Source organism: Chlorocebus sabaeus, chromosome 8, assembly GCF_047675955.1.
Source record: "Chlorocebus sabaeus isolate Y175 chromosome 8, mChlSab1.0.hap1, whole genome shotgun sequence".
Taxonomy (NCBI): Eukaryota; Metazoa; Chordata; class Mammalia; order Primates; family Cercopithecidae; genus Chlorocebus; species Chlorocebus sabaeus.
This window is the reverse complement of record NC_132911.1, coordinates 711101-781783: the sequence shown is the minus strand read 5'-3', so window position 1 is coordinate 781783 and position 70683 is coordinate 711101. Positions and strand designations below refer to the sequence as shown.

General features: G+C 50.4%; 1 protein-coding gene and 1 long non-coding RNA gene across 15 annotated transcripts; one reads left to right on the top strand and one right to left on the bottom strand.

The window, feature by feature from the left end:
- The first annotated feature begins 23569 nt into the window (after nt 1–23569).
- Nucleotides 23570–35041, top strand: LOC140712163 (uncharacterized). Of its 12 annotated transcripts, none has more exons than XR_012093625.1 (8): nt 23570–24239; nt 26527–26597; nt 26676–26771; nt 28090–28250; nt 28970–31957; nt 33407–33558; nt 34156–34235; nt 34322–35041. It is a non-coding gene; the product is annotated as an uncharacterized lncRNA (long non-coding RNA). The 12 variants fall into 12 exon arrangements; XR_012093616.1 differs by having other exon boundaries at nt 24352–26597; XR_012093622.1 differs by having other exon boundaries at nt 24352–26771; nt 34322–34416; nt 34506–35041.
- A 5135-nt stretch (nt 35042–40176) lies between these two features.
- Nucleotides 40177–43616, bottom strand: LOC119622935 (uncharacterized). Of its 3 annotated transcripts, XM_073017883.1 has the most exons (4): nt 42967–43614; nt 42219–42385; nt 41188–41467; nt 40177–41068 (listed from the first exon to the last, which is right to left on the bottom strand). In XM_073017883.1, the coding sequence occupies exons 2-4, from the start codon at nt 42328–42330 to the stop codon at nt 40588–40590; spliced, it is 873 nt and encodes a 290-aa protein (XP_072873984.1). In that variant the 5' UTR covers nt 42331–42385; nt 42967–43614; the 3' UTR covers nt 40177–40587. The 3 variants fall into 3 exon arrangements, with proteins under 3 accessions (XP_072873984.1, XP_072873985.1, XP_072873983.1); XM_073017884.1 differs by having other exon boundaries at nt 41244–41454; nt 42219–43616; XM_073017882.1 differs by having other exon boundaries at nt 42219–43614.
- Nucleotides 43617–70683: the final 27067 nt, after the last annotated feature.

Sequence of the window (70683 nt, the reverse complement as noted above, 5' to 3'; positions counted from 1 at the left end):
CAACCTACAGAATGGGAGAAAATTTTTGCAATCTACTCATCTGACAAAGGGCTAATATCCAGAACCTACAAAGAACTCAAACAAATTTACAAGAAAAAAAACAACCCCATCAAAAAGTGGGCAAAGGATATGAACAGACAGTTCTCAAAAGAAGACATTCATACAGCCAACAGACACACGAAAAAATGCTCATCATCACTGGCCATCAGAGAAATGCAAATCAAAACCACAATGAGATACCATCTCACACCAGTCAGAATGGCAAACATTAAAAAGTCAAGAAACAACAGGTGCTGGAGAGGATGTGGAGAAATAGGAACACTTTTACACTGTTGGTGGGATTGTAAACTAGTTCAACCATTATGGAAAACAGTATGGCGATTCCTCAAGGATCTAGAACTAGATGTACCATATGACCCAGCCATCCTATTACTGGGTATATACCCAAAGGATTATAAATTATGCTGCTATAAAGACACATGCACACGTATGTTTATTGCGGCACTATTCACAATAGCAAAGACTTGGAATCAACCCAAATGTCCATCAGTGACAGATTGGATTAAGAAAATGTGGCACATATACACCATGGAATACTATACAGCCATAAAAATGGATGAATTTGTGTCCTTTGTAGGGACATGGATGCAGCTGGAAACCATCATTCTTAGCAAACTATCACAAGAACAGAAAACCAAACACCACATGTTCTCACTCATAGGTGGGAACTGAACAATGAGATCACTTGGACTCGGGAAGGGGAACATCACACACCGGGGCCTATCATGGGGGGGGGGGAGGGATTGCATTGGGAGTTATACCTGATGTAAATGACGAGTTGATGGGTGCAGCACACCAACATGGCACAAGTATACATATGTAACAAACCTGCACGTTATGCACATGTACCCTACAACTTAAAGTATAATAATAAATTTAAAAATAAATAAATAAATCATGCTGCTATAAAGACAAAAAATATATATATTAGCCACATTCTGTCAGGGCTGACATTAAATCAGCCTCAGTCTCATGTCTTGCAGCATCCACAGCTCATTTTCTCAAAACCACTTAAGATTTCAAAATTAACTCAGTTAAACAATGTAAGTCATCTCCTTGATCTTTGACATGAAGGGGTAATTTTCCCCCAAAATAGTACCTCTTTCCTTGACATGATTTAATCTGCAGTTAGAGTATTTAACAGGGTTTTTTTCCTTCATAGAAAATAAAATATACACCTTTCCAATATGAAAAACACTAACTGATAACACTTTTGACCTGGTTCAGCTATAGTTTTTTTTTTTTTTTTTTTTTTTTAAGTTTAAAAAAAGAACCTAACTACATCTTTGGACCTTATGTGAGGTCGTGTCCAGGGTCACTGGGACCCCCGCTTGGTTAGTGCAGCCAGGTACCAATTGAAGACAGAAACCCAAGAGTTCACTCAAAGCCCCTTCCCAGTGGTTCATCCTAGTGGAATCCATGGGCACAAAGGAATACAGCATTCCACGGAGGGCTTTGGGGATAGGCTGCTTGAGAACAAAGAAGTGGCTCACGTCCCCCAAGTATAAAAGTCAGTGACTGCTCCCAGCTTCAATGCAGCATCATCCACATCAGCCAAGGTCTGGAATCACCCGAGACCCCATCAACAGGGGATGAACGGAACGTGGCCCGAACATACACAGAAGCAATACTCCACCACACAGCAGAGAGCCCTGTCATCTGCGGCAGCATGGATGGAGCTGGAGTACATTACGTTAAGCAAATGAGCCAAGCAAAGAAACAGCGCATGTTCTCACTCAAGCAGGAGCTGAGAGATCTCATGGAGGCCAAGAGTAGGTGGTGAACAGGGCCCAGCAGAGCCCACTCATAAGCAGGATGGGCAGAGGCTGGTAACGGGCACAAACAGCCTAATGGGAGCACAAGACCTACTATTGACAAATCAGCAGGGGGATGGCAGTGGGTCATCTACTGTGTATTTCAAAACAGCTAGGAGAGAATAATTTGAACATTACCAGCACAAGGAAAAGAAAATGTTTGAAGTGAAAGACATCCCAAGTACCCAGATTTAATCAATATAGGGATGAATCAAAATATCACATGCATTCCGAAAATATGTATATATATTATGTATCAACAAAAAGAAAAACTAATGACAGAACCATTTGCGAAGCACGTGCAGGAGAAGAATGGGAAGCCTGACATGGTGTGGCTGTGTTTCCCCACCCAAATCTCATGCTGAACTCTAACCCTGTGTTGGAAGTGAGCCCTGGTGGGAGGTATTGACTCATGGCGGTGGTTTCTAATGGTTTAGCAAAATCCCCCTCAAGTGCTGTCCTCGTGACAGTTCTCCTGAGATCTGGTTGTTTGGAGGTGCATGGCACCTTCCCCTTCCAGCCATGTGAAGGCATGCCTGCCTCCTCTTCACCTTCCACCCTGATTGTAAGTTTCCCCAGATGTAGAAGCCTGTACAGCCCACAGAACTGTATGCCGATTAAACCTTTTTTTTCCTTATTACCCAGCCTCAGGTAGTTCTTTTATTGTAGTGGAAGAACAGTACAGTTCTCAGGACCAGCAATGTTTTCCTTCTACCCAGTGGCCAACAAGGTCCCACACCCTAGCTGGTTTTCTGAAGCCTTTGCCAGAACACTGAGGCTGTTTTGGGGATACTAACTCCCCATCTCTGGCAAACCAGATGGGGCATCCTATTTCCCTTTTACCACCTTTGAGAGAGACCCCACCTCTGAAACGACCTCTGCCAGGGGCCTCCTTCAGCAGCAGCAAAGCTGAGTATTCCTTGCACTTCCCTTCTTCTGAACAAGTGAACATTTTAAGCTTGTTTTTCCATCTTCCCAGCTCATTGGAAAAAAAAAAATCTTATGCTTTCTATTTTATACACACACACACACACACACACACACACACACACACGAGAAGTGCCATGAGGGCAGGGGCTCTTGTTTTCCCAGATCTGAGCCTGGCCCTCAAACACTAGCTGAATTCCTACTAACATGATATCCAGAAGCAGAAATGCAAATATCCCCACGACTTCAAATACCCTAAGGATCTAACAGGCCTAGTAGCCCATGTAACTATGGTTTGTGCAGGGCCATTCAACTGGTGTCCAAATCCCTGTCCAAGTGAGCTCTTTAATTTTAGGACTTTTCAGACAGCTTTTTTTGGTTGTTCTGTTTTGTTTTTGTTAAAGGGATCTATTACAGTTACAGTCAAGAATATCCCAGGCCAAGTATGGTGGCTTATGCCTGTAATCCCAGCACTTTGGGAGGCCAAGGTGAGTGGATCACCTGAGGTCAGGAGTTCAAGACCAGCCTGGACAACATGTTGAAACCCCGTCTCTACTAATACAAAAATGAACCAGCCATGGTAGCAGGCACTTATCCCAGCTACTCAGGAGACTGAGGCAGGAGAATGGCGTGAATCAGGAGGTGAGGCTGCAGTGAGCCAAGATCATGCCATTGCATTCCAGCCTGGGCAACAGAGTAAGACTGTCTCAAAAAAATAAAAATAAACCAATATGCCCACTTACTTCTTCACCAATGTCAGATATATCAGTTAAAACAAAAATGTGAAACATGTTTTTAAATTTCAGTGTTGAATTTAACCATATCTTTTGAGATATGGAGATAGAAGTTCCCCAAGGATCAGGGGAGAAAAAAGTTAAGAAAATTTCAAAACCTCAGGAGAAAAACAAGTATGGGGTAAGACCTCAAGGCAAAACTTTTTCTTTGTACTTTGATTTCAAAAGAACAGAGATACCAAAAATATGAAGTCTCCCATCTGCATTTTATACTCCTCTATGTCCTTTGAAAGGCTGGAGATGGGATCCCAGGTTCCAAAGTGCCCGGCCACGGCTCACATCAGGTGGATCCCCCTACATCCTTTGAAAGGATGAAGATGGGATCCCAGGTTCCAAAGTGCCTGGCCACGGCTCACATCAGGTGGCATCTTTCACAGCCGTTTACTCCCCTGTGTCTAGAGAGCTCTGTGGCCCAATTTACACAAAAAGGTCCTAATTTACACACGTTCATCACTTTGAACAAAGTCTCAAGAAATGAGACAAATATTGATACTCCACAGAAGTATTCTCTTCCGAAAAGTCAAGTGTCAGGCTTCCATGAGCCAGGCAGCTTGGTTACAGAAAGCACTGGCTGACTTGCTGGTTTAATGTTAAATGCATTTAAAATGCTAAGTGATCCGGCCCCCCCCAGTGGGGGTGTGTGTTGAGCTGGCTGTAGTAGTGATGCACACAGGACCATGTTCTTTCCTTTGGTTTTGCTTCAAGCAGAGCACCCCACACCCAGGAAGAGGCCATAGGATGGCATCGAGGTCTAGGACAGTTCTAAGGAGAGCTGCAGGCTGACTGCCTCATCCGCAAATAGTCTCTCATTTCAGAGGAAATCATTGAACAGAGTTCATAACACGTGAATGTTAAAATTTCTTATTTCTAATTTCATCGCATTAGAACTTTTGAATAACAGATGTGCACCTGCTCCAAGTCAATGAGGATGCTCGGACAGTCTCTCACAGGTCCTCCGCCTCCACATCCCACCTAGAAAACGTCAGCTCAAGCCGATCACAGCGCAGTGCGATTTTCTATAATGTGCACGCCTGCATCTCAGCAGAGATGTGAATGTCTAGAATGTGCCTGACAGGCCCAGGAGGAACTGCAGCAGCTGTGGGGACACACTCCGCTTAGGAATCCGATTTGGAGGGAACTCAAGGCAACTAAAACTAGTTCCACTGTTTTTTCTTGGCAAGGCTTGACCAGGGAAACTTATCACTGTTGCTAATTCATGGTAATTGAGATGGGGACTTAACAGTAATTAGAGCAATTACAGAATTTGCTAGTCAATTACAATGGCACAGATTCCTGAGAATGGAAGAACTGTTGCCCAGGAATAGAGTTCAAGATGTCCTCCCCATGCCCCGGGAAACATGGCATTTCCATGCACCCCTGCTTTGGTCCCCCAGCCACCACCCTCCTGATCTCAGCCATCTGATGGCATCACTCCCCACAGCTGGAAACACCTGACCTCTTGTCACCCTCCCATCTCCCCTGCCTTCTTCCAGCCCGGGGTCTTCAGGGATGCCCACAGAAGGGACCAGGAAACCAGGGCCTGCATTCAAAGTCCTCCACGGCAGGACAATCACCAACGGCCAATACTCCCAGAACCTTCCACCTCTAAAACGCTGCATTCTCTTTGCTATGTACACACGGAAGCATGTCAGGTTCCACCTAAAGGTATCATCAGGTTCCACGCTGGTCAGGAGCCCAAGCCTAGTCACTCTGCGTGACTCAATTCACCATCCACCGAGAAGCCTGCAGTTTGGATGGTGGATGCATTTCCCCTGAAGACTCAGAGACGGGAGCCTGGCCAAGGAGACCCATCAACCCCAGTCCCTGCAAGGCCCGGATATCCCCTCTGCTGTCTGCACAGAGTACCACAAGTCTAGCAGTGCTGGCTCTGTGGTGGGATCCATCTGAACCTGCAGAGGACCCGGGGCAGAACCGTGCAGCCTAGCTGCAGCCAGAGGCCTAAGGGATTCCCACAAGGCTCTCCAGCCAAGGTGCCCTCACCACAGGCAAAGCCATGCAAGAGAACTGCCTGCTGAACTGGAAACGTCCCAATCTGCTCAGCCAACACAGAAAGACAACAGCCACCTACAGCTGCTGAGCCCCGAAACGTGGCCACTGGGTCTGAAGGGCTGAATCTGGAATTTAATCTGTGAAGTTATTTTCAAATGTGTTTAGCTATGTAATCAAATCTTTATTCTAATTAAATTTAAAGGAGCCTCTGGATATGGGCTCCCTTGTCAGGCATCACAGCTCCAGGGAATAATGGGAGAGAGAGGCCCAGAGCCTCTCTGCATTCTCCACGCTAATTCAACACGTCATCATAAGGAAAGGCACTCCAGCAGGAGAGGTGTGCACAGGAAGAAATGGATTGGCCCTGACACAAGCATGACCCCCATGGCATCACAGCTGCCTCAGCCAACAGGCAAAAGACAATGATGCCCACCTGGACAGGCCACCGGATGTGATGACGCAACCCAAGCCCTAGGCCCACAGCAGCCAGAGACCACCCGCTGCTCGTCCCGGGTGAAACACAAGCCCTGGTCCCACAGCAGCCAGAGACTACCCGCTGCTCATCCGGGTGAAATAGGCAGAGCTGCCTGAGCCCTCAAAAGCAGGAAGAATTAAGGAGGCAATTCCCGTAATTCCCAGGACACACATGACACGCCTCGGAGACAGACACAGGCTTCGCTGCGAAAGTGCAGAGGATGGTGCAGTCCCTAGGTGGGCTGCTTCTTCCAACGATCGGGGAAGAAACCAGATCCATTTCCTTGTAGGAGAACCATTTGTACCGTGATTAGACAGGAGACAGAAGGTGGCTGATGTTATCAGATCACCAAACACCGCACGGCTGCTTCCCCAAGGAGAGCCTGGAAACTTGCAGCCACCCGTGTAGGGGCTGCAGTGTTTACAATGGAGACATGGGTGACTGAGGTCTGGCTTCCTCAGGGAAGCTAAATTTGAACTTTCACCACTGAGGAATCTGTCATTTACAGTCACTCTCCCTCAGTGCAGAAGAGGGCTCAAGACACTGCACCAGACTTCAACACTCAGGGACAAATTCACAAGTTTTACAAAATGTCTATTTACTTGGGATGCCAGAAGAGATGTAGCTTCACACACACACACCCCCGGGTTTGCTTAGCCCCTCCACCAGTGGACCTCACCAACGGATGACACATCCACGCCTCATCCATGGCAGCACAGAAAACCACTTGGAAGACAGCCACTCCCACCAATCTTCCTGGTTTTGGTGTTTAAAACCTGCATCTCATACGTGAGATTACACTTCTCCGAACAACAGACATTGCGACTGTCATTTCACCCAAAAGGGCTTTAAGAAATGACACACGGCCCAGATGCCACAGGTCGCAGGCCACCGTACTCTAGCCTAATTCCTTTGTACCTGTATGGAGGCTTCACAGATACAGCCCCTTCACATTAATGACCGTATGAGAAGCTCAGGGCAGAGACGAACTCAATGCTGAATTTTTACATATTTATCGCCCTTTTATCCAGAAGACAATGGAGAATGGCTGGGGCAGATCACCTCATTGAGTGTAATGACTCCAGCCACTTCTCTTCATCCCAGGTCACTCCCTCAAATCACACGCTTTTGAGAAACCAAAGCCATTCTGTTCTCTTCACTCTGGGTTCCAAGTACTAAATTCCTCCATTTTATATCTGGACTGCAATCTGATACAAAATTTAAAGCTAATTTAGGTTGCGGTAATAGCTCCTATTTACGTTATAGAAAAGGCATGAATGAAAACTTTAATCTGTTCATAGGACCAATTTTGTAAACAAACCAATTATTCAAGCAATGATTGTCTTCAGATGCAAATTAATTTGCTCCTAAAAGATTTTCCAATAGGCATTTTTAAATCCATGGTCTGTATTTCCTGAGCCTGTCTCTGCACCTTCCCGAGTGCACAGGACTTCTCAGGGCATCCCATCAGCAGGCCCACTGAAGAGAACAAGCCCACAGCCCCCAGCCCAGCAATCAAGTCCGAGCCCCAGCAGCCCCTCATCCAGCTGGGGCTTCCTCACCAGCACAGCACCCAGAGGACTCCAGGTTTAATGCCACGTGTGCATGGAAAGTCGAGTGCTGGAAGGACCACAGTGGACATTCTACAAATGCAAATTCCCTCCTCGAACAGCCCAGCAACCCTCTACCTTCCTCAAAGTACCCATGCCAGGCAGGCATAGAGTCTAATGGGGTGCCTAGGAATCAGCATTTAATACGATTCTGATGAATAAAAAAGTTTGAGAGGCCGGTCAGCGAGAGGTTGCCATGGCCTCCACTGATTTGCAGGCTCTGAAGAGACACATCCAGGTAACAGGTCAGACAGGACAAGGATGGGGAAGTGGAGGGCAAATCCCATAGGCCACCAACCACCCCGCCATCCCCAGAGACTCCGTGATTTAAGGAGAGGCAAAACCAGGGAGAAAAGATGCCTGCACCACTCGAGGGACTGAGCTTTCACCTAAAGCGTGCAGCATGTGGCTGAGGGTCAAAGTTGGGCAAGCCAGGAGCACAGAACGGGGTTCACAGGCCCAGAGGTGCCCCCCACACCCAGACCTCCCAAGCACTGCCTGTCTCCTGCTCCCCTCTATTGTGTTGGTTTCTCAGCTGCCCCCCACCACCTTACACCTCTCTACAAGCTTGGTGAACTGAAAATAGCACGGGGGTGTAAGAGCTGGGCTCTGGGGCCAACATCCTGCCTGAGACATTAGTTCCACCCTACCCAGCTGTGATATGAGCCCGAGATTTCTCAAATGTGAGATGGGAAGGAACTGAACCCACTTCCCAGGGCGGCTGTGGAGACTGAGATCACATATAGCCACACCTCGGCGTCCAGCACACGTGGGACCCCAGCCGCGTTGACCCTGATGGGAATCCCTCTATGCCCCCTCTGCTACCAGAGCCAACTCCCACCAGTAGCTGTGGAGGGTGCGTCCTCTATTCCCACGCCACTCACCTCCCATCACTCCACACAGTGACCTGCCGCGCAGCAGCCACCAGCAAACCCAGCCCCACTATCCAGGCTCCTGTGGATAACCGAACCCTCACCTTGGGGCGTCTTCTACTTGCGGTTCCAAAGGGGGCCGAGAAACCGCCCTCAAGGGCACTCACCTGTTCCTTATTGCACGTAATGACCTGTCACGCAGGTCCACCAGCAAACCCGGCTCCACCATCCAGGCTCCTGTGGATAACCGAACCCCCACCTTGGGGCGTCTTCCACTTGCGGTTCTGAAGGGGGCCAAGAAACCGCCCTCAAGGGCAGTCACCTGTTCCTTATTGCACGTAATGACCTGCCATGCAGGGCCACCAACAAACCCGGCTCCACCATCCAGGTTCTGGTAGGTAACTTCCCCCACCCCGGCTTCTTCCTAGGTGTCTGGGAGGCTCAGAAACTGCCCTCCAAGGGCACTCATCTGTTCCTTATTGCACTAATACCTCATTTACAGAAACCCACTTTGACTTCCAGCACTGCAGGTGTGACAATTTAGGAATCCTGCTTGCTTGCAAGCTCCAAGAGCTTGAGGTCATGTCCACCTCACCAGCATCCCAGAGACCCAGCACTGTCCCACTGTTTAAAATTCCAAAATACTCTTTCAAAATGCTAGTGGCATTTGGTTTGCACATAAAATGCTAAACACCTTCAAGTGAAACAAGTATCTTCAACAGTTTGATTCAATCATAACATGTGAGTTACACATCTGCGAAGTTGTAAAGCCTCATGCATTTATAACATTTTATGCATGGTCAAATGATTAATATAAATTATGAGAATCTCTAACAGGTTTTTTTTCTGACATTAGATGACCAAAGGAAAACTGGGTTCTGGCTGGCTTGTGGGCCTGTAGAGGCAGACATCGGCTGACACAACCAAGCTCCTTCCCACTGACATGGCCTCATCCCAGGCCCCTCACCCGGACGCCCGTAGGCCCCTGGAGGAGCAAGTTGACCTGCCCACATTTCTCAAATGCACAGCTGTTGCTCACACTGCAGATGGAGCTCAAGGCACGAGCAGGCCACCACGCTAAACTACCACGCAGCGTCCACGCCAGGTGATGGTGGTTTTCACTCCATCCCAAAGCCCCATATTTGAGTTTACAGCTATGACTACTAAATGGATTTTTAGACCCTCAAAAACATACTTTGTTTGCTTTTATGCAACAAAGTTAAAAGATTATCCCTCAGATACAGGCTCTGAAACTGTGGAATAATTATTTCGGAACAGAGCCTCTGCCAGATCAGGATAAGCACTTGGGACAACACCCCGTGACCTCAGCCCACACAAACCCATCCAGAGACCTCCCGCACTGCTCTGTAATTTCTGTGGATTTCTGTAAACGCGGTATTAGTGCAATAAGGAACAGATGAGTGCCCTTGGAGGGCAGTTTCTGAGCCTCCCAGCCACACGGCCATGTTCAGGCTGAAGCCGCACCACCTGCAGAAACACTGTCCCTCCCCGAGGTGTGCCTGGCTTCTCCCTTTTTCCAGAACTTAACAAAATCTGAAAGGACAGGTCTGTGTAGAAAAACACAAACTACTTGCGATTTCTTTTCCCAGTTCAGGCTGTAGGAAGCTCCTTTCAGCCCTCACCGTGTTCTGACTGTGGCTTGGTTCCCATAAGAAAGTCAGAAGCCGGGCGCAGTGGCTCAAGCCTGTAATCCCAGCACTTTGGGAGGCCAAGACGGGTGGATCACGAGGTCAGGAGATCGAGACCATCCTGGCTAACACGGTGAAACCCCATCTCTACTAAAAAATACAAAATATTAGCCAAGCGTGGTGGTGGGCGTCTGTAGTCCCAGCTACTTGGGAGGCTGAGACAGGGGAATGGTATAAACCCAAGATCCGGGCACTGCACTCCAGCCTGGGCAACAGAGCGAGACTCTATCTCAAAAAAATAAAATAAAGTCAGAATTCTAGTCCCCGTCTCCTGGGCGGTGTGGCAGGCATACATACCTTCAGTTACATGAGGAAAGGCGTGGCAAGCCCCCTTCCTTCAGTAAAACTGCACAGTTCCCAGAACCCTGATGCCATCCCCCTCAAGCCACTCTGAACACCTGGACAGAGCACATTTCAATGCGTGCACCTTTGTAGGCTAGTTTTCTATTTCTCCACTAAATCACCCCAAATTTAGCGCCCTAAACACTGACTTATTTTCTCACATTTCTGGAAGCTGGAGTCCAAAACAGGTCCCACCAGCTAACGCCCAGGTGTCAGCAGGGCTGGCTCTGGGGGAAGCGAACATCTCCTTCCCTCTTATGGCCTCTAGAGGCTTCACACATCCCCTGGTCCATATGGCACCCACCAGTCTTCAGAACCCACAACGGCCCTGATGGCCCAACAGGAAGACGCAGAACGTCAGGAACCCAGGCTCCAGTGCTATGGCCAAGCCTCCCCAACCTCCCAGCATCTCACGCACTCCCGTGCGAGCTAGTATAGATTCCACTTTAACTAGTGTCACCTGTGTAAGGGGTAAGTGCCCAGCTGTGAACTGGTTAACCTCACCCACACAGACGCCGGGAATAAACTCACAGGCCATGGACCACTGCACAAGCAATGAGCGACCACCTGTTCGGGGACCTCCATGGCCCAGCAGAGCCCTCCGGTGCCTCCCCATGGGCTCAGGAACCGGCGGCCAGGGTCTGCAGAGCCAGAGGGCCCTGGATTTAATAAAAAAAAAAAAAAAAAAAAAAAAAAAAAGGCAGCTCCTATGTTGGGACGCACCCGCCCGTGGTTGAGTTCCCGGTACTTTAAGTAGCCCAGGTGGACAAGCCGTTCCGCGTGCAACCCCATCACCAGAATAACGCCTGCACGTGGCGAGTGCACGGGTGTCCACCCCTCAGCCCAGCTGGCCGCGCTAAGCACATCGCCGCCGTGATGCCCAATCAGACTCAGCTGCTGGCACAGCCCAGGCATCGGACCCCAAGAACATTCCGGATCACAATTCACAGTAGTGATTGCGATCAGGGCCACATGTGGCTGAATATATTTACAGGAGGACGCCACAGCCGATCTATCTGGACTGAGAGCATTTCCCACTGTACATTCTTACAACACCATTTTATTTGCACTTTATTAAACTTTTATGGCTTTTTCTGCCTATCTACTTTATGGGAGTGTTCTTGTTCTTATGACTGCAGTGATACTTCAAGCTACAGCTATCAATGTGTAAAATTAGTTTGGAAGGCGCCTTATCATTAAACATTTCACAAGCAAGCAATCAGAGGCACCTAACCTGGAGGCCCGTTTTCTTCTCTGAGCCAAACCTACCTTGGACTCAAAGAAAACAGCACACGGAGAGGGGCTGGATCTCCAGCACTCATTTCTAGGGGGCCTCCTGGGGAGCAGATATGGAGGGAGAAGCCCTGGTTATGGCACTGTTGTACTAAAGAAAAGTCCATTTGGGTAAATGCAAGCACCAGACTTAAGAGATTAAGCAAACCATGAAAAGAAACCACTAACTACAGCTTCTCCAAAACAGAACTAAACTCCCTTTAGTTTGAATTGGAAAAGCAGAAGTGATGATCAGGATACAAAAGAAATGACAAAGTATCTGAACACAGGAGAATAAACAAGGGCCACTGTCTCTTCCTGTGTCAGTGGGAGCCTCGCATCTAAGCTGGATTTAGAAGGTTGCTACTTTGGACTGAAAGGTATCCCCAACCCTAGGTTGTAAGCAAGTGGAGTAGAACGCTTCAATTATTTCAAAGTTTAGAAGTAAAGTTCTGCAACTCTCACAACCATTTTAAATGGTGTGAATTTTAAAGTGACTCAATCTGTTGGCTGGAGTATCTAACAGCTTAACCACAGGGTCATGTTGGAAAATTATTCCAGTTGCTTTTGTTTTTCCTACTGAAGATGTATTTGAACGTTCTTGTAGTTTGCAGTTGGCTGGTTCTGATGTTTGGTCCTGAGGAGGCCCAAGTACCCAGAGAGGAAGAATCTGAAACCTCAAGACACTCCAGTGCTATCTGGGGAGATGGAGACCCCAACCCAAGGGCTACTGACAGACTCAGCATGGGCGCATCGCCGCCTGACGCAATGGGCCACATATTTTCCGCTTACAAAACAACATAAGCACATACCCCCAGGTGTGCCCCCATGCTCTGTACACGCTCATGTCTGTCCATGCCAATACCAGTACACACCCCCAGGTGTGCACACACGCTCTGTACACATCGGTCCCCGCCAACACCAGCACACACCCCCGGGGGTGCAAACACACTCTGTACACGCTCACGTCTGTCCATGACAACAGTACACACCCCCGAGGTGTGCACACATGCTCTGTACACATCTGTCCCTGCCAATGCCAGCACACATCCCCAAGGTGTGCACACACGCTCTGTACACATCTGTCCCTGCCAATGCCAGCACACATCCCCAAGGTGTGCACACACGCTCTGTACATGCTCACACCCCTTCCTGCCAATATAAGCACGCACCCCCAGGGGTGCACACACGCTCTGCACATACTCACATCTGTCCCTGCAGTCTGAATTAAACAGTCACGGAGAGGCAGAAGAGGAGGAGGAAGGACGCAATGGGCACTGAGGTCCTGGGCCGGCTCCCCTCCCTACCTCGGGAGACACCCCTCATGTGATCCTGCTGTCACTCACCCTTCTGCCTCCATCCTCCATCCTCCCATATGGATCAGGAGGACGCCCACTGCACAGAGCTGTGATGAGCATGAACAGAAGATGGCAGGAGCTCATGCCAAGGTGCTGAGCACGGGGCCTATGGAGTGCTTCTTTCTGCTGTGGCTGATATCATTAAACAAGAGGCTGACACAGCTTCCGGAGAGAATGTCACTCACTGAGAAACTGAAACGTGTGACCTAGGAACCTGTGAAGGTCTAAGAACCAACAAACCAAATGATTTTGTTTGTTTTTCAAACACTGTAGCCTGTTTTTTCTTTTTTTAATGCTCTACCTTGGGTATCATTTAGTTTAATTTCAAAGTAAGTCCAATAAATACACAAAATCACAGGACTGAGCATGGAGCATTGTTTCACTTCATGTCCTCCAGCCTTTAGGACACATTAAGGAAAGACATGATTCCAGGATTCCCATTAGAAAGGCTGCCCTGAGGCACCTGCTGGGACAGCGAAATTGCAGCTGTTGAAGTTGCCCCAAGCTGCTTGGATGAAGCAGAAGATTCCTGAGGTCTCTTCTGTGCCTCACCCAGGAGAGAAGGTGGAGGGAGAAAGGTGAGAGAAGACAGGAAGAAGGAGGAGGGAGGGAGGGAGAGAGGAGGGGGGAGGGAGGGAGAGAGGAGGGGGAGGGAGAGAGAGAGGAGGGGGTAGGGAGGGAGAGAGGAGGGGTAGGGAGGGAGATAGGAAGGGAAGGGAGGGAGAAAGGAGGGGGGAGGGAGGGAGAAAGGAGGGGGGAGGGAGGGAGGGAGGGAGGGAGGAGGGGCATGTTCCATCCACCAAGGCAGCTGCACTGCAGAGAGAATGGAGGGTGTGTTGCCTCTCAGGACAGCAAGTTCAAGCTGTTTATAATTGTTAGTGTAAACAGTGACCAGCTGAGGACAGGGCTGTAATTGGAGTTGACAACGTTTTATTTTCATAGTTGATATTGGGGACCTGGATCTAAAGCACCGTGCCTTGCCCTTTTGCCAGATGGGCCAATGCCTCTCTATACTTAAGTCTATTTGACTAAATACCTGATATTGACTAGGAATTATGTTGTGTAGGATACCCCTTACCGCAGTAACGTCAAACTCACGTTCTCAATGCAATTTGCTCAGGGACTGGCTTCTAACTCTGGGTGGGAATGTTAAACTCAGTCCAGTTCAATTCAATAAGCATTTATCAAGAAACTCCTAGACCAAGAGCTGTGTTAGACACTGGGTATGGGGTAATGGGGATACGAAGATGTAGAATTAGGACTCAAGAAGCTCAAATGCTCTCATTTAATTCCCTAATGCAATTACCCAGCTTCAACCTGAGGGCTGTAATGTCTAAATTCACTTTTTCTTCATTCCAGTTCTACATAACAAAGCATAAATAATAATAGAGGAATGATTCCGTGTTGGACTATTCAGTGGACAGAGAAGAGCATTCTGACCGGCGTAAGACACTGTCTCCATTTCCAGGGAGCCTGTGACGTGGCTGCACGGAGCACACGCGTGAAGATTCAGGAGCACGAGCGTCAGGTGACGGGAGGAGCACGGAGGCAGCACCAGACAGATGCCTGCCGAGGGGCCGCTGCAGCCGAGCTGGCCGGGAAGGTCACGGGAGCGGGCGCAGGCGTCTCCCTCCAGCCACACTTGGTTTTCATGAGGACGCGTGCAGGGAAGGGGATGACACCGAAATGCTGTGGCGCTGAGGGGAGGAGGGGAGGAATGCAGGGTTGAGGGCTGGCCACCACCCCTTGCGTCCCTGCCCCTATGAATGCTGCCAAAATCAGCCCCAATGGGGAGAAGTGAGGTGGCTGAAAGAGGTGGACAGACTTGGCTTCCATGGAATTCACAGATTCCAGTCATTAAAATTACCTTCTGAGTTTTCATTTGGAAAACTTTGCAAAGGTACTTAGGGACAAAAGGCAGAAGATGAAACCAACACAGTTGGGCTCAAACCGCCGCCCTTCTCCTCTCTGCATCCAACACCCACCCTGAGCCCCTGAGTGCGAGGACCCGGAGCTGCCCAGCCCAAGGGCGCGGCCCCTGACCAGAGGAGGGAGCGGCACAGCGGGGCCCCCAGCATGTGGATGGCAGGATCTGTGCTATCTCAGTTCCAAGGCCCCAAGCAGAGAAGGCCTGGGGCTCCCAGCTGAAGCTTTGCTGTCTCCTCTGTCACCAAAGTCGAGAAGGACTGAGTGAGACCAACGCCGGACCTGCCGGCTCCTCAGTGGCTGCCGATGTGGCCCTCAGGCTGCGGGTGAGACTGTCTAGGGGAGCCCAGACAGCGGTGAGAATCACAGCCACGAGTGCTCCAGGGGACCCAAAACACAAGCGCAGCCTGAGGAAGGCAGCGACTGCTCAGATCCCCGTCCAGGCTTGTGTGCCACACTCCAGAGGCACACGGCATCAGAACATGGCGCTTTAAGTGGCTTTGTGGGGTGCAGGAACACAAAGTGGGGCCTTGAGTGGCTCAGAAGTCACTCCCACTAGACAGCGGGGACCTGGGCGGCCCCTCTGGACGTGGCTGGAGTCTCTCCAGGGCGGGCTCCAAAGTTCCACGGAGGAGGTGAGAGTCCGTCTTGCTCTGACCTGAGAAAGGCCCCTAATAGGTATCCTGAACATGCAGGCACACAGCTGGCTGACTCATCTGAAGGGACCTGCTGTTGCCACAAGCCAGGGAAGGCTGGAGAGAACTCGACTAACACAAGAACCTTGCCCAGGCACCCACCTGGGGCGCCCATGAGAAAACTAGGGAAGCTGTGAAGACGGAGGTCTGCACAGGGCTGGGAGAACCCCGGGAGGAGCCGCACTTGGGACCAGGTGGGACGGAGGGCTGGGCCTCACAAGCAAAGGACGGAGGCGCTCAGTGCCATGAAGATCCCGCTACACCCACAGCTGCAGGCGTGGCTGGCAGCACGAGCTTGGTTGCAGGGGCCCAGGAGCACGTGTGTTTGGCAGGAGCTGCCCTCCTGGAGCCGCACTACGGGTACCGTCATTTTAGAGGCAGGCACCTGATATCAACGATGATAATCAACCATGCCACCCTGAATTACAGCCGTGTCCTCAGCGGGTCACTCTTTACGCTGACAATTACAAAGATCTTGAACTCGCTGTCCCAAGAGGCGACAAGCCCTTCATTATCACGGCGGCAAGCCTCAGTGCGGCCCTCCACCCCCGCCGCTTCCCGTTGGGGGCAAGTGAAGTCCCGTGACGGTGACTCAGAGCCAGCCCAGTAGCTTCAGTGCAGGAAAAATCACAAACACTCAAACACATCCTAAACATGGGCAGTTCGTAGGAGCCGATTCCTCAATTCAACCTGTTCGGAGGCTTTCTGGGCTAGCACAGCTCTGATCACAGGCTTGCGCTTTCTGCTCCCTGTGAAGGGCGGCGAGGAGGCCGGACTCTGCCATTCTGCAGGCTCCACTACGTGAAGTCTGCCCGGTGGCCTGTGCCAGACAGTGTGACCGTTGCCCGCAGCGAATACTCGGCACAGCAGAGCCGGCGTGGGGAAGAACAGAAAGTGCCTTGTAAACCCACAGAAGACGCTAAGCCACGCACGGCCTCACGTGCACTGCGTGTCAATCACGGGAAGCAGGAAGGAGCTCTTAATAGTTCCAGTAAATGCAAAGGCCGCCCTGGAAAACTGCGTGAAACTTTCTGACGACTCACAGGTGAGGAGCCACTGCCTGAGACACAAAGGTAAAGAATTAATCTGAAACTGCATATTATAAAACTTATTTTTAAATGACGGTGCTTAATTGAAAAGACTCCCAAAGAGTACTGCATTAGAAAGTGACAGAGTGAAACCCTGAGGCTGACCACAGGAGTCCCTGGAAAATTCACCAATGGGGACATTGTTTCCCAGTGTCAAAACTAGGAAACAGAAGAACCGCACCTGATAAAACATTCAATTAATCACTTGAGTCCTCCCCACATACGAAGCTATGTTAAGAAGTGTTCCCAGAAGCTAAAGTGAGCAGGAGGGCTGTGAACACACAAAGAAAGAGCCACTTCGTCTGCGGACCACGACAAAAGAAACGCTAATGAGTGCCTATGACATGCTGGAGTCCAGGGCTCTGGGTACAGCTGTGACGGAGACACTCAGGGTTCCACTGTCCAGATGGGAAAACAGGGTGGAAACACCAGGGAGCCTGTCCCAAGGTGCAGAGCCAGTGAACGGTGGTTCATACTGGGCCAATCCCAGCTGCCAGGCTCTGGGGCTCCTGGGGACAGAAGCCTGTTGACTTCACTCTGGTGTGTGAGAGGCGGCAGCATCCCCCAAAGGAGCCTGGAGAAGTGGTGTTACCCTCCATCCCTCCATCCCCTGTCCCCGGTGTTACCCTCCGCCCTGTTCCCAGAGTTACCCTCCGTCCCCCCATCCCCGGTGCTACCCTCTGTCCCCTGTCCCCAGTGTTGCTCACCATCCTCCTCACCTCCGGGTCCCTCTCCCTGTCCTCCCTCATTTTCCTGTTCACCCAGAGCACGTCACATGACTCTTCCCTTTTCAAGAGGCTCAGCTATACCCAGAGGCATTCCAGCCTATTCAGGACAGGACACACACCCTGGGGAAATGCTAACACAGGGTCGGAAGGGCCTGAGACCCTCACTGTCACCCAGGAAGGATGGAAGAGCCCACGGTCATGCTGCTTGTGAGGCAGGATGAAAACATCTGTGTCCAAAATATTATTTTCACTAGAACTGTTCAGACCATTCGTGAACGAATCAGTTAAATACCAGCAAGGGCCATTCCCACTTATTCTCTGGCTACAGTTTTCCACCCACCAGCAACCACACTCCTAGGAATTATCCCTAATGCAGTATCAGCGCCTTGTGCCTTTAGGAAAACCTCTTTCTCTCCAGCTTTGTCCTCCTTCCACAAAAGGTGCCTCTGACTGCCTCACTCACCGTACCAGGATTTCGCTCGGCTACAGAGGAAAATCTGCATGGGGCTCAGAGGTGGGTGGTCCCCTCATGGGCAGCAGCTCTGTGACATCCTCCGAGGAGCCTGGCCCAGGCCTGCCCCACACACCAGGACTCTGCCTTCTGGCCCTCGGGCCCCCGAAGCTGCTTTCCCTCCAGGGGTCATGCCTCAGACAAGAAGGCCGGACAAGAGCCCAGGGCTGCTGTGGGTCGGGAAAGTCTCCTGACACCTCCCACTCCAGGACCCCCCATCAGCATCCCAGCATCTGGACCTGTGTCACCAGCCGCTCTGCCGTGCAAGAGAATTGGATTTTCAGCTGGGTGTGCTGCTTCCCTAAACAAAGTAGGGTGTTGTTACTGAGGAAAAAGGAAAAAGCTAGCATCTTCCTGGCAACCCCACGACATCCAGCCACTGGTTCTCACCACCCCAGAGATGTCCATCCAGGGCAGATAGTGTCTTCAACCAAGCGCCACTGACCCAGAAGTGCAGTAATTAGTACACTTTCACCAGAATCACCCACTCCTTCACCTTTACACCCAAGAAAAACATGTTTGCCAGGCAAATTAGATGTCCAGGAGGTGTAAGGAAACCCCAAGCCTGCTTTAAGCCTCAGACTTTTGAGACCATTGAGGGCTGTGCGCACAAGAGCAAGGCTGCACCCGAAAGCTCTGCTCCTGCCGGACGTCATGGACAGACCACACGGCTCAGCCACATGGACCCTTCCAGGACTTCACGAGAGGGACCTCCGTGGTACATGCAATGATGTGCACTTCGTTCAGCCTCGAACAGACCACGCCCTCGTTACAGGGTCAGTGATCCACCTCCTGCCATCAGCTCCCCACCTCACCGAGGGTCTGCATCTGCATCTGTCATAACTTTGCTGTTTTACCCGGGTACTAAAATGCAGCATCGGAATGTTTAAAGGTCTTTAAATATCAACCCTCCGGGTGCAGTTCTTGGCACTTTAATGCGGTCACTCGATGCAGGCCTCACTCACAACTCTGAGGTAGCTCATACCTTTCCTACCTAACCAAGGAAGAAACGAAGGCATGGAAGGTGCAGCTCCTAAGGAGCAGATTAGGATTCAAACCAGTGATCTTCGTCACATGCTGAGCTACCTCCCAGGCTGAGATAACATTCAAAATTAACCAGGTAGAACAGCGTTCCATAAATCAGCCAGAAATGGTCCTTGTGGATGGGCCTGTGGTTATTCCCTGAAGAACAAGACCATTCGCCCAAAAATCCACCTGTGTCACACTCAAATGTTTACATATCCAATTATTTTTAAAATACCCCAATCAAGCATGTTCACAGCCATTTAGAGCCATACAAATTGTCTGCTTTGCTGACAATCAACCCAAGACCTCTGTCGGCAAAGGGCACGGTGCCAGGTCCAGAGAAGGTGGGACAGAGACACAAACAGGAACCGCTCCGTTTCTTTGGGAGCCTCGCTCTGATGGGCCCGCGAAGACATGGCGCAGACAGCGGGGCACAGGCAGAGGGCAGGCCAGAAGAAGGGGCTGCATTGCCGGGAGGCAGTGCTTTGAGCGCTAATGGATGGAACACTGCTAACCAGCGAAGGTGGAGAGAGGGCAGCCGTCTGAGAGGACGAAGAGGTAGCAAAGCACAGTTGGCCTCGGGGAACCGGAAGCCACAGGGACATCAGGCTGGGTGCTGCTGTCTGCTGGCCACCGGCTGGGAGACTGTACTGGGCCTGGAGGGACATCCCTGACACTCCCCACTGGATGCCAGGGGCACCCCCAGCCCCAGGTGAGAACCACGGATCCCATGGTGAATGAGGACAGCCTGTGGGAAGTAGGGCTGGGACAGCTCTGCACGGCTTAATAGGAAAGTTGGGTTCTATTTTGTGGGGTTTTGGTCACGCCAATGGCCGGTCGGTGCTGTCCATCAGGAAGTGATTTGAGGATAGATTAGAGAAGGGGCTGCCAAGGCCAGCTGGGCATTCGCTGCCTGGGTCCAAGGAAAAGGAAATAAAGGCTGGCGATGTGACAGTGTGGGGGAGCACAGAGGGAAGGAACTGGTGGAGACACAGGACTGGCTCCGCACAGGGCCACGAGCAGCTACCCGGGGGTCGTCCTATTAATTCTCCTTAGGGTCCAAGAGGCGGCTGTGAGGATCCCTCTCCTGAGGACAGAACTGCTCCAGAGCCACACAGCGAAGATCCAAAGAACCAAGATCCCGGCCAGCTCCAAAGTGGGCGATCTTGACCCCTCACCCGTGGTCCTGAGGCAGGGATCAGAGCCCCCTGGACACACAGACCCTCCCAGGAACTGCAGGAAGGGGAAGCAGACGCCCCGGACCAGCGGCAGGACCCAGGGTTTCTGCCCTCCAGGGCACATTTGGACCAGCCACTGCACAGGTGGACACACGGTGCTTTAACCCGCGCTGGGGAAAGGAGCCCTCGCTGTCAGGATGGAAGGGTGGAGACCCCACCCTCGATGGGGACCGGCCTCCCTACTTTAACTCGCGCTGGGGGAAGGAGCCCTCGCTCTCAGGGTGCAGACGGCAGCTCGATCGGGCTGGCCTCCCTGCCAGGCACAGCCTGAGCCACATGACGAAGTCCAGAGAGGATTACCAATGTACACCTGGCCCAGCTTCCGGCAGCCCCCGACCAGGCCACTACCCTCACTCCAACAGCCCGGTCCATCACCAAGCCCCACCCTCTTCTGCCAGCCCTGCCCCCACAAGGCCCCTCCTCTCGCTGCAAGTCCCGCGCCCCAAGGCTCAGCTTGCCTGCAGCCCCGCCCCACTGGCTCCACCCCATCGCCTGCAAGCCCCATCCCCAAGGCCCAGCTCATCCCCGCCTACGAGGCTTCACTCCTCACCTGCAAAGAGCCACCCCTTACTAAGCTCCTCCCATCACTTGCACAGCCCCGCGCAACATAGCACTACGCCCTCCAGGAGCCCCTCTTTTCACCCGCGCAGCCCCGCCCTTCACCAGGCCCCACTCCATCTGCATAGACACGCCTCTCGCCACGTCCCACTTCTCCCTTGCCCACTTCCCCCTCCTTCTACTGTCCACATCCTGCTGCTGGCCCCACCCCGCCCCTTTCGTCAAGCCGGCCGCGCCCCTTTTACCCGTGAGCACGCTTCTCCCCTTGCCGCCTCCTTCGGCATGTCGGCCCCGCTCCTCCCGCCCATCGCCCTCTGCACCGCCCTCCCGCCCGTCCCAGAGCAGTGGAGGCCCGCCCTTTTCATCTACAGCCTATCGCAGAGGACGTTGCCGTTCGCGCTGACCAATAGGAGTGGTGGCCGTCACAGCAAGCCCCGCCCCACGTCCTACGTCGCGTTAAGTGGGGTCCCTCGCCAGCCCCGAGCTGGTCTTACGCCATGTGGCGCTGTGGCGCGCGGAGGGGGTTGAGTTCTCTGAGGCGGCTGAGCGGCGGGTGAGGCGCTGCGGTCGGCGGCTAGAAGTGCTCGGCGTGCTGGCTCCCGGGAGAGGAAGGTCCAGGGCGGGCCGGAGACGTAGGGGTCCCTGCGCCCAAGCCTTGCAGCTCCCCGCACTGTGGGCGCCCCGCACCCCGAGGCCCTGCCGGGGCCTTCCTTGGGCTCCCACATCCGGGGTTCTGAGGCCGGAGGACCCCGGGGCGATGCCCCGGGCTGGGGGCCGGGTCTGCCCGTGGCGCTCCCGGCAGGGCCCTCCTTTGGAGTGGGCTTTAATGGGGGTAGTAAATGGGGCCGGCAGTTGCGGTTCTCGCTGGTGTCTTTGCTCCTAGTTCATTTTTGTTGGAGGCCGAGTCCTTAAGAGACCCGAGGCGCCCACAGCCCACTCTTAAAGTCCGGCTGTGTTCAGAGAACTGAAGCCTCCCGGAATTTAACTTTTTTTTGGTTTTTTAACGACTCAGTTTATGGGGGAAAAAATTGACGAAGCGGTTTAGTGCTCATGGTAATCCACGAGCCAGTATTTAATGTAACAGTTCAGCGCTGCCGGCCCAGGCCGGGGGGAGACACGGGGCGTCCGTGGCGTGAGTTTGGCAGCAGGTTACTGGAAAGTTCGGGGGAGACCCTGGCCTTACCGCTCACGGGTTTCCTATCATGTCCTTGCTCATAAGTAACTTCTTAAAATGTGTCTCTGTCCCATAATTCTGAAATTTGCTAAATCAGTAAGCAAATGTTGACTACAGCGTATCTTCATAATGTTGACAGTGACTGAATAGGTGTTTTCTTTTCCCCTGTATATATCTTTAAAATATTTTGGTGGGATATATTAATGTAGAAAAGCCCGTAAGACATATAGTACAATTTGAGAAAATAAAGTGTTTTTTTTTTTTGAAGAGACGGGATCTTGCTCTGTTGCCCAGGCTGGTTTTGAACTCCTGGGCTCAAGTGATCCCCCTCCTCAGCCTCTCACATTGCTGGGCTTACAGGCGTAAGCCATCTCATCCAGGTGAGAATAATTAGAAAATAAGTAGGTTGGGCGCGGTGGCTCACGCCGGTAACCGCAGCATGTTGAGAGGCCAAGGCGGGCGGACCACTTGAAGTCAGGAGTTTAAGACCAGCCTGGCCAACATGGTGAAACCGCGTCCCTACTAAAAATACAAAAATTAGCTGGGCGTGGTGGTGAGCACTTGTCGTCCCAGCCACTCAGGAGGCTGAGGCAGGAGAATTGCTTGAACCCAGGAGGTGGAGGTTGCAGTGAGCCGAGATTGCACCACTGCACTCTAGCCTGGGCAACAGAGCAAGACTCTTGTCTCAAAAAAAAAAAAAAAAAGTGTCCGCATGACCAAGCTGAAGATTTCCCCTAACTGCTCATAACCCTCTCCCTCCCGCTTAGATTAGCACTATCATACAGAAATGTCCTTGCTTTTTAAAAATATTTTACCATCTCTATGCATTCTGACAGTATCTTGTTACCTGTTTGAATAATACCTGTTTAGGATAATACTGTATCGTGTGTATCTTTTGTTTAACATTATGTGACCTTCATCTTTGTTATATGCAGTTGTAGGCACTTTTGTTGGTTAGTTTTTTTTTTAATTGAATGATTAGTCTGCAGTTTATCCATTCGCTGTCGTTACACCTCCAGGTGAGTTGAGTTTGGGACTATCAGAGTTTGTGCTGACAATCTTGTCTGTGAGTGCTGGTGCAGCAGTGTAAGGTGTGGAGGATGTAGACCAAGAGGTGAACGGATTTCCAGTATTCAGATTTTTTTTTTTTTTTTTTTTGACGCCCAGGCTGGAGTGTAGTGGCGTGATCTCGGCCCACTGCAACCTCTGCTTCCCGGTTTCAACGATTCTCCTGCCTCAGCCTCCCAAGTATCTGGGACTACAGGCACCTGCCACCACGCCTGGCTAATTTTTGTATTTTTAGTAGAGACTTGGTTTCACCATATTGGCCAGGCTGGTCTGGAACTCTTCGGCTTCCCAAAGTGCTGGGATTACAGGTGTGAGCCACCATGCCCTGCCTGCTTAGCTTTCTAAAGAATGCCAAGTGTTTTTCCAAAGTTGTTCCACTCTGTACTCCCTGTGGGACAGGTAGCAGTGTATGTAGCAGTATAAGAGCAGTATGACTAGCAGTGTGTGAGAGCTCCTGGTAATATTAGGCTTTTTAAAAAGTTTTCACCAATTCGGTAGGCATGTAATGGGATTTAACTGTAGTGTGAATTTCTTCCAATATTTTGAAGGCTTGTGAGGATTCTGTGAGGAAAAGAAGCCCTTTTGTTTAAGAGTTTCTTAAGGGGAATTTAAACCATGATTGTATTATAGTTATTTTTGAACATGTATAAAGAAAAGGTTTCCAACACTGAAGCTTTAGGTAAGATAAAAGGTCATTAAAATGGGAAGGGTCTTACCAGAAATTAGTTTTCTGGAATGTGCAAGATTTTGGAAGATGCAGTATTTAATTTTTATCTAATTAATGATCTTTATCATGTAAGAGTATTTTCACTATGTGGCTGAATAATGTTAGCCAGATAATTTTCCTGCAGCTCATCTAACTTAGATGACCTTTAGTCTAGACATGCACACCACAGAGCGTGGCGATGGAACAGTAACCGGGCTTGTGAGAGGGCTCTACAGTATCAACTAGGAGACAAGATCCACGGATTCATCATAAACCAGGTATGGGTCCTTCTCGGCACCTCCTCATAAATCCACATACATTGCAGGTGTGGTTTCTGGCATAGGTACGGGCCCTTTAGGGTGGAGACTAGCCTTGTCCTCATGTCCCAAGGCCCTGGCCCAGCTCCTGTTGCATGATGGCTACTCAGCTGAACAAAGCTTGTGAGAGAAATGACCCCCGGTCCCTTCCTGGAATCCCGCGAAGCCTGATTCTTGTCAGATTTGAGAGAGTAACACTTCCAGCTGGGTCTGTCATCAGACACACTCAGGTTTCTGCAGCCAAACCTGATGATTCGCTGAGTGTGAGCACGAAGACTCAGTGCCCTGATCTGTTCAGTCAGGTTTTGCCATCAAATAGTTTGCTCTAAACTTCTGCAGAATCTTTCAGTTTTCTGAGCCTTTTGGGTTTCAAAATTATAAAGAAGAAGTTGTGGACTTATACTTACTTGGGTTTATATTAAAATGGATTCATTTTTGTTTTGTTATTTGCTTAAGTCTTTTCCTTTTTTTTTTTTTTTTTTTTTAAGCATAGTAACTAAAAATGACCACACTTCACATATTTGGCCAGCTGTTGGCTCTGTGCTATGCTTGATGTTGTAGCAAATTTAAAAAACAACTTACCATCTAGAAAGACTGATGCGGCTGTGACTGGAAGCACATGGTGGATGCCATGCGGAGGGCCAAGGACAAGGGTGGGAGCTGCTGCTGCTGCTCGGGGGAGAGGGAAGAGCTCCTGGAGAGGGTGGTGTAAGAAAGCAGCTGCCTCTGGGCAGGGCTCCAGCAAGGGAACCAGCGCAGTGACTGGGGGGTCCCAGGCAAGGTCCAGGCATGGGAGTCCTGACAACAGACTCAGAGCATTTGTGAAATCCTGCAAAGTGAGGGCAAAGACACCTCACTCTGGGTGAGGCCCTTATTAATAGTAGCCAGTACTATAAACTCACTCCTTTATTTTTCAAATTTTATAGAAATGTACTTATTTTTGAGACTGGGACTCACCATGTCACCCAGGCTGGAGTGCAGTGGGATGATCTGGGCTCACTGCAGCCTCAAACTTCTGGGCTCAAGCGATCCTCTCACCTCAGTCTCCCAAGTAACTGGGACAAGGTGCCCCCACGCCTGGCTCATTGTGTGTGTGTGTGTGTGTGTAGGTGGAAACTTGCTTTGTTGTCTAGGCTGGTCTCAAACTCCTGGGTTCAAGTAATCCTCTTGTCTTGTATATTAGTCTAATCTCACACTGCTATGAAGAAATACCCAAGACTGGGTAATTTATAAAGAATGACCTAAAGAGTAAAGAGGTTTAATTGACTCACAGTTCTGCATGGCTGGGGAGGCCTCAGGAAACTTACAATCGTGGTGGAAGGCACCTCTTCACAGGGTGGCAGGGAAGAGAATGACAAGTGAAGGGGAAAGCCCCTTATAAAACTGTCAGATCTCGTGAGAGCGTACTCACCGTCACGAGAATAATATGGGGGGAACCGCTCTCATGATTCAATCACCTCCTACCAGGTCCCTCCCACAACATGTGGGGATTATAGGAACTACAATTCAAGATGAGATTTGGGTGGGGACGCAGCCAAACCATATCACCTTGGTTTTCCAAAGTGCTGGGATTAAAGGTGTGAGCCACTGTGTCCAGCCATAGAAACTTACGATAAGTCATGTTTCTTGTTTGAGAAATAGCTACCATGAGCGCTATTATTATTAAAGCTATATATTGTTAGAAAGCAGACATCTCACTGTATCTGCTGATTTTAAATGCATTATCATCTGTTACAAAGTACGGTAAGCTTGGAAACGAGTAATTTAACAGCGGTAGATGATGCAGGTCGTAGTGGGCCACTTATGCATGGTGGTTGGATGGCAGGCTCCCTAGATAGGGCTGAGGAGACTCGAGGTCTCACCTCTGCCAGCGACTTGCTGTGTGTGCTTGGCCAGGTGACTCATGGCACCCGGACGGAGTGGGTGGCAAGTGTTGTGATCACAGGGACGTGGTATGTGATTGAGGGAGAGGGCCGGCTGGCATGACTGAAAGAGAAGACAGATTCTTTCATACTGAAAAGTATGGACACTTACCAGGAGGCTTACCTAAAGTAAGGTCGGGGGCCAGAGTATGGAGCCACTGCCCCATCTCAAGAATAGCTACAACTTACTGTCCTAGGACAAAGGGGAAATGAAGCTTGAGACTCAATAATTTTAGTAGAAATCTGTTATATTTTACAATTTCACTTTTCATTTGTACCCAGCTAGTGATTATACTCTGTATCCATTTTCCACACAAAATCCCAAGGACCTTCAGAATCTCCTCTCGGTGTATTTGGACGCCACCTTTTTCCCGTGTTTACACGAGCTGGATTTCTGGTATGTCATGAGTGATTAACTAGTTGATGCACACTTTAGTATTTGAGTCACTGTCAGCTTATAATTATTTGTCCTCAGGCAGGAAGGATGGCGGCTGGAACACGAGAATCCTAGCGACCCCAGACACCCTTGGTCTTTAAAGGAGTCGTCTTTAGTGAGATGAAGGGAGGGTTTGTAAGTTTTCTTTCTTTTTAATGTTGTGTTCAGCTTACCTTACCCATGTACAGAACCATGATACAGACACATCTGGAAGGTGGTTGATTTTTATATAATATTCTCATTATAGGTGACATGTTCTTGGATTAGCTAGGTCAGTGCTGTGAGCAGAAGCCAGGGGATTAGCGGGGCCAGGATGCTGTCTCAGACCATGTCTGACGACCCCCGTGTATGATCTGCAGCGAGAGAAAAGCTCTTTTCATACCACTATCAACACATTGTCTTTTTCACTCATTCTTGCCCAAGTACATGGTGTACTTTCTAGAGGCTGCGTGGCGAGGTGTGTGACACGCACCAAGCTGCATACAGAGCAGATGGGGGAGTCCAGCTTCACCTCTGACCCAGACACTACAGAGGTTTGCAAAAAAGGCAACACAGCATCACTCTAAGTAGTCAGTTTTTTACTTTGTTATGAGAAATATTTTTCAAACATATTTATATTATCATGTAATGATGGCTTACCTTAATGCATAAGTAGTTTTTAAATGTCTCAGCTTTAATTTAGAATATAGAAAAATTATATAAACACACACAGGCACCTACACAGGCAAAAAAGCCCACATATTCAAAAGCTGCTTGGGTCCTCATTAAAACCTATTTATGCCTCGTGTTCCATTATTGGAATCCTAAGCTTGTGGGAGTTATTTATATCCTACAGCTCAAGGTCATTGCCAAGGTCTGAATTTTTACAAAAAAAATTGCAACCTCAGGCATAAATGGGTTAATTTTTCAGAGTGTAAAGGAGCCTTGAGACCATTTTGGATTAAGAGCTGCTGTCCTGGGCCCGTGTCTTCATGTCCCCTTGTGACTTTGACAACCTGCCTGTGCTGGTGTCCCTGGGGCTCGTGGGTGGCCTGCTCTCTGACTCCCGTAGCCCCCCTCAGCTGGTGAACTATTTCTTACCTTTCATTCTCAATTTGGTGGTCTTTTCTTCCAAGGAGTCTTCTTAAAACTCAAGTTAGGGTGAGAGCTTCTCCCCACTTCCCTCCTGGCTGGTGGGCAGACCTGGTGATCCCTCCAATTTGCAACACACATCAAAAAGTCCATTGTTCTCAATCCTTGGGTCCTGTGCATGGGTGATGAGTGATTGAATACGGTGTTAAACAATGCCTGCAGGGGTGTCTTTTTTTTTGTTGTTGTTACCATTAGAACAGTTTTATTTGCAAAGTATTACAGGCATATGCACCAGAATGTGATCAACTGGCTATATTGTAAGTAATGTAGTATGTGTGTATTATTTTAAATGTATGTATTCTTATTTATTTCACATTTCAAGACAGACAATGAGAGGATATTCCCCCAGCACCTTCAAAATAGACTTCTTCCCGACCACACGTACTCAGTGGTCTCCAGGGGTGACCCACTGTGCATCCCGGAGCTTATGTGGGAGCAGCTTAAGCAATTTCATACCACTCACTATCACCCAAGCAATGCCAGGTAATATTTTGTTGGAAAAGTTTGATGGTGGATTGTGGAAAGTTAACTTGTGTATGTTCTTCCAATTTCATGACATGGCGTCTCTCACATTTAGCAATGCTTAGCTTCGAGCCTCTCCTTGGCATGGAGAAGTGCTCTTCCGATAGTGGATGCAGTCACAGAACCTTCATCACATCCTCACTTTCTGATCTATCGCTTGTTTCTTATGTCACTAGTATAAGGTCATTATAGTAATAATATAGTTATACGTATCATAGAAAACACTAATAATTTACATATAAATGCTAATGTAAAAACATATTTGCAAGGTTAGTTTATATAAAAACAATTATGAAAACTTTCAAGTATACAGAAAAGTAGACTAGGATAATGAGCCCCTAAACACTTATCACATAATAGATATCCTTTTCCTTGTGAAGTTTTTGGAAGTAAATTTTAAATGTCATCATTTACCACTAAATATTTGAATTTGTGACCTGAAAACATGATTTTTTCTTACATGAGCTAATGCCATTTTCAGTTTTAATAGAATAAAACATACTTTCATAAAACTGCCTATTTCTTATTCCATATTCACATTTTCTAGTTGGCCCCAAAGTGTTTGCTGCACAGGGTCCCACAGATCACACCTGGTCAGCCCGGGTCTCTCCTGGGCACCCTCTCGGGGACGGCAGAGGAGTGTGCAGGCCGGGTTTCCTCCAGGCCCTCTCACTTTCCAGGTGTCCTGGCTGCTCCTGTGTGGTGTTGGGTGCCATGTTCCTGTGTTTCCTGAGAACTGGAACTTAGATCCAAAGCCTTAGCTTGAGTCAGGCTGCGCCTTTTTAAGCAGAGTCCCTCGTGGGGAGTTCTGCATTGATGGCCACATCCTACCATCGTGTGAGGCCTGCTTGCCTCCACCGGGGGGTCTCACACCAGCAGGGTGCATGCTGAGAGTCGGCCACTGTCTTGTGAAGATCTGCTTTCTCCCTTCAGCCACAGACCATCTGGTGCACTTGAGTTTCTGGTGTCCTGTGATAATTCCTCATCAACCTATTAATGGTTTTCATATTCATTGAGGATTATTGCCTGAATCATTTATTAGAGTTTGTGAAGTTTTCAAATTCTGTAATTCTTCATTCGTTTGCTGGACTTCTTCAAAGAAGAGCTCCACATCAGCTGGGGCTCTTGGGTTATCTTGAAATATGGTTCTGTGGAAAAGGCAGGGGCGGCTGCTCTCCCTGGGAAGTCCAGTTTGAGGAGGAGGGGTGGTGCAGGAACTACCTCTAATGTTGACAGAAGAAGCTGTCTTTTTTTTTTTTAAAGACAGGGTCTGGTTCTGTCCCCCAGGCTGGACTACAATAGCATGGTCTTAGCTTACTGCAGCCTCAGCCTCCTGAGCCACCTCAGCCACCTGAGTAGCTGGGACTACAGATGTGCACCCCCATGCCCAGCTAGTGCTTATGTTTTTTTGTAGAGACAGAGTCTCGCCGTGGTGCCCAGGCTGGTCTCGATCTCCTGAGTTCAAACAGTCTGCCCACCTTGACCTCCCAAAGTGCTGGGATTACAGGTGTGAGCCACTGCGCCCAACATGGAGAAAAGAGTTCTTTCTTTTCTTCTTTTTTTCCCCCCAGTCGTCTTTGTTTTGTTTTTTAGTACCACTGTGACCTCACAAATATTTCTGTATATGTATATATTTGAGACCATGTGATCAGATGGAATTTATTTATTTTTATGCCGACATTTGCCACAGCTGTTGGCCCATTTTGGTCTCACTTCTTTGGTTTGTATGCCCCCATCCCCACCTCCCTAACGCAGGCACAGCCAGGCCTTCCTCCTCCAGAGGCTCAACTGTCTGTTTCCCAGGGAGCTCTGATTTCTGTGGCTAGTGGGGAAGGGCCTTTGGAGAGTAGCATCGGGACACTAGGGGTGGTGATTGCTCCTGGATTCTCTCAACCCCGAGAGTGTGAAATTTGTTTCTAAATTCTAGAATGAGAAATTTCTGAAGGTTCTTTAAGATACTAGTTCCCCAAACCTTAACCATAGCTCAGACAACATAGTAAAGAAAAAGATAAATTCTGTCATTGTAACCTTTTTCTTCTGGTTGAATAAATGTGTTATCTTTATTAACATGTATAACCTTGAACTTGTTGCCAAATTGTGAAATTGTCAGTTGGATTACTCTATTACTGTACCTAGGGTTATAAAGTATTTTAACAAATACTTCGTTTGGTTTTTGTCACATCTCTAGATGAAGTTTAAAATGAAAGATCAATTTCTGGCTAGGTGTGTTGGCTCATGCCTGCAAATTCAAGCACTTTGGGAGGCTAAGATGGGAGAATTGCTTGAGGCCAGGAGTTTGAGACCAGCAAGAGTAACCGTGAGAACCCATCTCTAAAACTTAAAAATTAGCCCACTGGGCATGGTAGCTCAAACCTGTAATTCTAGCACTTTGGGAGGCCGAGGCGGGGAGATCACCTGAGGTCAGGAGTTCAAGACCAGCCTAACCAACGTGGTGAAACCCTATCTCTACTAAAAGTACAAAAATTAGCTGGTTGTGGTGGCAGGCGCCTGTAGTCCCAGCGACTCAGGAGGCTGAGGCAGGAGAATGCTGTGAACCCGGGAGGAGGAGCTTGCAGTGAGTGGAGATGGCGCCATCGCACTCCAGCCTGGGCGACAGAGCGAGACACTGTCTCAAAAAAAAAAAAAAAAGCTGGACATGGTACACAAGGTGACCCCAGGAGACTCCTGTGCAGAGTAGAAACACACCCCAGCACTAAACTCAGTCCCTGAAGTCCCTGCGGGATTCTCCCCACCCCCCACCCCTGGGTCCACCTGTACCCACCTGGAAAGAACAGTGACACCACCCCACAGCAGGAGCACCATCAGCGGCCGCGGCACCCCAGGTAGCTGGGCCACCCCCAGGGTTTCACAGGTGGAGAGGGAGCCTGGGAACGTGCATTTCTAGCAATTTCCAGGTGACGGGGCACCACACTTTTAAAAATACACAATACTAGGTCTTGAAAGGACTTCTATTCACTTGCACGTTGGTGGGATGGAGCCCTACATTGCAAAGGGCTTTTCTTCACGTGTCCTCCTTGAGCTCAGGGGCTGGCAGCACTTGGTGGGACCTAGTAGGGCGTCCCTTGCTGACTGCACACCCACAGCTAGAGCCCAGGCCTGGATGATTCTCACAGGAAGCCCGCAGAGCTCCTGACACCTCCCTGGAGGTATGAGAAAGCTGAGGCTCTGAGGGGGATAAACTGATTACTGGAAGGTAACGACCTTAGTGAAGTGGTGAAGCTACAGGGTAAACCCTAGTTTTATTTCCTTTTAACTTTCAAGACTTCCTGATTTCCTCTATTACGATACCTGTGCCTTAGAGTCACCAATGGGAACTTGAAGGAAAATAACGCCTGCTGAGGCCAGATGCTCATTTAATTGCCTGGGGGTGGAGCCTGTTTGGTTCTAAGCCCTCCCTCTGAACTTCTGAATGGTGAGGACTGCAAATCAGCTGCCTCCTGCTGGGCCCTGCAGGGTGAAACCTGATGAAGCCCCAGGAACATTCAGTGAGGGGTTAGGAGGGAGGAGAACACGGGTGGATGAAAAGGAAGAAGGAAATGCACCAGCATTCACTGGCAGGCTCTGTCACCCACAGGAGAGGGATAAAGACGTGCACACCTGCAGTGCGGACTTTCACAGCCTGGCAATGAGGGCTTTCAGCCTCACAGGTAAATGTCACCTGTTTCACCACCTCCTTAGGGCTGTTCTAGGACCCCGGCACACAGCCATTTGGGACAAAGGGCAGTTTCAGTGTCTTTCACTCCACGCTCAAGCTACAGATTGTCCTTATAGCTCAGGTATCCTGGGGATAATCCATCTTGTTTTGTTTTGGTTTTGGGAGCCCAACCCAAGAATCAAATAACTTTCCTAAGGATTTCCAGGAGAAAACATCTTCCCACCAAAGAAGAACCTTACCATTTGGAAAAACACCTCCTGGTAATTTGCAAAAAAACCCAGTTTTCTGGGAAGTGATAATCTTGTCATGAGAACCAAAGATAAAGTTGGAGATAATGAGGGAGTGGTTACATAGGAAATATGTGGTCATTACTCTGATCAATTAGTAAATCACTTTCTTCATATGATATACTTTTTAACAGCTTCTTACTAAACGACAGTGCAGGTAAGAGAGTCACAAGACAGCTTCTTCCTTGAGTCAGTCATCCCCGGCCCACACCAGGGCCTAGCAAGAATGACTTAGGTCACCTGGCTTATTTCCTGGCTACTTGGAGGAGATGGATTTCCCAGTTTACAAATCTCAGCTTCCTAGGATTCTATTCTGATAAAATCTAAATTGTATTTTTTTTAAAAAAGGAATAGGCTGGACACGATGGCTCACGCCTGTAATCCCAGCGCTTTAGGAGGCCAAGGCAGGCAGATCACGAGGTCAGGACATTGAGACCATCCTGGCTAACAGGGTGAAACTCCTCTCTGCTGAAAATACAAAGAAAACTGAGCCGGCCGTGGTGGCATGCGCCTGTAGTCCTAGCTACTTGGGAGGCTGAGGCAAGAGAATCGCTTGAACCCGGGAGGCGGAGGTTGCAGTGAGCCGAGATTGCGCCACTGCACTCCAGCCTGGGTAACAGAGCGAGATTCCCTCTCAAAAAAAAAAAAAAAAAAAAAGAATAGATGAACTCTAGTGAAATAATCTACGTCTATCCTTTTACCTCCTCCGTTGTCTGGAGTAATAAAGCTCCCTGCCTCGCTCTCTCTCACAGCACTGAACTGCTTTTCCTGAATTTTCCCACACTGCTGATCACTCACTTGCTAATTTCGATGCATACATTCTTTTTGAGAAAGTCAGTTTGCCAACTCCTCCCACTGGTTTGTCAGAAAATGAGCTTACACTGCGCTGATCTCACTCCTGCTGCCAAACCTCCTTCTAGGGGTCTCTCCTTTGATAATGCAGGGATTATGTAGGCATGGGGAGGTGGGATACCAAGGGGGGATTCTGTCGACGGTGCTGTTCCCCCCTCCCCACCCCCGCCGGTTCAAAGTCATCGAGCCGGGGGGCCTCTCTGACTATCTGGACTGTGCAGACCACCGTGTCTTCCGGTAGGGTCAGGGGAGGGCTTGAGATAAATCTGTAGGGCTCAACCGCCAGCCACTGTCCACCTCAGGTGCCCCAAGCGCCATCTCTGCCGGGAGCTATGTGGATGCATCGGTGACAAAATGGAAAGCCTCTGGTCCTGGCGGAGCTTGTTCCAATCAGGAGAGACCCGAAAGCAAGAAACACAGTGAACAAATGCATGATGCCCAGGGGTGGATGGCCGTAAGCACTGAGGAGAAAAATAGCAAGTGGGGTGGGGGGTGTTAAGAGGGTGGAGGATGGAGATGGGCTGCCATTGACAATCGGAGAGCCTGCAGACCTGCCTGAGAGTGACGTTTGGGGAAAGAAGGAAAGGGAAGAAGGTGAGGGAGGTTAGCTAAGTGGACATCTGGGAAAGAGCTCAGGCAGCAGAGGGGCTGGGGTGGGGGCGCGCTGGCAGCCTGCTGCATTCCAGGGTCCTCTGTGTGGCTGGGACGGTGTTGGCCCTCCCCTGCCCATCCCTCAGGGCCTTCGCAGAAACACTCACACGGGGACCTTCTATGTACAGGCAGCACACGCCACCCATCGCCGTGACCACACTGTCCCTCAGAGGAGCCACTGGCCACGTGTGTCCCGACCACATGGAGATGCACTTGAAGATCCTTTACACACTGGGTTTCAAAGACTTAGTATGGAAAACAGTGTAAAATATTAATAACACAATAACTGTTATCAAAATAGTGGGCTGAATAGAAAATATAGTTTGTTTGTTTATTTATTTATTTATAGATAGGGTCTCACTTTATTTATTTATTTATTTATTTATTTATTTATAGATAGATAGGGTCTCACTCTGTTGCCCAGGCTGGAGTGAACCGGTGCAGTCACAGCTCACTGAAGCCTCCAACTCCTGGGCTCAGGCAATCCTCCCACCTCAATGTCCCACGGGGCTGGGACTGTAGGTGTGCACCGCCACATCCAACTAATTGTTTTGTATTTTTTGTAGAGACTGGGTCTCGCCATGCTGCCCAGGCTGGCCTCAAACTCCTGGGCTCAAGTGATCCACCTGCCTTGGGCTCCCAAAGTGCTGGGATTACAGGCGTGAGTCATGGCACCCAGCGTCCCCCCCTCCGGACCTGCCTTTCTTTAATGTGGCAACTAGATCATTTAAAATTGCATATATAACACAGGCCACCCATGCAAGCCTCAATCCTGGGAGATGCTCCCGTTGGAGAAACCTTCAAGAAGCGGATCTGCGGCCGGGCGCGGTGGCTCAAGCCTGTAATCCCAGCACTTTGGGAGGCCGAGACGGGCGGATCACGAGGTCAGGAGATCGAGACCATCCTGGCGAACATAGTGAAACCCCGTCTCTACTAAAAAATACAAAAAACTAGCCGGGCGAGGTGGCGGGCGCCTGTAGTCTCAGCTACTCGGGAGGCTGAGACAGGAGAATGGCGTGAACCCGGGAGGCGGAGCTTGCAGTGAGCTGAGATCGGCCACTGCACGCCAGCCCGGGCGACAGAGCGAGACTCCGTCTCAAAAAAAAAAAAAAAAAAAAAAAAGCGGATCTGCTTGGATTTGCAAACGGCCCCTCTGGCCCCAGGGGGATCTGCTGTGCAGAGCTGCTCTGGACTCAGCTCTTCAATACTGCCCTTGAGTGTACTGGGCACCTCCTGACTTTCGACCAGCACAAAGCTCCTTATTAAACGCTGACAAAAATTCCTTCCATTCCAGGTGCCATAATGGATTCATTAATCTCCTATTGATAGCTTTTTGCTGGTTTTCCCACTTTTTGCTATTCTAAGCACTGCTGCGAAGACTCTCCTTTTACCCCACCTGCCTGTGTCTGCTTCAGCTCACATGCTCCGCCTTCCAGCTGTCATAGCTGAGTCCCTGGGTCTCCTCGGCGGGGTGTGTCTGTGGGCACAGGGCTGCCCTGCCACATGCCCCACCCCATAACCTTCCATCTGTGGCCGCTCCTTGTGAGACCCTAAACTCACGACCTCCCCTCCTGTCCTCTCCTCTCCACAAAGCCACCCTTATCGGAGACAGTCAGTCTGCTTCCCAGTTCCCCCAAGGCAAATCCAAAGTCCTCCACTGGCCCACCCACCTCTACCGACTCCTCCCTCACCTTCCGGTCAGGTCAAAGGGCCCCAACCAGAGGCTCCCCGGGCCCTTTCATAAGACAGGAGCTTTTCTTCTCAGGTCCGGCTACAGGTACATTGTACCCGCACCTCACCGCAGGAGTGAGAGCCGCAGGGGCGGAGAGGGCTTAGTTCTTTTGCCTAAAGCCTGCCCTGACTCACCGAAGGCGGTCGTTAATGTGCGCAATGATTACAGAAACACAGAAATAAGGCTGGGGGTGGTGGCTCAAGCCTGTTATCCCAGCACTTTGGGAGGCCGAGGCAGGTGGAGCGCTTGAGGTCAGGAGTTCGAGACCAACCTGACCAACATGGTGAAACCCCATCTCTACTAAAGATACAAAAAAAAAAAAAAAAAAAAATCAGGTGGGCATGGTGGCACATGTCTATAATCCCAACTACTTGGGAGACTGGGACAGGAAAATCACTTGAACCCGGGAGGCAGAGGTTGCAGTGAGCCCAGATCAAGCCACTGCACTCCAGGCTGGGCAACAGAGCGAGACTCCATCTCAACGTCCCCCACCCCCCCCCCCCCCGCCACACACAGAAACAAAATCTTAACCGTAGTAAGACACAGCTGAAAAGATATGACGGAATGACTCCCCGAGGCTACTGGATGCCACTCCTTCAATCATTTTCCATTCAGAAAACTTCAGATCAGATCATTTACATATGCACGTTAAGACAAGGGGTCCTATATTAATGAATCTTCTCCGTCAAAATCCTGGTCAAAGTCAGAAAACAATCCCACCGGACTCCTGGGAGCATCTGATGTTGGAGAAACCTGGAGAAGTGGAGAAGCTGATCTGCAGGATTTGCAAACCGCGGCACTGCCCCCAGGGGGACCCGCAGCACCGGCGCCTCCCCGTGAGAGTCGGAGCCTCACTGAGACCCACACAGTCAGGATCTGCACCTCCAAAGGCTCCCCCAGGCGGCTCTGGGCACACGGAAGCTGGGAAGACAGCAAATGGGCCCCGGGGTTGGGGGGGCCCAGCACAGTCCAGCCTTTTCTCTTTTGCCTCCTGAAGACTTTCACTGTGGATGTGTGTTAGGGAAGGGGGGAGTGAAGAAAGAGACAGGGAGAGAAGATAGAGACTGAGTGATGCCTCCATTCTGCAGAGAAAAACACCGAGGCCCTATCTCAGCACTCGAGACAGTGGGGCCACGGCGGGACTTATTAAGTCTCTGCCTCTCAGTGCTCTGATCTGCCATGTGTCTGGCTGCCTCTTCCATCCTGACAAACACAATGACTGTAATTCCAAAGTACTGGGAGTTGGGGGTGAAGATGCAGAGAACGGAGGAGTGGGGAGGGAAACGGCAGCCTCTGGGCAGCTACTCTCTAATAAACACAAACACAACACCAGAAAGGGCTTGTAGAAAAGAAACATAAAATGCAACCCAACTACTGACACATGGCCCTCTTTTCCATATTCACCCTCACGTTCTTAACAGAAACGCAACTGTGAACATGCAATCTGGTATCCTGACATTTGCCCTGACCAGGTTGTTACCGCATCTTCATCTTTCTAATTTTAATTGCTTCTGACGGCCCATCCGACTGGTCGAGCTTATTTAAAGAGCCCTGATTCTCCCTGATAAAAGGTTGGAGTCCCGTATCAAAAGCTTTTAGTTTTCTGTAACCAAGGGGGAAAACATGCTTCTTTTGAAAGATGACAAAATGTCTAGCTTCGAAGGGTCATCCGAGTATGGCACACAAGGTGGTCTGCATTCATAGAAAATGATGCCATCATATAAATCTCCCACTGTGTGACGGGGTGACACCATCACTCATCATCTGCCTCCCAGACCCAGTAAGTTTTGCAAAATTAATTACTGCACTTTACACTGAAAAGATCCCATCAAAGAATGTGTGTGCACAGGATGGTGAGGGGCGCCAGAGCTGTGTGAGGAGAAATGGCACTGTTCTCAGTTTCCCCTTCCATCCTACTGGGCTCTGAAGCATTGCTTCGGAGATTTTCAATTTTATCTTATAATTAAATAATATGAACTCTACTGGGGGAAGAAAAGCAGCCCATCACATTTGTATTAAGCCTTAATATCATGTTTGCCATCTTGACTCCTATCGCTATAAAAAGTCATTTTCTGTTCCCCTCACAAAACCACCCAAGGAATATTGCTTCAGACACCAAAGGTGCCCATGTGGGGCTCAAGCCTGGTGTCCAATAAATATGTGTGTCATTGACCTAATGCATGTCCAGTCAATTGAAACCTCACACTTCTGACTTCGGTTTTGAGGTTGTAATCTTGAAGTCTTAACAGTTTATACGCATTGACCTGAGGATATTGGAAACTTTTGATTAGAGAGGGTTGAATTCCTCTAAAGGACTTCATGAATGTAGAAGACAGCTAGAACCCCTGGTTTCCTGCTCCTCAGTGGAGATTCCAGGCGGGAGGCAGGCAGCAAACGCTTGCGTTCCTGTCGAGCGCCAGGCGTGGTGCTGGGCGCGGGATGGACACCAGTGAAGACACAGCTACACGCAGCCCTGAACATCCCTGCAGCAGCCACAGGGCCTGGCCACACCAGGGAGCTCTGTGAACTCAGGGAAGCCGATACACCTCGGGCATCCGTTGCTCATGTGTAAAGTGGGGATAAGTCAGTGCCCAGGATCACTGAGGGCCTGCCACATAACAGAGTCACTAAACGCTAGCTATTCTCACTAGGATTGGAAAGGTTGAAACTTACTACATTTCTGTGAACTTTCTATAAATACTGTATTGATGTTCACATCACCACAGGCAAAAAGGACGCCGCTTTCGCATCCAGCCCACCCTAAGAATGCCCCTGGACTTCCCAGTACACTCAGCTCCACCAGGCCCTGCAGAAGCCACAACCTGTGACGAAGACAATGAGTCACTCTTGGTGTGTGGCACAGCGTGATGTGGCGGTGGGTACTTAGTCATGGTCAGTCCGCGATCCAGAGCTGTGGAGCTTATTTTAGGTTGGGTGAAAATCAATTTAAGTTTCCAGATATGTCTTGGGACAACAGAAGATACCCAAAGAAGCAGGGAAAAAAAAAATAAAAAACAAAAACCCACAGCCTAAGACAGAAGATACCCAAAGAAGAAAAAAAAAAAAAAAAAAAAAAAAACCCGCCTGAGAAATACTTTCTTCATTCAAGGCCTGGGGAGTCAGGAATACAGGAAAGACATTTTCAATTTTATATTATAATTAAATAATATGAACTCTACTGGGAGAAGAAAAGCAGCCCATCGCGTTGGTATTAAGCCTTAATATCATTTTTGCCACCTTGACGCCTATCGCTATAAAAAGTTATTTTCTGTTCCCCTTACAAAACCACCCAAATAATATCTGTGTAATTTTGAGCAAGTTGGGTTTTGCTCACTTTTGAGCATTAACTAGAATAAGGAGCTTCACCAAGAAAGGCCCCTGAAAAGCATGGTGGAGGCCTGACATGACGGCTCAGGTCTGTAATTCCAGCTCTTTGGGAGGCCAAGGCAGGAGGCTCACTAGAGGAGGCCAGGAGTTCAAGACTAGTCTCAGCAGCATAGTGAGATCCTGTCTCTACAAATAATAATAACAATTAGCCGGTCATGATGCTGCATTCCTGTCTTCCCTGCTACTCAGAAGGCTGAGGCAGGAGGATCACTTGAGCCCAGGAGTTTGAGGCTGCAGTGAGCTGTCACGGCACCACTACACTCCAGCCTGGGTGACAGAGCCAGACATAAGTACTCTTCGTGGTCTAAGGGAGAGTACAATATTTGGAATTAGGATCTGTTTTGCTCCTACCACAATCGCGTATGCACCTCACTCCCTTACCTAAGTTATTTTTCTTTGTGAGTCTTTCTCCCCACTTCCAAAATGAGGGCATGCCTCTCTTGGGACCATGTATCTAGGCTTGGAGATAAGAATTGTAAAGCTCCTAGTATACAAAATATTTTCAACAAATGGTAGCTATGGTCATTTTAATATATTGAATTGTACCATAATTTCACATCTGACAGATAATTCCCCTGAAATTGATACTTGAATGTGAATGTGTTCTCTGACCTCCAGCTACAGGCAATAGTCTTCTATGTCAGGGAAAATCAAGTACTAATATAGAATCAAAATAAAATGGCAAAAAGAATGGGGGCACAACAGATAAATTCTCGAGGAATAACTTACTTACTTTAAGGATCTGTAAATCTGTGGCAGCTAAGACCAGGCCCTCTAAGCACATCTGGAGGTGAACTTCCTCAAAAGAAATGGGTCCAAATGCTCCAACAGGTTCAAGATCATACCTGGGAAGGGTAAAGCTCTTTACAGAGTCCACAAAAAAATCGTGACTTCGGCTCTGCCAGGGAAAGAAAACCCAGGCGACCCGCCATGGCGGGCTTCCCCAGGGACAGCCCAGGTGTGACCCACGTGGGCTTGAGGCCACCGTATTTGATGCCATCTGCAGAGCTGAGAGCAGCTGTCTCCCATTAACCCGAGGCTGTACCAACCAAGCCACGTTCCCACATAATACTGGTTTCCAAAGTACCTTTTTCCCCAGAAGAGAAGAGGCGTGCACTTACTAACCTCCAATATGTGTAACTCCTCCCAGGTGGCAAAACCAGGGCAACAGAGAACACGGAGATTCTGCCAATGTATCCTAATTTCACGTACCTGTACACAAACTCCCAAGCATTTTAGCAAGCTTTTGGACATGGAGCTCAAAAGAATGACCCATAAATACTTTCCAATACATACAGCATCTTAATGTGTTTTTCTTTCTTTTTTATTTTTTGTAGACACAGAGTCTCACTATGTGGTCCAGGCTGCTCTGGAACTCCTGGGCTCAAGCGACCCTCCTGCCTCAGCCTCCGAAAGCACTCGCATGACAAGCATGAACCACTGTGCAGGACCCACAGCACTTAAATTCCAAAATCACCTTGAAACCCTGACCTTCCACCTGCCCTGGTGGCTTCCAGAGGTCAGTTCCTCTTCCCGTGCCGAAGGTTTCTTGTCTTTCGCGGCACAGGTAAGGTCACTGCAGGTGCTCCCTCTGCTTCTGAAGGCCTTTGACTGAGAAGCCACTCTGGGTCCTATTAGGACCCCAAGGCGGCTCCATTCGTACTCGCACATCTCCCGGCCGGTTTAAGTCACGCTGGCCAGGCTATTTCCACTTCACTCTCCTAATTTCTCCAATCCCATCCTCTGCTGCATCACCTTTTCTTTCTCTGAGAACCCAACCCTGCAGGAGGAACGCTGATGCTGGGGTCCTTTAACTAGAAAGCTAACGCCAGAGCACTTCCCCGGGCGCTGGGGGGCGGGCTGCGGGGCGGGGCCTGGCGCTGCCACCGGGGTGTCCCGCGGGGGCGGGGGCGCTGGGCCTAGGGAGGCTGCGCTGCTGGCTCGGGGAGCGCGCAGCGTACGGATGTCAGGGCCAGGGCGCATGGAGACGACGGGCCGGGCATCACGTAGGCGCTCGCGGCGGGCGGGGCGGCGCTGACAGCGCCCCAACATGCAGCACCCGTGCCGCCCCGAGCGCTCAAGGGCGAAGGGAAGGTCACCGGGACCGAGGGCGGGGGCCCATTCCCGCTCCATCCTTGTGCAGTGCGCGGTCCCGAAACGGGAGGAAATCCGCCATCCGCGCCTTTCCACGCATCTGCGGCAGGAGGAACCGGGAAAATAAAAATCAAAACCCAGCTCCGGGCGCGTCGCGTCTCCAGCCCGCGCTATCACTAAGGCTCCCAGGTGGCGTTCGCCTAGGAAGCGCCGATCTACCCGCCAGGGGCTGCGCGGCCTGGGGCGCTCCACCGTCCGGGCACCGGCGCCCTCACGTGCACCCGGGGCCTGGGGCGCGCAGTCTCCACCACCTCCGGCTCTTCAATGTTAAATGTCCTCCTGGCGCGCCCGCGTCGTGGACCCAGACTCGGGTCCCTCCTGGAGAGCCGCTTCCACATTGCAGGGCAGGGGAAACCCAGAGCCCGCGCCGCGGCACCGCTGACGTCCCGGAGTCCCCGCTTCCTGGTCCTTCTCGTCCGCGGAGGTCTGCGGGGAGGGCCTGGGACCCATTTTAGTTTTCGGTTTTCTCACGAGCCGAAAGGCAACAGCACATGCGAGGGCAGGAAACCCATTTTTAAAATCTCCCAGCGGAAACGCGAGGGGCTGCCGGACCGCCTCGGAGACGCCAGGCGGGAACCCAGAGCACTCCCTCCGCGTCCCGCATTGCAGCAGCCGGGACCCCGCCCACGCCGCGCGGGGCACGAGGCAACAGGAGGCGCGCGGGGACCCGGCCGTTTCTTCCTCGACATGCTGGGGGGCGGCGTGGGGCGGAGTTGAAGGGCGGGGGGCCACTTAGGAAGTGATCGCGCTGTACCCACGCTTCGGAGGGGAAGCCCGGCCGGGTCCTACAGCTCAGAGGCAGAACGACTCCCGAGGGTCCTCCAGGCGACCCCCTCTGTCAGGCTCAATTTAAAACATAAACCAGAGGGGGTGGAAAGCTCACTATCTTCTGGATGGAGGTTCCTACCGCCATGTCCCTTCCTCCTCCGCACCACCCGGCAAGGACCCGGGGGCTGCCTTGCTGGCTCATGCCGCCCCGCAGGTACCCCTGCCGCTCCCGGGCACGGGCTTCTCCCCAGTTCTCCCCATCGCTTCCCCGCTCTTCTCTCTGGTTCTTCCCATCGCTTCTCCACCTTTCCCCGCGTCCTCCCATCGCTTCCCCCCTCTTCTGCCCCATCCCCCAAATCCCCTTCGCCTTGTTCTCCTCGGCTTCGTCCGTCCCTCCCTCGCCGCGCAAGGGGGGCGCGCACCTTGAGCATCCTCGCCTCTGGTCAGCACGCCGACTGCCTTGCCGGCCCCGGAGAGGTGCTCCAGGAACTTCCGCAAGGAGCCCTTAGGGGCCTGGGAGTCGTCAGTGTCCATGGCGAGGAGGTCGAGAGGAGCCGCTAGTCCCGGTGCGCAGTAGGCAATGTGGACCCTGCCCGCGCGCGCGGGTGTCGGAACTGCTGCCCCGCCCGCGCCCCCGCCCCGCCCCAGGGCCAATGGGCGGTGACGGGCGGGGCCCGAGCGCACGGGAGGGGCTGCGGGAGCGGGGGCGTGGCTAGGTGCAGGGAAAGGGGCAGGTGCGGGCGGGGGGCGGGAGTGGGCAGGAGCACCTACGCCGGGGTCGTCCTAGGTGGGGGCCGCGCTAGCGGTGAGGTGTGCCGCAGACGTGGGGATAGCGCCACAGGTAGGCGGGGTCCCTGCGGGTGGGGCCGCGTCTCTGGTGCTCAAGACTCGCGGATGGGCTGGAAGGCTCTGGTTGGGGACTTCAGAGATGCCCGGAGCGCCACAGGTGGGGGCAGGGGCAGCGTCCGGGGGAGGGGAGACCACAGCGGGGCGGGGGTCACATCGTTTGCGGGGCGCGCCAGGGTGGGGCGGGATAGAACGCGGGGAGCATCTCCCAGGCCGGGTGAGGGAGACCTTGAGTGGGCGCGAACGTCTGGGCGGGGGGAAGCCCTGCACTTGCAGGGAGCGCCGATGGCGGGGCGGGGTGGAATTGGGGCGTGGAGACCCCACCTGGATGCGGAAGTTCGCAGCAGGCCCGGCCGCTCCGGCTGTTGTTGGCGCAGAGCCCCGCTGCGCGCACAGCTTCTAGTTGCCGGCAGGATTCCTCCTGGGGCTGCGCTGGGAGCCTCCGGGCGCGGCTTCCTCGACCTTCGCCCCCAGGTATTCTCTGTAGTCTGAGGTCGGGAAGGACGAACGGAGAGTAGATCCTCCAGGTGGTGGGAAAAACTGAGCGCGGCGGGCTTAGCTATGACGAAGCTGCGATTTCCCGGGCCCACGGGGGCTGTGGCGTCCACTCGGTTCCTGCTAATCCCACTGTATTATAAGGTGGGGAGAGTCAGCTTGCATAGTGAAACCAAAGAGAGCTGCGAGATGGAGAGTGAGAGTGAGAAACCAAGAGAGTGAGACACACACACACACACAAACACACAGAGAGAGAGAGGGAAAGAGAGGGAGAGTGAGAGAGACAGAGAGAGAGAGACAGAAAAAGTCAGAGAAGCAGAGACACAGAGAGACATAGAAAGATAGAGAAAGATGAGGGGAAGAGAGAAACAGAGACACACAGAGTCTTAAAAAGAGACACAGAGAGACAGAGCAACCAGGAGAGAGACACAGAGAGGGAGAAACAGAGACAATTTAAACCAAAAGAGAAAAACAGACCAGAAAAGAAAAACAACTAGTAGAGCTCGGAACTGCGAAGGTGGCATCATTCCGTTAGTCTCGGGTTTTGCTTCCTGGGTTTGTGACATGGTCAGAGTCCTTGTCTTTGATTTCCTAACACAAGTTGTTAAAGTTGGAAGTGAGTGTGAAATTGAGTTAGTCTAGCTTTATTCTTTCACGGATGAGAAGTGAATTATCTTCAGCAAGGTGGGTGCAGGCGTGGTCCCCGGGGGTCACTGTGGTGAACAGGCCGCCCTTGTGGGCAGCCAAGTTCGTCATCACTGGGACAGAGCCCAGGACACTTCCCTGGCTGGCCAGCCTTTTCCTAGAACCCCACACATTGCAAAGGATGGAGTCCAGATCTATACCATAAAGAAACGAGGGTGGTTACAGAAAGCACCACGATCTCAGCTGAGTGGCTCTGAGCACCCCAACGTTGGGACACCTCAGTACAGGTTGGGGCAGCTCAGGCTGTGCCCAGCAGGGAGGCCGGCCCGATCAAGCTGCGGTCTCCACCCTGAGAGTGTGGGCTCCTTCCCCCAGCGCGGGTTAAAGCATGGTGTGTCCACCTGTGCAGTGGCTGGTCCCAGTGGCCCTGGAGGGCTGAAACCCTGGGTCCCGCCACTGGTTCAGGGCATCCGTTTCCCCTTCCTGCAGTTCCTGTGTCTGCGTGTCCAGGGGGCTCCGATCCCTGTCTTAGGACCATGGCTGAGGGGACAAGTTCACCCGCTTTGGAGCTGGCCCGGATCTTGGTTCTGTGGATCCTCGCTGTGTGGCTCTGGAACAGTTCTGTCCTCAGGAGATGGATCCTCACAGCCGCCTCTTGGGGCCGTGAGGAGAATTAATAGGACGACCCCCGGGTAGCTGCTCAAAGCCCTGTGTGGGGCCAGCCCTGTGTCTCCACCAGTTCCTTTGCTCTGTGCTCCCCCCCACTGTCACATCGCCAGCCTTTATTTCCTTTTCCTTGGACCCAGACAGCGAATGCTCCGCTGGTCTTGGCAGCCCCTTCTCTAGTCTGTCCTCAAATCACTTCCTGACGGACAGCCCTGACTAGCCATCAACGTGACCAAAACCCCACAAAATAGAACCCAACTTTCCTATTAAGCTGTACAGAGCTGTCCCAGCCCCACTTCCCACAGGCTGGCCTCATTCGCCATGGGATCCATGGTTCTCACCTGGGGCTGGGGGTGCCCCTGGCATCTGGTGGGGAGTGTCAGGGATGTCCCTCCAGGCCCAGTACAGTCCCCCAGCTGGTGGCCGGCAGACAGCAGCACCCAACCTGATGTCCCTGTGGCTTCTGGTTCCCCGAGGCTGGCTGTGCTTTGCTGCCTCTACATGCTCTCAGACGGGTGCCCTCTCTCCACCTTCACTGGTTAGCAGTGTTCCATCCATTAGCGCTCAAAGCACTGCCTCCCGGCAATGCAGCCCCTTCTCCTGGCCTGCCGTCTGCCTATGCCCCGCGGTCTGTACCGTGTCCTCACGGACCGATCAGAGCGAGGCTCCCAGGGATGGAGAGGTTTCTGCTTGTGTCTGCTTGTGTCTCTGTCCCGCCTTCTCTGGACCTGGCACCGTGGCCTTTGCCGACAGAGGTCTTGGGTTGATTGTCAGTGAAGCAGACAATCTATATGGCTCTAAATGGCTGTGAACATGCTTGATTGGGTTATTTTTTAAATAATTGTATATGTAAACATTTGAGTGTGACACAGGTGGATTTTTGGGCTAATGGTCTTGTTCTTCAGGGAGTAACCACAGGCCCATCCACAAGGACCATTTCCAGCTAATTTATGGAACGCTGTTCTACCTGGTTAATTTTCAACGTTATCTCAGCCTGAGAGGTAGGTCAGCATGTGACGAAGTTCACTGGTTTGAATCCTAATCTGCTCCTTAGGAGCTGCACCTTCCACGCCTTCGTTTCTTCCTTGGTTAGGTAGGGAAGGTATGAGCTACCTCAGAGTTGTGAGTGAGGCCTGCATCGAGTGACCGCATTGAAGTGACAAGGACTGCACCCGGAGTGTTGATATTTAAAGACCTTTAAACATCGCGATGCCGCATTTTGGTACCCAGGTAAAACAGCAAAGTTATTTCAGATGCAGACACAGACCCTCGGTGAGGTGGGGGGCTGATGGCAGGAGGTGGACCACCGACCCTGTAACGAGGGCGTGGTCTGTTCGAGGCTGAACGAAGTGCACATCATTGCATGTACCACGGAGGTCCCTCTCGTGAAGTCCTGGAAGGGTCCATGTGGCTGAGCCGTGTGGTCTGTCCATGACGTCCGGCAGGAGCAGAGCTTTCGGGTGCAGCCTTGCTCTTGTGCGCACAGCCCTCAACGGTCTCAAAAGTCTGAGGCTTAAAGCAGGCTTGGGGTTTCCTTACACCTCCTGGACATCTAATTTGCCTGGCAAACATGTTTTTCTTGGGTGTAAAGGTGAAGGAGCGGGTGATTCTGGTGAAAGTGTACTAATTACTGCACTTCTGGGTCAGTGGCGCTGGGTTGAAGACACTATCTGCCCTGGATGGACATCTCTGGGGTGGTGAGAACCGGTGGCTGGATGTCGCGGGGTTGCCAAGAAGATGCCAATTTTTTCCTTTTTCCTCAGTAACAACACCCTACTTTGTTTAGGGAAGCAGTGCACCCAGCTGAAAATCCAATTTTCTTGCACGGCAGAGCGGCTGGTGACACAGGTCCAGATGCTGGGATGCTGATGGGGGGTCCTGGAGTGGGAGGTGTCAGGAGGCTTTCCTGACCCACAGCAGCCCTGGGCCCTTGTCTGGCCTTCTTGCCTGGGGCATGACACCAGGAAGGAAAGCAGCTTCGGGGGCCCGAGGGCCAGAAGGCAGAGTCCTGGCATGTGAGGCAGGCCTGGGCCAGGCTCCTCGGAGGATGTCACAGACCTGCTGCCCATGCAAGGACCACCCACCTCTGAGCCCCATGCAGATTTTCCTCCGTAGCCAAGTGAAATCCTGGTACGGCGAGTGAGGCAGTCAGAGGCACCTTTTGTGGAAGGAGGACAAAGCTGGAGAGAAAGAGGTTTTTCTAAAGGCACAAGGCGCTGATTCTGCGTTAGGGATAATTCCTAGGAGTGTGGTTGCTGGTGGGTGGAAAACTGTAGCCAGAGAATAAGTGGGAGTGGCACTTGCTGGTATTTAACTGATTCGTTCACGAATGGTCCGAACAGTTCCAGAGAAAAGAACATTTCGGACACAGAAGTTTTCACCCTGCCTGACAATCAGCCTGACCGTGGGCTGTTCCATCCTTCCTGGGCGACACTGAGAGGGTCTCAGGCCCTTCCGACCCTGTGCTGGCATTTCCCCAGGGTGTGTGCCCCATCCCGAATAGGCTGGAATGCCTCTGGGTGCAGCTGAGCCTCTTGAAAAGGGAAGAGACATGTGATGTGCTCTGGCTGAACAGGAAAATGAGGGAGGACAGGGAGAGGGGCCTGGAGGTGAGGAGGATGGTGAGCAACACTGGGGACAGAGGACGTAGGGTAACACCAGGGACAGGGGGATGGAGGGTAACGCCGGGGACAGGGGATGGAGGGTAACGCCGGGGACAGGGGATGGAGGGTAACACCACTTCTCCAGGTGCCTTTGGGGGATGCTGCCGCCTCTGGCACCCCAGAGTGAAGTCAACAGGATTCTGTCCCGAGGAGCCCCACAGCCTGGCAGCTGGGATTGTCGCAGTATGAACCACTGTTCACTAGCTCTGCACCCTGGGACAGGCTCCCTGGTGTTTCCACCCTGGTTTCCCATCTGGACAGTGGGACCCTGAGTGTCCCCGTCCCAGCTGCGCCCAGAGCCCTGGACTCCAGCGTGTCGTCGGCACTCATTAGCGTTTCTCTTGTTGTGGTCCGTGGACGAAGTGGCTCTCTCTTTGTGTGTTCACAGCCCTCCTGCTCACTTTACCTTCTGGGAACACTTTTTACATAGCTTCGTATGTGGGGAGGACTCGAGTGATGAATCGAATGTTTCATCAGGTGCAGTTCTTCTGTTTCCCAGTTTTGACACAACATTTGGTGAAATTTCCAGGGACTCCTGTGGTTAGCCTCGCGGTTTCACTCTGTCACTTTCTAATGCAGTATTCTTTGGGAGTCTTTTCAATTAAGCGCCATCATTTAAAAATAAGTTTTATAATATGCAGTTTCAGGTTAATTCTTTACCTTTGGGTCTCAGGCAGTAGCTACCTACCTGTGAGTAGTCACAAAGGTTCACGCAGTTTTCTCTAGGCGTCCCTGGCTCGTAGCTCAGCAGGTCCCTTCAGATGAGTCAGCCAGCTGTGTACCTGCATGTTCAGGATACTTGTCAGGGGCCTTCCTCAGAGCAAGACCGACGCTTACCTCATCCTTGGGACTTTGGAGCCCGCCCTGGAGAGACTCCAGCCACGTCCTAAGGGGCCGTCCAGGTCCCACAGGCTGGGGGGAGTGACTTCTGAGCCACTCCAGACCACACTTTGTGTTCCTACACCCCACAAAGTCACTTAAAGTGCCGTGTTCTGGTGCTGTGTGCCTCACCAGTGTGCCACACAAGCCTGCACCGGGATCTGAGCGGGCGCTGCCTTCCTCAGGCTATGCTTAAGTTTTGGGGCAACTGGAGCACTCGTGGCTGTGATTCTCGCCACTGTATGGGCTTCCCTAGAGGGTCTCACCTGCAGCCTGAGGACCACATCGGCAGCCACCGAGGAGCCGCCAGGTGCGGCCTTGGTCCCACTCAGTCCTTCTTGACTTTGGTGAGAGAGGAGACAGCAAAACTTCAGCTGGGAGCCCCAGGCCTTCTCTGCTTGGGGCCCTGGGACTGACATAGCACAGATCCTGCCATCCACGTGCTGGGGGCCCCGCTGTGCGGCTCCCTCCTCTGGTTAGGGGCTGCACCCTTGGGCTGGGCACCTCCTGGTTCTCACACTCAGGGGCCCAGGGAGGGTGGTGGATGAAGAGAGAAGGAGAAGGGTGGCAGTTTGAGCCCAATTGTGTTGGCTTCGTCTTCCGCCTCTTGTCCCTAAGTACATTGGCAAAGTTTTCCAGATGAAAACTCAGAAGGGATTTTTAATGACTGGAATCTGTGAATTCCATGGAAGCCAAGTCTGTCCACCTCTTTCACCCGCCTCATTTCTCCCCGTTGGGGCTGATTTTGGCAGCGTTCATAGGGGCAGGGACGGAAGGGGTGGGGGTCAGCCGTTGGCCCTGTGACCCTCCCCTCCTCCTCTCAGCGCCACAGCATTTCGGTGTCATCCCCTTCCGTGCACGCGTCCTCATGAAAACCAGGTGCGGCTGGAGGGAGATGCCTGTGCCCACTCCCGTGACCTTCCCGGCCAGCCTGGCTGCAGCGGCCTCTCGGCAGGCATCTTTCTGGTGCTGCCTCCGTGCCCCTCCCATCACCTGACGCTCGTGTTCCTGAATCTTCACGCGTGTGCTCTGTGCAGCCACCTCACGGGTTCCCTGGGAACGGAGACAGTGTCTCATGCCGGTCAGAATGCTCTTCTCTGTCCACTGAATAGTCCAACACAGAATCATTCCTCTGTGATTATTTATGCTTTGTTATGTAGAACTGGAATAAAGAAAAAGTGAATTTAGACATTACAGCCATCAGGTTGAAGCTTAGTAATTGCATTAGGGAATTAAATGGAAGCATTTGAGCTTCTCGAGTTCTAATTCCACATCTTCGTATCCCCATCACCCCATACCCAGTGTCTAACACAGCTCTTGGTCTAGGAGTTTCTTGATAAATGCTTACTGAATTGAACTGTACTGAGCTTAACATTCCCACCCAGAGTTAGAAGCCAGTCCCTGAACAAATTGCATTTAGAATATGAGTTTGACGTTACTGTGGTAAGGGGTATCCTACACGTCATAATTCCTAGTCAATGTCGGGTATTTAGTCAAATAGACTCAAGTATAGAGAAGCATAGGCCCATCTGGCAAAAGGGCAAGGCATGGTGCTTTAGGTCCAGGTCCCCAATATCAACTATGAAAATAAAACGTCAACTCCAATGACAGCCCTGTCCTAAGCTGGTCACTGTTTACGCTAACAATTATAAACAGCTCGAACTTGCTGTCCTGAGAGGCAACGTACCCTCCATTCTCTCTGCAGTGTAGCTGCCTTGGTGGATGGAACATGCCCCTCCTCCCTCCCTCTCCCTATCCCTCCCTCCCCCCTCCTCTCTCCCTCCCTCTCCCCTCCTCTCTCCCTCCTTCCCCTCTCCTTCTTCCTATCTTCTCTCACCTTTCTCCCCCCACCTTCTCTCCTGGACAAGGGGTAGAAGAGAGGAGACCTCCGGAATCTTCTGCTTCATCCAAGCAGCTTGGGGGCAGCATCAACAGCTGCAATTTGGCTGCCCCAGCAGGTGCCTCAGGGCAGCCTTTCTGATGGGAATCCTGGAATCGTGTCTTTCCTTAATGTGTCCTAAAGGCTGGAGGACATGAAGTGAAACAATGCTCCATGCTCAGTCCTGTGATTTTGTGTAATTATTGGACTTACTTTGAAATTAAACTAAATGATACCCAAGGTAGAGCATGAAAAAAAAAAAGAAAAAACAGGCTATGGTGTTTGAAAAACAAACAAAACCGTTTGGTTTGTTGGTTTGTTCTTAGACCTTCACAGGCTCCTAGGTCACACGTTTCAGTTTCTTAGCAAGTGACATTCTCTGCAGAAGCTGTGTCAGTCTCTTGTTTGATGATGTCAGCCACAGCAGAAAGAAGCACTCCGTAGGCCCCGTGCTCAGCACCTTGGCGTGAGCTCCTGCCATCTTTCATTCATGCTCATCACAGCTCTGTGCAGTGGGCATCCTCCTGATCCCTGTGGGAGGATGGGGGATGGAGGCGGAAGGGTGAGTGATGGCAGGATCACATGAGGGGTCTCTCCCGAGGTAGGGAGGGGAACCGGCCCAGGACCTTAGTGCCCATCAAATCCTTCCTCCTCCTCCTCTGCCTCTCTGTGACTGTTTGACTCAGGCTGCAGGGACGGACATGAGTATGTGCAGAGCCTGTGTGCACCCCTGGGAATGTGTGCTCATATTGGCAGGGAGGGATGTGAGGTTGTACAGAGCGTGTGTACACACCTCGGGGTATATGCTGTTGTTGGCATGGACAGATGTGAGCGTGTACAGAGCGTGTGTGCACACCTCGGGGTGTGTGCTGGTGTTGATAGGGACAGATGTGTACAGAGCGTGTGTGCACACCTGGGGGTGTGTGCTTATGTTGCTTTGTAACCGGCAAATATGTGGTCCGTTGCGTCGGGCGGCCCTGCGCCCATGCTGAGTCCGTCAGTGGCTCTCGGGTTGGGGTCTCCATCTGCCCAGACAGCACTCGAGTGGCTTGAGGTTTTAGATTCTTCCTCTACGGATACTTGGGCCTCCTCAGGACCAAACATCAGAACCAGCCAACTGCAAACTACAAGAACGTTCAAATGCATCTTCAGTAGGAAAAACAAAAGCAATTGGAAAAATTTTCCAACGTGACCCCGTGGTTAAGCCGTTAGATACTCCAGCCAACAGATTGAGTCACTTTAAAATTCACACCAATTAAAATGGTTGTGAGAGTTGCAGACCTTTACCGCTAAACCTTGAAATAATTGAAGCATTCTGCTCCACTTGCTTACAAACTAGGGTTGGGGATACCTTTCAGTCCAAAGTAGCAACCTTCTAAATCCAGCTTAGATGCGAGGCTCCCACTGACACAGGAAGAGACAGTGGCCCTTGATTATTCTCCTGTGTTCAGATACTGTGTCATTTCCTTTTTTTTTTTTTTTTTTTTGTATACTGATCATCACTTCTGCTTTTCCAATTCAAACTAAAGGGAGTTTAGTTCTGTTTTGGAGAAGCTGTGGTTAGTGGTTTCTTTTCATGGTTTGCTTAATCTCTTAAGTCTGGTGCTTACATTACCCAAATAGACTTTTCTTTAGTACCACAGTGCCATAACCAGGGCTTCTCCCTCCATATCTGCTCCCCAGGAGGCTCCCTAGGAATGGGAGCTGGAGATCCAGCCCCTCTCCATGTGCCGTTTTCTTTGAGTCCAAGGCAGGTTTGGCTCAGAGAAGAAAAGAGGCCTCCGGGTTAGCTGCCTCTGACTGCTTGCTTGTGAAATGTTTAATGATAAGGCGACTTCAAAACTAATTTACACATTGATAGTTGTAGCTTGAAGTATCACCACAGTCATAAGAACAAGAAACACTCCCATAAAGTAGATAAGCAGAAAAAAAGCCATAGAAGTTTAATAAAGCACAAATGGTGTTGTAAGAATGTACAGTGGGAAATGCTCTCAGTCCAGCCAGATCCAGCTGTGACGTCAGTCCAGCCAGATCCAGCTGTGACGTCAGTCCAGCTGTGGTGTCCTCCTGTAAAAACATTCAGCCACATGTGGCCCTGATTGCAATCACTAGTCTGAATTTTGATCCAGAATGTTCTTGGGGGCCGATGCTGGGACTGTTCCAGCATTTGAGTCTGATTGGGCGTCACGGTGGTGATGTGCTTATCGCAGACAGCTGGGCTGAGTGGTGGCCACCCGTGCACTTGCCACGTGCAGCCGTTATTCTGGTGATGGGGTTGCATGCGGTGCGGCTTGTCCACCTGGGCTATTAAAGTACAGGGAACCCAACCGCGGGCGGGTGCCTCCCGACATGGGAGCTGTCTTTTTTATCCAGGGCCCTCTGGCGCTGCAGACCCCTGCCGCCAGTCTGAGCTCACAAGGAGGTACCGGAGGGCTCTGCTGGGGCATGGAGGTCCCTGAGCAGGTGGTCACTTATTGCTTGTGGAGTGGTCCATGGCCTGTGAGTTTATTCTCGGGGTTTGTGTGGGCGAGGTTAACCAGTTCACAGCTGGGCACTTACCCCTTACACAGGTGACACTAGTTAAAGTGGAATCTATATTAGCTCACACAGGCGTGTCTGAGGAACTGGGAGGGTGGGGAGGTTTGGCCCTAGCACTAGAGCCTGGGCTCCTGACATTCTGCGTCTTCCTGTTGGGGGTCCGTCAGGGCCGCTGTGAGTCCTGAAGACAGTAGGTGCCATATGGACCAGGGGATGCAGAAGCCTCTAGAGGCTGTGGGGGGCAAGGAGACGGTAGCTTACCCAGAGCCAGCCCTGCCGACGCTTCGACGTTAGATGGTGGGAACTGTTTTGGACTCCAGCTTCCAGAAATGTGAGAAAATAAGTCAGTGTTTAGGGTGCTAAATTTGGGGTGATTTAGTGGAGAAATAGAAAACTAGCCCACAAAGGTGCACGCATTGAAATGTGCTCTCTCCAGGTGTTCACAGTGGTGTGAAGGGGATGGCATCAGCGTTCTGGGAACTGTGCAGTTTCACTGAAGGAAGGGGGTTCGCCACTCCTTTCCTCATGTAACTGAAGGTATGTATGGCTGCCACACTGCCCGGGAGACAGGGACTGGAATTCTGACTTTATTTCTTATGGGAACTAAGCCACAGTCAGAACACAGTGAGGGCTGAAATGAGCTTCCTACAGCCTGAACTGGGAAGAGGAATCGCAAGTAGCTTGTTTTTTTCTACACAGATCTGTCCTTTCAGGTTTTAAGTTCTGGAAAAAGGGAGAAGCCAGGCACACCTCAGCGAGGGACAGTGTTTCTGGAGGTGGCACGGCTTCAGCCTTAATGTGGCCGTGTGGTTGGGAGGCTCAGAAACTGCCCTCCAAGGGCACTCATCTGTTCCTTATTGCAGTAATACTTCGTTTACAGAAATCCACAGAAATTACAGTGCGGGAGGCCGCTGGTCTGGGTGGGTTTGTGTGGACCGAGGTCACGGGCTGTTGTCCCAAGTGCTTATCCTGATCTGGCAGAGGCTCTGTTTCCAAATAATTATTCTTCAGTTTCAGAGCCTATACCTGAGTGATAGTCTTTTAACTTTGTTGCATAAAAGTAAAGTATGTCTTGAGGGTCTAAAAACCTATTTAGTAGTCATGGCTTTAAACTCATACATGGGGCTTTGGGATGGAGTGAAAACCACCGTCACTTGCGTGGACGCTGCGTGGTATTTTTAGCGTGGTGGCCTGCTCATGCCTTGAGCTCCATCTGCAGTGTGAGCAACAGCTGTGCATTTGAGAAATGTAGGCAGGTCTGCTTGCTCCTCCAGGGGCCTGCGGGCATCCGGGTGAGGGGCCTGGGATGAGGCCACATCAGTGGGAAGGAGCTTGATTGTGTCAGCAGATATGTCTGCTTCTACAGGCCTGAAAGCCAGCCAGAACCCAGTTTTCCTTTGGTCATCTAATGCCAAAAAAAAAAAACCGTTTCTTGGAGATTCTTGTAATTTATATTAATGAACCATTTGACCATAAATAAAATGTTATAAATGCATGAGGCTTTACAATTTGGCAGATGTGTAACTCACATGTCGTTATATCAAACTGTTGAAGGTATTTGTTTCACTTGAAGGCTTTTAGCATTTTATGCGCAAACCAAATGCCAGTAGCATTTTGAAGGAGTATTTTGGAATTTTAAACACAGTGGGACAGTGCTGGGTCTCTGGGATGCTGGTGAGGTGGACGTGACCTCAAGCTCTTGGAGCTTGCAAGCAGGATTCCTAAATTGTCACACCTGCAGTGCTGGAAGTCAAAGTGGGTTTCTGTAAATGAGGTATTAGTGCAATAAGGAACAGATAAGTGCCCTTGGAGGGCAGTTTCTGAGCCTCCCAGACACCCCAGGAGGAAGCGGGGTGGGAGGCAGTTACCCACCAGAACATGGACGGTGGATCGTGTTTGCTGGTGGCCCTGCTTGACAGGCCATTACGTGCAATAAGAAACAGGTGAGTGCCCTTGAGAGGTTTCTCAGCCCCCTTCAGAACCGCAAGTGGAAGACGCTCCAAGGTGGGGGGTGGGGGTTCGGTTATCCACAGGAGCCTGGTTGGTGGAGCTGGGTTTGCTGGTGGTCCTGCGTGGCAGGTCATTACGTGCAATAAGGTACAGGTGACTGCCCTTGAGGGCGGTTTCTCAGTCTGCTTCGGAACTGCAAGTGGAAGACGCCCCAAAGTGAGGGGAGGCTGGTGGTCGGTTATCCAGTGGGGCCGGGTTTTCTGGTAGCCGCTGCATGGCAGGTCACTGCGTGGAGCGATGGGAGGTGAGTGGAGTGGGAATAGAGGATGCACCCTCCACAGCTACTGCTGGCAGTTGGCTCTGGTAGCAGAAGGGGCATAGATAGAGGGATTCCCATCAGGGGCAACACGACTGGGGTCCCACGTGTGGTGGATGCCGAGGTGTGGCTATATGTAATCTCAGTCTGCACAGCCGTCCTGGTGAGTGGGTTCAGTTACCTTCCCATCTCACATTTGAGAAATCTCGGGGGCTCACATCACAGCTAGGTGGGTTGGAACTAATGTCTCAGGCAGGACGTTGGCCCCAGAGCCCAGATCTTACCCGCCCCCACTCTTTTCAGTCCACCCAGCTTGTAGAGAGGGTTGTGTGGTGGTGGGTGGTGGCTGAGAAACCAACACAGTAGAAGGGGGGGAGGAAATAAACCAGGCAGGAGACACAGGCAGTGCTTGGGAGATCTGCACGGGGTGTGGGTGTGGGAGGCACCTCTGGGCCTGTGAACCCCGTTCTGTGCTCCTGGCTTGCCTAACCTTGGCCCTCAGCCACATGCTGCGTGCTTTAGGTGAAATCTCAGTCCCTCATGTGGTGCGGGCATCTTTTCTCCCTGGCTTTGCCTCTCTCTAAATCACGGAGTCTCAGTGGGGATGGCGGGGTGGTTGGTGGTTCACGGAATTTGCCCTCCACTTCCCCATCCTTGTCCTGTCCTGTCTGGCCTGTTACCTGAATCTGTGTCTCTTCAGAGCCTGCAAATGAGTGGAGGCCACGGCAGCCTCTTGCTGACCGACCTCTCAAACTCTCTTATTCATCAGAATCGTGTTAAATGCTGATTCCTAGGCACCCCATTAGACTCTACGCCTGTCTGGCATGGGTATTTTGGGGAAGGTACAGAAGGTTGCTGGGCTGTTCCAGGAGGGAATTTTCATTTGTAGAATGTCCACTGTGGTCTTTCCAGCATTCTACTTTCCACACACACATGGCATTAAACCTGGAAGATCCCTGGGTGCTGTGCTGGTGAGGAAGCCTTGGCTGGATGAGGGGTTGCTGGGGCTCAGACTTGATTCCTGGGCTGGGGGCTGCGGGCTTATTCTCTTCAGTGGGCCTGCTGATGGGATGCCCTGAGAAGTCCTGCTGTGCGCTCAGGGGAAGGTGCAGAGACAGGCTCAGAAAAGACAGACCATGGATTTAAAAATTCCTACTGGAAAATCTTTTATGAGCAAAGTAATTTGCATCTAACTGAAGACAATCATTGCTTGAATAATTGGTTTGTTGACAAAGTTGGTCCTATGAACAGATTAAAGTTTTCATTCATGCCTTATCTATAATGTAAATAGGAGCTATTACCACAACTTATATTAGCTTTAAATTTCGTATCAGATTGCAGTCCAGATTACAAACGGCTGCTTGATAACCTAATTGATAAAATGGAGGAATTTAGTGCTTGGAAACCAGAGTGAAGGGAACAGAATTGCTTTGGTTTCTCAAAAGCGTGTTGACTGAGTGGTGACCTGGGGTGAAGAGAAGTGGCTAGAGTCATTACACTCGAGGAGATGATCTGCTCCCGCCTTTCTCAGCTGTCTTCTGGACAAAACAAAAGGGTGATAAATGGAAAAATTCAGCACTGAGTTCGTCTATGCCCTGAGCTTCTCATACGGTCATTAATGGGCTGTATCTGTGAAGCCTCCATACAAGCACAAAGGAATTAGGCTAGAGTAAGGCGGCCGGCGACCTCTGGTGTCTGGACCGCATGTCATTTCCTAAAGCCCTTTTGGATGAAATGACAGTCGCAATGTCTGTTCGGAGAAGTGTAATCTCACGTATGAGATGCAGATTTTAAATGATGCAGATTTTAAACACCAAAGTCAGGAAGCTTGGTGGGAGTGGCTGTCTTCCAAGTGGTTTTCTGTGCTGCCATGGATGAGGTGTGGATGTGTCATCTGTTGGTGAGATCCACTGGTGAAGGGGCTAAGCAAACCATGGAGGTGGGGGGGTGTGAAGCTGCATCTCTTCTGGCATCCCAAGGAAATACATTTTGTAAAACTTGTGAATTTGACCCTGACCCTAACCCTGAGTGTTGAAGTCTGGTGCAGTGTCTTGAGCCCTCTTCTGCATTGAGGGTGAGTGACTGTAAATGACCGATTCCTCAGTAGTGAAAGTTCAAATTTAGCTTCCCTGAGGAAGCCAGACTTCAGTCACCCGTATCTCCATTGTAAACACTGTGGCCCCTACGTGGGTGGCTGCAAGTATCCAGGCCTTCCTTGGAGAAGCAGCCGTGAGGTGCTTGATGATTTGATAACATCAGCCACCTTCTGTCTCCTGTCTAATCACGGTACAAATGATTCTCCTACAAGGAAATGGATCTGGTTTCTTCCCGATCGTTGGAAGAAGCAGCCCGCCTAGGGACTGCACCGTCCTCTGCACTTTCACAGCGAAGCCTGTGTCCGTCTCCAAGGAGTATCACGTGTGTCGTGGGAGTCGCCTCCTTAATTCTTCCTACTTTAGAGGGCTCGGGTAGCTCTGCCTGTTTCACCCGGGATGAGCAGCGGGTGGTCTCTGGCTGCTGTGGGACCAGGGCTTGTGTTTTACCCGGGGCGAGCAGCAGGTGATCTCTGGCTGCTGTGGGACTAGGGCTTGGGGGTGCATCATCACATCCGGTGGCCCGCCAGGTGGGCATAATTGTCTTTTGCCTGTTGCCTGAGGGAGCTGTGATGTCATGGGGGTCATGCTTGTCAGGGCCAACCCAGTTCTTCCCGTGTGTACCTCTCCTGCTGGAGTGCCTTTCCTTATGATGACTTGTTGAATTAACGTGGAGAATGCAGAGAGGCTCTGGGCCTCTCTCTCCCGTTCTTACTCCCTGAAGCTGTGATGCCCGACAAGGGAGCCCATAGCCAGAGGCTTCTTTAAATTTAATTAGAATAAAGATTTGATTATATAGCTAAACACATTTGAAAAGAACTTCACAGATTAAATTCCAGATTCAACCCTTCAGGCCCAGTGGCCACGTTTTGGGGCTCAGCAGGTGTAGGTGGCTGTTGTCTTTCTGTGTTGGCTGAGCAGATTGGGGCGTTTCCAGTTCAGCAGGCAACTCTCTTGCATGGCTCTGCCTGTGGTGAGGGCACCTAGGCTGGAGAGCCTCGTGGGGATCCCTTAGGCCTCTGGCTGCAGCCAGGCTGCACAGTTCCTGTGCCCCGGGTCCTCTGCAGACCCAGATGGATCCCACCACAGAGCCAGCACTGCTAGACTTGGGTACGGTGTGCAGACAGCAGAGGGTCACATCCGGGCCTTGCAGGGGCTGGGGTGACTGGCCTCCTTGGCCAGGCTCCTGTCTCCGAGTCTTCAGGGGAAATGCATCTACCATCCACCATCCACACCGTGCACCAGAGGAAAACTGCAGGCTTCTCTGTGGATGGTGAATTGAGATCATGCAGAGTGACTAGGTTTGGGCTTCTGACCAGCGTGGAACCTGATACCTTTAGGTGGAACCTGACATGCCTCCATGTGTACAATGCAAAGAGAAGGCAGCATTGTCAGCTTGAATCCAGATGTGCTCCCGTTTTGAGGTGGAAGGTTCTGGGAGTATTGGCCATTGGTGATTGTGCTGCCATGGAGGACTTTGAATGCAGGCACTGGTTTGGGATAACCCTGGTTTCCTGATCCTGTATGTGGGCATCCCTGAATATCCCGGACTGGAGGAAGGCAGGGCAGATGGGAGGGTGACAAGAGGTGTCAGGTGTTTCCAGCTTTGGGGACTGATGCCATCAGATGGCCGAGATCAGGATGGTGGTGGCCAGAGACAAAAGCAGGGGTGTGTGGAAATGCCATGTTCCTCAGAGCATGGGGAGGACCTCTTGAACTCTATTCCTGGGCAACAGTTCTTCCATTCTCAGGAATCTGTGCCATTGTAATTGAGTAGCAAATTCTGTAGTTGCTCTAATTACTTACTGTTAAGTCCCCATCCCAATTACCATAAATTAGCAACAGTGATAACAGTTTGCCTGGTCAAACCTTACCAAGAAAAACCAGTGGACCTAGTTTTAGTTGCCTCCAGTTCCCTCCAAATCAGATTCCTTAGCGGCTTGTGTCCCCACACTTGCTGCAATTCCTCCTGGGCCTGGCAGGCACATTCCAGACATTCACATCTCCGCTCAGATGCAGGCGTGCGCATTATTTATAGAAAATCGCAATGCGCTGTGATCGGCTTGAGCTGACGTTCTCTAGGTGGGAGGTGGAGGTTCAAAAGTTCTAATGGGATGAAATTAGAAATACAGATTTTAAAAATTCATGTGTTATGAACTCTGTTCAGTGATTTTCTCTGAAATGAGAGACTATTTGCAGATGAGGCAGTCAGCCTGCAGCTCTCCTTAGATCTGTCCTAGACCTCGATGCTGTCCTTTGCCCTCTTCCTGGGTGTGGGGTGCTCTGCTTGAAGCAAAACCAAAGGAAAGAACGTGGTCTGCATCACTACTGCAGCCAGCTCAACGCGTACACCCACTAGGAGGGGGATTTGATCACTTAACATTTTAAATGCATTTAACATTAAACCAGCAAGTCAGCCAGTGCTTTCTGTAAGCAAGCTGCCTGGCTCATGGGAACCTGGCACTTGACTTTTTGGAAGAGAGTACTTGCTTCTGTGGAGTGTCAATATTTGTCTCATTTCTTGAGACTGCTCAAAGTGATGAATGTGAGTAAATTAGGACCTTTTTTTTTTGGAAATTGGGCCACAGAGCTCTCTAGGCACAGTGAGGGGAGTAAACGGCTGTGAAAGATGCCGCCTGATGTGAGCCATGGCCAGGCACTTTGGAACCCGGGATCCCATCTCCAGCCTTTCAAAGGACACAGACGAATATAAAATGCAGATGGGAGAGTTCATAATTTGGGCATCTCTGTTCTTTTGAAATCAAAGTGCAAAGAAAAAGTTTTGCCTTGAGGTCTTAACCCATATTTGCTTTTCTCCTGTGGTTTTAAAATTTTCTTAACTGCTTTTTTTCTCCCCTGATCCTTAGGGAACTTCTATCTTCATATCTTCTTAAAAGATATGGTTAAATTCAACACTGAAATTTAAAAACATGCTTTCATATTTTTCTTTAAACTGATGTATCTGACATTGGTGAAGAACTAACTGGGAGTATTGGTTTATTTTTATTTTTTTGAGACAGTCTTGCTGTGTTGCCCAGGCTGGAATGCAGTGGCACGATCTTGGCTCACTGCAGCCTCACCTCTTGGTTCACGCCATTCTCCTGCCTCAGCCTCCTGAGTAGCTGGGATTATAAGTGCCTGCCACCATGGCTGGTTCATTTTTGTATTATTAGAGATGGGGTTTCAACATGTTGGCCAGGCTGGTCTTGAACTCCTGACCTCAGGTGATTCGCTCACCTTGGCCTCCCAAAGTGCTGGGATTACAGGCACGAGCCACCACACTCGGCCTGGGATATTCTTGATTATAACTGTAACATATCCCTTTAATAAAAACAAAACAGAACAACAACAACAACAACAAAACAGCTGTCTGAAAAGTCTCGAAATTAAAGAGCTCACTTGGACAGGGATTTGGACACCAGTTGAATGGCCCAGCACGCCATAGTTACATGGGCCACTCGGCCTGTTAGATCCTTAGGGTATTTGAAGTCATGTGGATATTTGCATTTCTGCCTCTGGATATCGTGTTAGTATTCAGCTAGCGTTTGAGGTCCAGGCTCAGATCCGGGAAAACAAGAGCTCCTGCCCTCACGGCACTTCTCTTCCATGTGTGTGTGTGAGGAAAATAGAAAGCACAAGATATTTTTTTCAATGAGCTGGGAAGATGGAAAAACAAGCTTAAGATGTTTACTTGTTCAGAAGAAGGGAAGTACAAGGAACACTCAGCTTTGCTGCTGCTGAAGGAGGCCCCTGGTGGAGGCTGTTTCAGAGGTGGGGTTTCTCTGAGAAATGTGGTAAGAAGCAAATAGGATGCCCCATCTGGTTTGCCAGAGATGGGGAAAGTTAGTATCCCCAAAACGGCTTCAGCATTCTGGCAAAGCTTTGGAAAACCAGCTAGGGTGTGGGACCTTGTTGGCCGCTGGGTAGAAGGAAAACATTGCTGGTCCTGAGGACTGTACTGTTCTTCCACTGCTATAAAGAACTACCTGAGGCTGGGTAATAAGGAAAAAAAGGTTTAATCGGCATACAGTTCTGTGGGTTGTACAGGCTTCTACATCTGGGGAAACTTACAATCAGAGTGGAAGGTGAAGGGGAGGCCGGCATGTCTTCACATGGCTGGAAGGGGAGAGAGAGTGAAGGGGAAGGTGCCATGCACCTCCTAACAACCAGATCTCAGAACTATCATGAGGACAGCACTTGGGGGATTGTTCTAAAGCATTAGAAACCACCCCCATGAGTCAATCACTTCCCACCAGGGCTCACCTCCAACAGAGAGTTAGAGTTCAGCATGAGATTTGGGTGGGGACACACAGCCACACCATGTCAGGCTTCCCATTCTTCTCCTGCACGTGCTTTGCCAATGATTCTGTCATTGGTTTTTGTCTCTGTTGTTACATAATATTTTATTTTGTATCTGAAAAATACATATTTTCAGAGTGCATGTGATACCTTGATTCACCCCTATATTGATGAAATCTGTGTACTTGGGATGTCTTTCACTTTAAATAGTTTCTTTTCCTTGTGCTGGTTATGTTAAGTTATTCTCTCCTAGCTGTTTTGAAATACACAGTAGATGACCCACTGCCACCCCCCTGCTGATATATCAATAGTAGGTCTCGTGTTCCCATTAGGCTGTGTGTTTGTGCCCGTTACCAGCCTCTGCCCATCCTGCTTATGAGTGGACTCTGCTGGGCCCTGTTGACCACCTACTCTTGGCCTCCACGAGATCTGTTCTCAGCTCCTGCTTATGAGAACATGCGCCGTTTCCTTGCTTGGCTCGTTTGCTTAACGTAATGTCATCCAACTCCATCCATGCTGCCGCGGATGACAGGGCTCTCTGCTGTGTGGTGGAGTATTGCTCCTGTGTATGTTCGGGCCACATTCCCTTCGTCCACTGTTGACGGGCACTCAGGTGATTCCAGACCTTGGCTACTGTGGATGGGAGCTGAGAGCAGTCACTGGCTTTATATTCGGGGAATGTGAGCCACTTTGATGTTCTCAAGCAGCCATTCCCCAAAGCCCTCCGTAGAATGTTGCATTCGTTTGTACCCATGGCTTCTTCCACTAGGATGCACAGCTGGGAAGCGGCTTTGAGTGAATGCTTGGGTTTCTGTCTTTAATTGGTACCCAGCTACACTGGCCAAGCAGGGGTCCCAGTGACCCTGGACACTACCTCACATAAGGTCCAAAGATGCAGTTAGGTTCTTTTTTTAACTTAAAAAAAAAATGCTTTTGACCTGGTTAAGCTATAGCATTATCAGTTAGAGTTTTTCTATATTGGAAAGGTGTATATTTTATTTTCTAAGAAAGAAAGAAATCCTGTTAAATACTCTAACCACAGATTAAATCGTGTCAAGGAAAGAGGTAATATTTTGGGGGAAAATTACCCCTTCATGTCAAAGATCAAGGAGATGACTTACATTGTTTAATTGAGTTAATTATGAAATCTTAAGTGGTTTTAAGAAGATGAGCTGTGGATGCTGCAAGACATGAGACTGATACTGATTTAATGTTAGTCAGCCCTGACAGAATGTGGGTAATATTTAAAGCTTGCTCCAGTATTGCTTGATAGATTGTAAGTTAATGTAAAGATCTGTTTGACACTTTTATTTTACAAAATATTATTGAGAAAAAGTTTGACAGCCAAGGAATGGCCTTCAACCAATTTCTTCCTAATTTCTATCACCAGAAAATTTTGTCCTGTTAATTCCAGAATTTACTTTTGGAAAGTTCCCGTAAGTAGAGCAGAGGTATTGGTGGTTGAATGGTGACTTGAATTTAGGTTAGGATCATTAAATATTTCATAGTCATGTTTGTCTTGGTGGTTTTAGCAATTTTATATTAAACTTAGAACTGTGAGTCAAACCAAATGTGTTCTTTTGCTTTTGTGATACTCCTTTGTATGACTATACTGGTAAAGAATGATAAAATGTGTATTGGGTATTTTTTCTATGTAGATATTAGGATTTTTAGGGGAACAAATTAATCATTCTTCTAATGTACACTGTGCTGTGTGTTGGGTCCTTTGTATATTAGTTGAATCACTATAATGAGGACCACTTGAAAGTCTGTTTCTATACCAGATCTTTTATATGTTGACTTGTGTTATGCAAAATCCTTCATCCTCTAAGAAGACTAAGCAATGGGTTGGAGGAGAGATTTAATCACCCATTAGGTCTATTCTGAATGCCCAGAATTGAATGCAAGTACTAATTATGTTTTTGAAGTGAGGTGTGTGTGTGTGTGTGTGTGTGTGTGTGTGTGTGGTGGACTTCTTTTTAGGTCATGGGAGGGAGGTAAAGCAAAGATGAGATTTGCTGATGAACATTTGTGCATATGCTAGTGGAGAAGTCATATGACTTGACTGCACCTGCGTACTCTGATTTTGGTTTCGTTAGTGTCCGTAGCCACAAGCCTCAGCCACCTCTGGGACCCACCGTGAGGGGCTGTGGTGAGGGTTATTACAGAGTCGTGTGTCTTAGTGAATGGCACAAACGGCCTTGTGGGCCTACTTTGGCTTTGTTTGAACCTGTAGATTGTTAAACTAAGTTTAACATTTTGAGGATTATAAATTGTGATTCTTGTCTAAGAGGAGGTTTTTGTTGTCTCTGAAGACAGGAGCCGTAATACAGATGGTCCCTGGCTCCCGAAGGTTACATTTGTGGTTTTTTTTCAACCTTGTGATGATGTGAACTAGTCACACTCAATGCATTGTTTGGCCCAAGATGGGCTGCCTCTGGATGAACCCGTTGTAAGTTGAAACTATTATGTCAAATGCACTTTCTATTTAGGATATTTTCAGCTTACGCTGGGTTTATTGGAACAGTTTCATTCCGTGGTAAGTCAGAGAGCATATGTGCTCATAAAAGTAGAGACAATCTCATAGATACCGTGAGATATAATGTCTCTGATGTTATAGAGATACGATGAAAACAATCAAGTGGGACTTGGAAGCCTTGGAGGGACCCACATGGGCGGTTCCTGGAATGCAATCCTGAGCGCCACTGGCTCTGGATGTGACATCTGTGCCTTCTGCTTAGCCCAGTGTGTTATTGGCTGCTCTCGAGGGCAGAGTGGTCCAGCGTTCCTGTGTTTTGGTGTTTGAGCTGCCTTAAGAGGCTAGGTCAATTCTCACTGGTGTCTTCAGGGCTTTAGGCCTTCTGAACAAGCAGGAGGAAGGGCGACTTTGTAGAGCTTTGGAAATCTCAACAGACTTCAGGGCCATCCCCCTTGGCAGGAGAGAGCCCCACTGGAGGCAAGCAGGGTGCCGTGCGGGCCTGTGCTGGGCCCAGGCATGTACGGACGTTGTGAGGGCCACAGGACACAGATCGGTCTTGGTTCACAACTGGTGTCGATGGCCACGCAGCATTTCTGCCAGGTATATGAGTGCGGGGACTTGGGTTTTGGTGTGTGCGTCCTGGTTGCCTAGTTGCTTGGAAGACCCCTATTCAGACCCCAACCTGAGTCACCGTGACAGGCCTCCTGCTTCACACGCCACACGGAAGCCGTGGCGTCGGTCACTGACACCCACCAGCTGTCAGATGTGCGTGTGTATCTTCCTTGGTCTCGTGATGGGTCTTGTTTTGAGGTTATAGTAAACGTTCTTTACGAAGGGTTTTGGATTTTTTATGTTGTTTGCAAGGAGACAGCAGGGAGTGCTTAAGCAGTGAGATCCCCTTTCCAACCAATGCAATTTCAGATCCCAGCAGGTAATTAAGGCAGCGGAGCTATAGGATCACCTTTCCAACCAATGAGAATTCAGATCCCAGCAGGTAATTACGGCAGCGGAGTGGGTGGCAGAACCCTGAACTGTGGCTGTTTCTGGTGTCTTGCCCCGCGGACAGAGCGTGCTGGGGCCTCCGTGGTCCTCTGTGGGGTGAGTGGAGCGCATGAGCTGGGTGCTGCTGGGCCCTGGCTGGCTCCCCAGCCCGGGGTTTATGCAGCACTCGTTAGACAACTTGGAACCCAGAAAGCAGCACGAGGAGAACGGGATTGTGCCTTTCTGGATCGTTGGTGCTTCCCAGTCTCAGACACTGAGCAGGCTCTGAGGGGTCTCGCCGGGAAGACTTGCACAGTCGGCCCCCAGGGTGGAGTGGGGCTGCAGCGGGTCTTGCAGGAGCTGGAAGTGGGGGTGAATGTCTCGCAAGTGGGACCTTTCAAATGGGCCCAGTAGGATGCATCCGTGGAAATGGTGCCACCTAACGCAGGGCTGCGGCTAGCGGGACCTGAAAGGCTGTAGCGGGCTCTGTTTCTGCTCTCTCTCTCTTGAGTCTCTGCACGGTTTTCCTTGGTTTTTGTCTGTTTGGAGGACGCTTCCCCCCTTCTTGCGCTTACCTACCCTTCTGAGCTTCCTTTTTGAGTATGACAAAGCCCTGAGAACCATTTTTATCGCATAATTGTGTTATCCTGGTGGCTGGATAAATGACCTGCAAATGTGGGTGACTCAGTAGCTCTGAGGGTGTTCAATATGCAAGACAGAGGTGGGAAGGAAATGTTCAGGCAGGCATCAGGGGATCTGTTCTCTGCTTCACACTAGGGCCTTGGTTTGCTGAGAGTCTTCACACTCAATCCAAAATGGGGATAATGAAGTCTCACGGATTCGGCTTCAGCTGAGAGCTGCCTCCAGCACAGTCTTGTGTGAGTAACAGTTTCTATGTTTGGTGCGAAGGGCGGGCGTCAGTTGATCTTATTTGTGGTGGTGCTTATGGTGGGTTTTCCGTGAGGAATGTAGACTTTATTAGCTTTGGCAAGGGAATCCTGAGTGATAAATTGGAAGAATGTTTCAGGAAATTCTGGAACCTGCAGTGAATCTGGAATCTGTATGAAATTGAGATTTGGATTCTCACGATTTCCTAATGCTACCCCGAAACCCAGTAGTTGAGACAGTCGTAGAGCTTCAGTTGTGCTGCCCTGGTTCCCCATTTTAAAAGGAACACGTTGCTTTCATCTAGAATGTTCTGAGCTCTGAGTGCTGCCGGCAGAGTGACCAGCTCTCTGCATCAGAGGGGAAGCCAGGGCTGTGCTCAAGCTGTTTCAGCAGCTGGGAGCTGACCCTGGACTTCAGGCACGTGTGATGCTGAGCATTTTCTGTAATTTCCAAGGGTGTAGTGGTCTCCTTGGCCCTTTACAGTCTTCTGAAGCTTTTGATGTGTCTGTACTTTATAGATTTTTCAGAAGTAGACAGCATTTTCCCACACCCTTGGGCTGAGTTTCATCAGAGGCTGGTGTGTGGGAAGCACCACACCCACATTCTGACAGGGAAGACTCTGGTGCCCAACTGAGGTCAGAGTGGAAATTTGTTCTTCCTTCCCTCCAGTCTGGTCCAGCTGCTCCCTGCTTGGCCAGAAGAAAATCATGCTTATCCAAGTCGTAGGCAAACCCCCGAAGTCAAACATTTGCCTTTTTTCTTTAATACGCCCATTTAGTTTATAAGGGATGATAGGTAGATAAATGTCTTTTAGGGGAAAATTAATTTCCTTAATTACACAGAACTTTTTGGATAAAAACTGCAATCAGGAAGCTATTTTGTAACAAGATCTAGTTAAATACTACAGTGGAAAGCTCCTTATATTTGATCTTAAACTTGGGCCCTGTGTGCGTGTCCGCACGCTCGTGCTCATGATGCCAGGCACAGATGTGAACTACAGGCACAGTACATACTTTCTGGTTGCTTTTTTGAAAGTCTCATTGCTTGGCCTCTCCGACTCAAATGTTGAGTTACGTTGATCCTGTTCAGAATGTTCATCCCTCCGTCTAAGGTCCAGTCGTCTTTCAGGGAGGAACCGTCTTCCTCATCTCTGTCTCCTACAGTATTGTATATTTAATAGTCAAATATTTATAGGTTACATGGGTACATGGGTGACTGATCTGTTCATTAGGAGGAAAACGATGCCAATTTTCACATCATTATAATGCACTTGTTAAATGATTGTTAGTATAATGAAGTTTCCATGGCAAAAGAGGCTTTGCAGATGTGAGTGTAATGGACAGTGAGATGGGGAGGACCCTGGGTTGTCCAGGTGGGTGCAGTGTTCTCACATGTGCCTTGATGAGAGGGAGTACGAGGGTCTGCCTCAGAGGAGGAGACCTGAGGACGAGATAGAGGCCAGAGGGCTGTGTGGCTGAGGGCGAGTGTGGGGCAGGGGCCGGAGGGGTGCAGGGCTGAGGCTGGGGCAGTGGTAGGAGGGGTGTGGGGCTGTGAGTCAAGCTGCATGGTGGCCTCTATGAATTGGGAGACTCCAGGCAGGAATACAAGCTACTGACCCCTTGACTTCAGCCCTGGGACTCCTGACTTCCAGGGCTGAGGGGAGGTTTGCATTTGTGGTAATTTGTTGCAGCAGTAATAGGAAGTTAATGCATTGTATCTGTTCTTCACCTCCAAACCTTTGAAAAGTAACCCTGTTGTATTGGCCTTTTGTGTGCCCTAAATTCTAATGAGATGGTTTGTAGGAAATAATGGACACAAACGATGGCAGAACAAAAAGTTGGACAGAAGTAGTGTCTTCTGCGGTTCTGTAGTTTGGGTCTGTGAAGTTAGATTTCGGTCAGAGAGTGTGTGGTCTTGTTCAGTGTATACCTGGAGTACTTGTTCAGAGCTCCTTGGGGGGTGGTCTTTAACACTGTTAGGATTAAAACTCCAAGCACATCAGGGCCAGAGTTCCTAAGTCAGTGTTAGGCGACCTTTGAATAAGAGTTGGCATGTAGAATCTGCCCACTTTACTAGTATGAAGCAGCAAAATCTTTTATTTTTTGAGGTGGAGTCTGTCACCCAGACTGGAGTACAGTGGCGAGGTCTTGGCTCACTGCAACCTCCACTGTCTGTGCTCAAGTGATTCTCCTGCTTCAGCCTCCAAATTGTATGATTTATTTTCCTGTTTTATTTACTAGTATGTGAAAACTCTGCAAACTTTATTAATACAAAAGACATGCCAGAACTTAGGAGAATCTGGCATTTTCCCATGCAAATTAGTAGTGATGTGGAATTCCTGGGCTGGTTTGGTTTTATAAGACATGGGGTGGATTCTTTGCCTAATTTCTGTGGAGCTAACAATTGTTAATCACCCAGCACTCTTACCTCCCCCAACAGCTCAGGTGAGGGGGGTGTTATCCCTACTGTCGTGATGAGAGGCAGGAGACTGAGGCTTAGATGAGCAGGTGACACATTACTGTCCAGCCCCACCCACCCTGTAGTTTCCTGCCATGGCTCAGTTATCTTCCTGCAAGAAAGGACAGACACCCTGGTGCTGGGTAGAATTCCTTGTGAACCCCTTTCCAACCTCCAAGGAGTTCTTGCTTCACAGTGGTGGCTCATGGGGAGTCCTCTGGCCCACTGAGAAAAGTGACTCATGTTGTGACATTACTGTCTCTGTCCGGTTGCTGTTGATTGGGTGATTTGTAAAGAGACATTTATTGCTCACAGCTCTGGAAACTGGAAAGTCCAAGGTCAAGGCAGTCCAAGGTCAAGGCACCTGCACATCTGGTGCCCCAGGGCCTGTGGCTCACAGAGGACAGCATCTCGCTGGGTCTTGCATGGCAGCGGTCGTCTCGTCAGAACTCACGTGGTGGAGGAGCAGGAGGGCTCCTCCAGGCCTCCCAACAAGGACACCAACCCCAGTCCTGAGAGCAGGACCTCCCAAGGGCCCCACCTCTTAATGTATCCCATCAGAGATGGTTTCAGCATGAGGTTTTGGGGACATTCAGGCCACAGCCATTGCTCTGCTGTGGTGTTAGGGCTGCATGGCATCATTACTGCAGCAGAGCCACAGCTTCTTATCTGCATTTGCTGCAGGAGGAAGACACAGGTGCCTGTGCAAGTTGGGGTTCGGTGCAAGAAGTGGAGACCCTCTGGGAATCTTAGCAGGAGGAACTTAAGGGCTTTGAGAACTGACACTTTAGGACTGCAGTTTTCTTCAGACTATAAAAACCTTGGTGTGTGACAATACTGAACATTGCCTGAGCCCTGTGATCCTGTAAAACAGTGATGGTTAAGACACTCCCCCTCCCCACAACTGCGCCCCCACTTTTACTGCAAGAAGCCCCTTCCCATGTGGCTTAGGCTGACTGGTGGATGACCATTTACCGAGGGCAAGGCCAGATACAGGCCTTCAAACCCCCCTTCTCTGCCTTATGAGTGATTAGCTAAACTGCCTGTTCCCACTAATCAATCACCTCCCACCTTGAAATGGTTCTTCGTGGTGCGGTTGCGCCTAGGGGGGTGGACTTGTCTTTGACTGTCGCCTTCCACAGACGACAGTTAGGGTGGGCAGGAAAGAATTCTCTGCTACAGGTCTGCATTCCAGGCTGTTTCCAGAACTGGGAATTCTGGGGCCCTGGAGTCTGGGAATGGATTTCTAGTTTCCCAGCTTCAGGTGGAGTTGAAATTGAGTGAGGCAACCCGCCACACCCATCTGGAGCCAGGAACTAGAGCCATTTTTAAAGTGGCAGTTTCTCCATAAGATTACCCAAAAAATGTGCTCAGCACGTTTCTTTCTTTCTCATATGCATTTGGCCATCTAAAATGGGAATGGTGGTTTTTGGAAGCATGGACGTAGTTTTAAATTTTGAGTATTGTAAACCTTAATGTAGCTTCTTAAAATGTTTGCCTGATTATCTAGAGATTTACTAAACCTTTGGAGTGGTAATAATGAGTTGATCTATATGACTTTGCTTTCTATGATGCAATGAAAGTACTCTAGTTAAAACCTCTGCAGTTGGGTCAGCACGCGATTGGCCAAAACACATTCTGCTTGGGTTTCTTTAACCAAACAAGGGAATAGAGTGTAGACTGAAGTGGCAAATTCATTTCAGAGCATGCCAGAGCCCTCAGTGACTGAGCAGCCTTCTCAGGTGAACGTGTAACGTGCCGTGAGTCTTGGCAAGCCTGGCTACTGATGTGTGCACGTGACACCACAGAGCCACACCTAGGAAGATGTGGTTTCTGTAACAAGCTTTGGAAAACCAAAGTTCAACTTAATTATCCAACTTTGTTACAGAAAAAGCTTAGACCAGATAGCCAAAGACCTGATTGTTTCATGGTTGAGACATGGTTATAAAATTGCCCTTACTTGGTGCCAATCAGTGTTGGTCCACAGTGATACTCTTCCAACCTCACTGAATAGTTTGGAGACTGATATGAGACTGTGAAAATCTCCTTAAGGTGAAAAGGGCTCTGGGGCACCCGGGAATGTCCACACATCCGTGGCCATTCCCCTATAAGGTGGAGAGGACGGCTGGGTCACGCGGGAGCATCAGCACACCCGTGGCCATCCTCTTTAAGACGGAAAGGGCTGCTGGGGTGCCCCGCAATATCTGCACACCCGCGGCCATTGTGGCTGTCCCCCTTTCTGCTCAGTCACCTCTGTGTTCCCGCATTCAGGCTTTGGGACACTCATGAACAGCTCGTCCCCTGGGCTGGTGAGGAAGGAGTGGGAGGTTGTTCTGAGGCTCTGTCACTGTCTGCCCTGTCATGAGCTGGGCAAGGCAGTGGCAGTGACCCTGGAGGAGTCTGGTCAGGGAGGGCTCCGGCAGGAAGTGCTGAGGCTTGAGGTGGCTCTGCCAGTCGTAACCAAATGTCTTCCCTCTTATTTCCATGATTCCTTCTAGTTCTGCACCTTGCACTGCAGTGTCTCTGTGTATCTATAAATACATGTGAGTTATGATACAGGTGTCTCTTTCCCCTCTGTCTGGGGCTGGGCCCAGGGAGTGAAGTGCAAGACCCCCTTACTGCTGGATGCCCACCAGCACGAGGCACTGCCTGCCCTGCTGATAAATGCCTACAGTGAGTCCTGGAAGCCTCCTTCTGAGCACCTGGCCTGTTAACGGTGTATACGGGAGACAACTGAGCTCCCCTGGCCCCACCCTGAGCAGAGACTAGGGAGGTGGTGGCAGCACTGCCTCCATGGTGCATCCTTGGTGCAT

Bases quoted from the DNA above. Each gene is read 5' to 3' on its own strand.
- LOC119622935 (XM_073017882.1), bottom strand. From the start codon at position 42,330: ATGGACACTGACGACTCCCAGGCCCCTAAGGGCTCCTTGCGGAAGTTC. The intron at 41,468-42,218 runs GTGCGCGCCCCC...AATGGGTCCCAG, and splicing joins CAGAGGCGAGGATGCTCAAG to GCCCTCCCCGCAGACCTCCG. The intron at 41,069-41,187 runs GTAGATCGGCGC...CTCCTGCCGCAG, and splicing joins GGCCGCGCAGCCCCTGGCGG to ATGCGTGGAAAGGCGCGGAT.